We start from the raw sequence: 72,089 nt of genomic DNA on the forward strand, positions 1-72,089 counted from the left end.
GATCGCCCGGTAACCCATCCGGGCCTGCCGCTTTAGAGGGGGGTTATGCTCCTGATAGCATCAGAAACTTCTCGGTCTACAAATTGTTCTACAGGTGTAAGTTCCTCATTAATAAAGTCATTTTGTACCCTCCATAATTGAACTAAATCATCTTCGCCACAATACAGATTTGAAAAATGGGAATGCCATTGTTGCTCAGTTATATGGTTAGGGAGGGGCTCTACTCCTCTCCTGTCAAGTTTGTTTATCAAGTTCCAAAACAGGGTAGAGTTCTTCGAACTGGCAGCAATCTTAAGTTGTTGCCAATATTCTTCCTCCCAGTCCTTCTTTGCACTTTTAATGCAATCGCTATATTCCCTTCTAGCCGTCCTAACTGCTATAGCGTCCTTTCTCCTAATGGCGTTTGCTATAGCCCTTCTCTTTTCCCTACAACCTGTTGTATACCATAGGGTGCCACTTTTTGGTGGATTCTTCTTCCTTGGTCCACTAGTATCTCTTATTGTGAAGAATTAACCAATTTTCTCTATTAGACTCTTGTAGGAGTCTATAAAATTCCGACTTTGTTCGGTTGACTGGGCGGAGGTATGGGATAGGAGTTCCCTAGTTTCTGCCTCTACTAGTTCTTTAATACGGATCAAAATATCTTCTTGGCACATCACCCTGTTCCACTTTAATCTGCGTTTGCAATTAGATGGAACTACTTCTTTTGTGATCATAAGTGGGCCATTTAATGCTTCCCTCTCATTACCCCATCTTATTTCCATGCAAAGTGGATTATGATTGCTATCCTGTGACTGTCTGACTTCCATGTCAACTAGTCTGTTCCAGGAACCGGTATCGAGCAGAATGTAATCAATACGGGATGGACAACTAAATCTGTTATAGGTCATCATACCATTTGGGTCTGAGGTTGTCCTACCGTTCAGGGTACGTAGGTTATATTCTAGTGTTAGGGAATTTATTTGGATCGCTCTTGGCGTCCATTTTCTGATTGGCGCTATGGTTAGAGGCGGGATGGACTGTCTAGAATCCTCTTCGTTAAGTCCCAGGAGATCTTCTTTACTTAAGGGTTCATATGTATAGTTAAAATCTCCCCCTACAATAATGCTAGGCAATGGGGGGATACCTGCTAGCGCCACCTCGAGTAAGGCTATAGTGGGTGAAGTTTGACCTCCTGGGGAACCTATAGCATAAACATTAAACAGCTCCATCGAGCTTCCAATATAGGAGCCCTTAGTGGAGATATGTAGTATGTCCTGCGACTGTAAAGTATGCGCAGTAAGTGCCCAATTCAAAGCCACACTAAACCATACGTGCAGTCCTCCCGATGGGCGACCTCTCCCTGAACTAATTGCCGGAATAAAGTGGGTGGAATATCCGCATTTATATAGGGGAGACATGCTCCATGTTTCCTGGAACATACAGATGTCGAACGTATCTATGAATTCTTTCCATTCTGGATTTGCCATATTTTTATGACGCCCAGCTATGTTCCAGGAAAGCAATTTAATCATGTTTGTGTTTGTAACCCTCTCTGTGTGAACTACTTCTGAAGCTAGTCTTCCAACTGCTGTTGTTAGGGGATATTGAGCGTTGACCACTTCATTAGACCTTTCTTCCCCCCGAGGAACAACCTCATCATTAATCTTTATAGCCTATCTATAAGGCTTGTGGTGAAATTGGTCTGACGTTCGGGCTTCCACATATTGTGTGTTTGTGTTACACTATTCAGATAGTTATCCTTTAATGGTCAGTCTATGTTGTTTAGACCCGATGCGTCCTCGGGCCTAGATTTAGACCATAGAGGTGCGTGTCTGATTTGTATGTTACAATTCCTAGGGGGGCATGTCCTATACTGTAGGGCTACTAGGTTCTCTGCAATTGCTGTGTTACCAAACTATATCTCAATACAGTCTGTTGATGAACTAGGCAAGGAAATTCTTTTAACATTAAACATATCCTCCATAATGACTGATCTGCGCAATGGCTTTATTGCGTATGAATTCACTGTTCTCATAAGTGTTAGCAGCTCCAAGCTTGGTGACCCCGGTCATGTAGACAATACCACAAGGGGATCTGTATGGTGTGTTTATCTGTTTGTTACTCCAATTAGTTGTTTCAGCCATGTCACTATAATATTTATTATCCCCCTGCAGGACCCTGCATTGTGATATTGACCCCCTCAATTTTGCTACTTCGGCATATGAGCCCGAGGTGTTTTGCCTGGCGGGTATTTTAGCTAGGGGGTTATGAGCTGGGATTTTGGGTCGGAACTCTACTACAGTTTTGGAGACACATAATGGGGCTGTTCGTGTATTGGGTTTAGATAGGGCCGCTCCTGCTGTTTGGTTTGGTGGGGCCGATCGCAAGATAGGGGCTTCCTTTTACCGGGTTGGACACTAACACTGGGTGTAGAGTGTTTGTTATGTGTAGTTCCTCCCGTTTTGTAAAGTCCATCATGAATTTCTTAATAATAGATATATATCCCTTACCAGGCTTTCCATTTTCATCATGATTAAATTATTAAAATTCAAACATCTGGAGCATTCACCTGGACTATTCACAGCCTCCACAGTCCCCCCCAGCCCTTGTGATAAGATCTCACTTAATTCCCTTGATTCCCATTCCAACACTGAAAAGCGATTAGTACAAGTGATGCCCATTTCACATGCAATCACCTGCGAGGACCTGTCTATATTCCCAGTTGATATAGCTGGAAGTTCGGCATTAGCACTCATGTTTGCCCCTCTTAATGCCTCTGTAACATTTACCTCAATGGGGCTAGCAGGGTTAGACTGCATATCATCTACTGAGCACTTGGATTTTGATCTTTTAGAAAAAATAGCTAGGATCACTTTGCTCTTTATCTGCAGTAAACCGTCGACCAGGGGATCAGGGTTATCCACATTTCTTAAGGTAGGAGCCGTCAATAGAATGTCCTCACAATCTTCAACAATAGATTCGATGCTTGACATAACACCATTAGCGGCAGCATGTAGCGACTTTTTGACTTCTTCCTTTTTTTGTTGTAATGGCAAGGGCACCCCCCCCTCCATTACCTTCCTTTTACCCATTGCTAGCTACAACTTTCCCTGGTAAATGGGATAATATCCAACAACTCGAAGGTGGCCCAACACCATCTTGTGTATCAGGGAACAGTCAACTTGACGAATGAGCACAGTACCTTTTTTTTTTTGATATGGGTGGTTCAAGTTCTCACATGTAAGGGGCGGGGCCCTGCCCTGCCTCGATCTGCCTAGGACGGCTGCAGACGGCCCCACCCTTGTCCCGGTCTTCTCCCGGCGCGCTCCCGTGCGCGTACCGTGGGACGAGGTTCCAAGGGATCCTTTATGCGCCTCCTGGTGCTTCCGTGTGATGTCTGCGGCGTCCTGGCCTCTAGTGGGGCTGCTGGGAGGTGTAGTCACAGGAGTGGAAGGGGCCCGGCGGAGCCAAGCCTGGCCGGAGGAGGGAGCGGAGTAAAGCCTGACCCACAGGTGCTGCTACAGGAATGCGGGGCTCGGCGGAGCCAAGCCCGGCCAAGATGATGAAGCAGGGCAATGCCCGGCCCTCAGGAGCGAGTACAAGCAACAGGTAAAGTTCCCCCGGACTAAGCACCAAGGAAGCCTTTATGCGCGTCCTGGCGCTTCCGTGTGACGTCCACGGCGTCCTGGCCGCTAGTGGGGCTGCTGGGAGATGTAGTCACAGGAGTGGAAGGGGCCCGGCGGTGCCAAGCCCGGCCGGAGGAGTAAGCGGAGCAAAGCCCGGCCCACAGGTGCTGCCACAGGAATGCGGGGCTCGGCGCAGCCAAGCCCGGACAAGATGATGAAGCAGAGCAATGCCCGGCCCTCAGGAGCAAGTACAAGCAACAGGTAAAGTTCCCCTATTAGTTCTAAGTTCAGAAACTGTTCGACCTCCCCAACACCTCGTCTGAAGCCATACTGAGCTACAGATAAGATGTTCTTTTCTTCTACCCATTGCTCTAGGCTGGCCAACAGCATTCTTGCCATTACTTTAGAAGTAGAGTCAAGCAAAGGTATTGGGCAATAGCAATTGGCACTACTCCTATTCCACTTTTTGAAAATGGGGACTATCAGACTCTCTGCCCAAGTGGCAGGTACCACCCCATCAATTGTTGCATTAAAAAATTTGTCCACAACGGGTACCCAAAAATCCATATTAGATTTAAATATATCAATTGGGACTCCGTCGGGGCCAGCCGCTTTGCCACTAGCGCTATTCTTAAGGGCTGTTACAATTTCATCTTGACTGATACTCCCTATTTTGGTGTTTTTTAAGATTATGACGGATTTATCCTCTTTATTTAAAAAACCCTGATCAGTTTCATAAAAAATTGCTTCAAAGTGGATTAACCAATCCGCTGGGGTCACTACCATATCAATTTTTACTGATTGGACATCTTTAAAGAAAGGTTGATCCAATGTTTTCCAAAAAAGGGCCGAATCTTTAAGATCGGCAGCTTTGATCAGATTCTCCCAATCATTATCCCTAATCTCCGAGTTTCTTCGGGTAAGGGCTTCTTTATATGACTTCCGTAGGATACTGTCCTCCTCCATATTACGCCAGATGTTTTTATTGCAGACTTTAAATCTCTATTTAATCTAGAGCATTGATTATCAAACCATCTTGGGGAATGAGAAACATCTGTTTTAGGATTCTTTCGCAAATTATCAGAAATTGCAGTAGAAATACTTTAAAAAGCCTTAACTATGTCCATACTATTGGAGGAATTATCAGGGCAGGTTAAAACATGATCATTAATTTTTAATAGGATCCTATTTGTAAAAGCTTCTGGGTCAACGGCAGCCCATTTGATTGAGATCCCATTCTCGCCCTGTGTCTTTATATCCATAGCATGGGTACTTGCTTCCGGTTGTTTTAAAAAGGGAGATTTTAAGGTTATCAGCACAGGATGATGATCATTCAATAAACTTGGGGAGACAAAAAATTCAGCTATTAGGGACCGAAGGCTTATTGAGGTGATAAAGTGATCAATACATGAGGATGATCTTACTCCTTCAAAGGTGTAAATATTACCCCTATCCTCACGTCCGCTCCTTTTATAGCCCTACCTGCCTTTGAGGGGATAGCATTTGTTGAAATCGTCTTAAACCCGTTTACGATGAAATTATCTGTGAGCCAAGTCTCTTGTAATAAAACCACATCGCAGAGTTGGATGCTTGTAAGCCAATTTACATCCTGCAGTTTATGCCTAGCCCCAGCAACATTCCATGTCATTATATGGAGGCATTCGTTCTGATGATAGCTAGAAGGATCCGTCTCAACTTCTGTGACAGACCCTTTCTTGCAACTATCAGTGCTAGCCTCCCTAGCTTTAGTTATCTGACTCATACTCCTACCTGCATAGTTTAATGTATCTAGCTGGGTAGGCAAGTTAATCGCAGGAGAAGAGGGAGACCGAACGATGATGTTCTCCAACAGTGGGGGACTTAGAGGTTGTAGTCAATCACAACCATCTAGACCGGACAATGTGGCAAATCTGTTAACTAGATTTAGAAAGGGTGGTCTCTTGGTAGGACCCTACAGTGCTCTCCGGTAAATCCGGTTGACCACCCTTTCCAAATAAAATAGCGTCTATAAAAAAACCCTAATGGCAAAAGTGAGATCTTACTGAAATGATCCTCTAAATTAATACTCCCTATACGGTCCAGCAGAAATCTCACAACCTGCTCGTTATTAAAGTTGGCAACTATGCAGTCCCCTCTCAAGTCCTTCCTAGAATGTCCTATCCAAGCATAACATCTAGCCATGATCATCTGATTACAGATGTTCTAATCCCAAACCCCGACATGCTCCAATTTAGTTGTGAGCCAGTACATAGTTTTGGCCATCAGCTGATCTGTAGTTTCTAACTGTCCTTCCTGTGAAACTGGGATATTCCGCAAGATCACTGCCAAAGGGGCAGCAGCTGGAGGAAGATGCAAGACCTGAGAGCCCTCCAAGGCTAGACTATTATCCACACCCTCAAACGTCTGCTGCGGTTTTCGACGCTGAGGCCCCGATATCAAGCTTGGTGCTTCATCACCCACAGTCCCCACACATGGACCCCTTTCCTCCCCTTCCTGACTACAAAAGCTAGCCTGAGTAGGGCCACTAAGATTAACCCCTTGCTCAACCCTTTTAACACCCACATGCACTAAACCAACATCATGATTACCCACAACATCCTCATTCATCCCAGGTACCGACGATGTTGAGGGTATTTGCCTCGCTACGAGAGATTTAGGAGGAATGGAGTTCCCAAGTACCACGTTGCTTAGCTCATTAGATGTATTAACCATTAACCTATTTCTAGAGGCTAAAAAACCCTCTAGGTTAGAAAGGTAATTCATAACCTTCAGTTCAAAATCGGTTAATCCTTCCTCAATTTTAGAGAGCCTATGCATTATTGGAGACAGAGATGATGCAATTAAATTACCCAATTTGGACCACATAACATCATTGACTTTGTCAGGGGAATCGCCTAGAAGATCTAAAGTCGAGTCCGGTGGCAAACTTGGCTGTGAAAACACCGTTGTTAGAGATGGCGATGCTACAGTTTCTCCATTTTTATTAATCTTTTTAATTTTTGCCAGTTTGTCTCTGTGGGCCCCCTCCCCGCTTCCTCTTTTGTGAAGAGTCTGAGGGTACGGCAGAGGAGTTAGTTTTACCATGAGGTCCAGATCTTGTAGCAATACTTGGGGGTGGACTGCTTCGGGTATTTACAGTAACCGTCTCAACCAGTTCAACAGATGGCGTAATATTATGTGTTCCCTGTCCGCCTTGTTTTTCCGATGGTTCATTTTGAGACAATCCAGGGTCACTTACTATGACGGGAGAATCAGGAACTGCAACCAAGGAGCAATCAGGGGTACGAGCACAAGCCAGGGCGCCCAGAGAGGATCGTTTAGCTGTTTGTAGATCAAGAGACTCACGACGCTCTGTCAGTGCTATCTCCTGAGCAAGGACAGAGATGGCTCTAATTAAAAACTGATCCAAAGTCCCCACCACGCTGCCAGAGGGCTGTGCAGATCTTCCCTTGCCCTCACGCCAATTCATCCTCACTAAGCTTCTGAAATGATGGGAGGTCAAAAAAACAACTTAATAAATTCCACCTTCCCAATTAATAACACTTTTCCCTAGACCAACCGTATGTCAAATTGAAATGACCTTCTGATTATGACTGGCTTTTGTGAGTGAGCCTGGCCTCATCCGGTCTCTAACGGGCTCAAACAGGCCCGCCCTTGGCCTGGCCCGCGCCCGCTAAGAGGGAGCCGCAAGCACCTTTATGCGCCTCCGGGTGCGAGAGAATGGCGGCGGCGCCTCCTGGCGGGGTAATCAGGCAAAGCAGTGTGGGCTCTGAAGTCCAGTAAAGCGGTTCCTGCGAAGCGGGAGCCGCGAGCACCTTTATGCACCTCCGGGTGCGAGAGAATGGCGGCGGCGCCTCTTGGCGCGGTAATCAGGCTTTCGACACTGTCTGCCACCGCACCCTAGTACAGCGCCTCAGCAACATCGGAGTCCAGGAGAAGGCACTGGAATGGATCACCTCCTTCCTCGGCGGAAGAACACAGAGAGTCCGCCTACCACCGTACAAGTCAGAGGCCACCAAAGTCATCTGCGGCGTACCCCAAGGATCCTCGCTGAGCCCAACCCTCTTCAACGTCTACATGAGCCCCCTCGCGGCCATCGCACGCCAACACAACCTGAACATCATCTCCTACGCCGACGACACCCAGCTGATCCTCTCCCTGACCAACGACCCCGCCACCGCCAGAGCCAACCTGCACGAAGGGATGAGAGACGTAGCCGAATGGATGACGACCAGCCGCCTGAAACTGAACTCAGACAAGACGGAGGTCCTCATCCTGGGCTCCACGCCCTCCGCCTGGGACGACTCCTGGTGGCCCCCCGCCCTGGGCACCGCACCCAAACCAACGGACCACGCACGCAACCTGGGCTTCATCCTGGACTCCTCCCTCTCCATGACCAGACAAGTCAACGCCGTCTCCTCGTCATGCTTCAACATCCTGCGCATGCTACGTAAGATCTTCCGGTGGATCCCCACCGAGACGAGAAAGACGGTCACCCAAGCCCTCGTCACCAGCCGACTGGACTACGGCAACGCCCTCTACGCCGGAACCACGGCCAAACTCCAGAAGAGACTCCAGCGGATCCAGAACGCCTCGGCGAGACTCATCCTCGACATCCCCCGACGCAGCCACATCACCGGACACCTGAGAGATCTGCACTGGCTCCCGGTCAACAAGAGAATCACCTTCCGGCTCCTCACCCACGCGCACAAAGCCCTACACGACCAAGGCCCGAGCTACCTCAACAACCGGATCAGCTTCTACACTCCCAAGCGCCTCCTCAGATCAACCAACCACGCCCTCGCCGCCGTCCCCCGCATCCGAAGAGCGACAACAGGAGGAAGATCCTTCTCCTACCTGGCAGCCAAGACCTGGAACTCACTTCCGACCAATCTGCGCCTGACCCAAGACCACCTCTCCTTCAGGAAGAAGCTCAAGACCTGGCTGTTCGAGCAGTAGCGGCACCCCCCCCCCCCTCCCAGCGCCTTGAGACCCTACGGGTGAGTAGTGCGCTCTACAAATGACTTGATTGATTGATTGATTGATTGAAGCAGCGTGGGCTCTAAAGTCCAGTAAATGTACTCACATAGAAATCTACATGCTAGTCAATCTTTTCTAAGTCTACACATATACTTTATGCACAGTAGCACTAGGGTTTCCTTACTCTTCATTTTCTTTTGAGAATCCCATTTTTCCTTGAACATGTTTAAATGTTTGGAAATATTGTGAAGCAAGTGGAAGAAGTAACATTTGAAAAACATGTTTCACTGTTGAGTAATCTCATCTATGCCATCTCTGAAATTCCTTCCTATTCCCACTCTGGAAATAAAATTTATTCCACCTCTTGTTAGAAGTGTATCTTAAATTGTTCCCCGAGTGGTGATCGGCAGAGAAAGTGTTTGTGGACAGTTACAAACTCACAAGTTTGCAGGCACACGTAAACTTTGTAAGGCAATAAAGCCCTTAAAATTTCTCTACATACCCACATAAAAATATTTATTCACATAGATATCTGTAAGTTTTTAAATCTTTTTCCAAGTGTACACATGTACTTTGTGCGCATTAGCACTTTGTCTTTCTTGGAATTGAGATAAATGTATGCCATATAGACCAGGCCATTACATAGCCATATTTGTGATGGATAGGTACACATATTTCCAAGATAAAATGCAATGTAGTTCTCTTTGAGTTACACATTTGTAATATAGTGCTTAATCTGAAAGGCACTTAGTGTTAAAGGAATAATGATAATATGGTACTCTTAATGATGGATAAATTAACATGAACTTTTTCAATACAACATGACGTGAGCATCGATGACACCATCAAGACCATGCACACAATCCACTCAGGCTCTCCGTCAGACCCATTCCCGCATCACGCCTTCAACAGAGCAAGCAGCTTCATCGCACCCCACCTGCGCAACGTCATCAATCTCTCCCTCGAGACCGCTACCTTCCCAGAGATCTGGAAGCACGCCGAGAACAACGACCTAATCAAATAAGCATTTGCAATGCAATAGGTCTCGCATTAGGAAAGTTTGAGCTATTGGTATTGTAAATGACAAATTTTGTATTTATGTGTTGTTTTTGAAAATAGCTAAATTAATAGCTTTGTCATTTACAATGGCAATAGTTTTAGCTTTCGCAAATGTGACACCTATAGCATTTGTAATGCAATATGTGCTGTATTTACGTGACTTAGATGTATTGAAATTACAAATAACAAAGGCATTTTTTTTTTAAATAATTAATACTTAAATAAAAGTTATTGTAATTTATAATGGCAATAGCTTAAACTTGTGTAAATAACTTGTGAAGAATATGTTTGTGACATTTGTAACATTTGTAATAAAGCTTGAAACATGGAGAGAACATATTTGAACCAGTTGTTGTTGAATGGTTGCACAGATTGATGCTGTGTTAGCGCATAGTGATGTTGCGGTATCCCTGAGTGATGATGCATCAGGGGGGTGCTGAGTGATGCGGTGGTGATGCGATAGATAGAGTGAGTGCGATAGATAGATAGAGGGAGGGCAATAGATAAAGGGAGGGAGGGCAATAGATAGAAGCAGGGAGGGTGATAGTGGGAGGGCGATAGACAGATAGATAGAGGGAGGGCGATAGATAGATATTTTATTTATTTATAAAGTTTTATATTGCGCGAACTGGACAATGGATAGAGTGAGGTTGATAGATAGAGTGAGGTCGATAGATAGATAGAGTGAGGGTGATAGATAGATAGAGGGCGATAGATAGAGTGAGGGCGATAGAGAGAGTGAGGGCGATAAATAGATAGATAGATAGAGTGAGGGCGATAGATAGATAGATAGATAGATAGATAGATAGATAGATAGATAGATAGAGGGAGGGCGATAGATAGATATTTTATTTATTTATAAAGTTTTATATTGCGCGAACTGGACAATGGATAGAGTGAGGTTGATAGATAGATAGAGTGAGGGTGATAGATAGATAGAGGGCGATAGATAGATAGAGGGCGATATATAGAGTGAGGGCGAAAGATAGATAGAGTGAAGGCGATAGACAGATAGAGTGAGGGCAACAGATCGATAGTGAGGGCAATAGATAGAGTGAGGGTGATAGATAGAGTGAGGGTGATAGATAGAGTGAGGGCGATAGAGTGAGAGAGAGAGATAGATAGATAGATAGAGTGAGGGCGATAGAGTGAGGCAGATAGATAGATAGATAGATAGATAGATAGATAGATAGATAGATAGAGTGAGGTTGATAGAGGGAGGGGTGTGTAGAGAGAGAGGTGTAGAGATAGAGAGGGGTGTAGAGATAGGGGTGTAGAGAGAGAGAGGGGTGTAGAGAGAGAGGGGTGTACAGAGAGTGGGGTATAGAGAGAGGGCTGTAGAGAGAGTGGGGTGCAGAGAGAGTAGGGTGCAGAGAGAGTGGGGTGCAGAGAGAGTGGGTGCAGATAGAGTGTGGTGCAGAGAGAGTGTGGTGCAGAGAGAGTGTGGTGCAGAGAGAGTGTGGTGCAGAGAGAGTGGGGTGCATAGAGAGGGCTGTAGAGGAAGGGGTGTAGAGAGAGGGGTGCAGAGAGAGGGGTGCAGAGAGAGGGGTGTAGAGAGGGGGTGTAGAGAGAGGGGTGTAGAGAGAGAGGGGTGTAGAAAGAGGGTATAGAGAGAGAGTGGTGTAGAGATAGGGGGGTGTAGAGAGAGAGGGGTGTAGAGAGAAAGGGGTGTAGAGAGAAAGGGGTGTAGAGAGAGGGGGCAGAGAGGCGAGCAGAGAGAGAGGGGGTGTAGAGAGAGAGGGGTGTAGAGAGAGAGAGGGGTGTAGAGAGAGAGGGTGTAGAGAGAGAGAGAGGGGTGTAGAGAGAGAGAGAGGGGGGTGTAGAGAGAGAGGGGTGTAAAGAGAGAGGGTGTAGACAGAGGGGTGTAGAGAGAGGAGTGTAGAGAGCTGTGCCCCTGGGTGTCAATTTGACACTAAAAAGGGTGATAACAGTGAGTCAGGGGGTGGTGGGGCATTCAAAGGTTATGGAGCAGACACAAGGGAAAAAATCTCATACTGTGGGTCAATGTGACACTAAGAAGGGTGCTAACATTGGGCCCTGGGGGTCAATGACACACTAAGAAGTTTGCTAACAGTGGGTCATGGGGGGGGGCGGGGTATTCAAAGGATTGAAGCAGACATCCTTATAAAAGTGATAAAAATAGCACGTATCACTGGCGTCAATTTATATTTAAATCAAGATAAGGAAAACTGACAAGTGTGTAATACGTCCCGTGTTCAGTTTGCACACCTAATCATTAATAATAATAATACGTGTAGTGCTTGCTCTCATAACACTACCAGTAGTAGCGGTCACTGTTGCCCAAAATAATGGTACTTCTTTTATAGGCTTGAGGGAGATGAAAGGCAGAGCAAGAGTAGGGAGGATACATATGAACCCAAGACGTGCAGGTTGCACACTGATTTCAGTAGTGAGCTCTTAACGCGCTGAGCTAGATTTTGAGCCATTGGGCTTCCCTGCTCCATCATTTGAAGCGAGTTAAGCTGGATGCTTTCCATGTTATGTGCGTACGAGTAGATTTGCACTGCCTGTAACTACTGCATGAATAGGGATGCTGCTCGTCCCTTTCAAGCTGTTTGCGCTTGTTTTAAACACTTTACGTTCGTATGAGCTGATTTGCACGGTCCGTACCTTTCGTCCGCCTTATTAATAAGAAAAAAGCAGGTATGGCATTACGTGTCCTAGCGCATATACAGACAAACATGCAGAAATAATGAGTGCATGCAATAATAGCACATTAAAGGTAAACGGTTGGCTTTGCCGACAAAGAGAAGCGCTGTCACGCTGTTCCCATCCCAACTCCCAGTGGCTGGCGAGTTAAGAGGTGAAGGGGAGGAGGAGGGCATTGACTAATGGCAGCAAATGGGTCCGCGCTATATAAAAACGCATAAAATAAATAAATAAAAGGAAGGTAGTGATTCCTAATGGTGAGTGTAGGAGGGAGCCTTGTGACAGATGTTGAGAGCCTTAAAAAGCTGAATTGATTTGGGTAGGCAAAGATTTAAGTGGAAACGTATTTAAGAGTATGTGCGGAAGGGAATGAGATAACAAGCTCTGATGCTCTGAAGTCTGATGCCTAGGCACAGACAAATGGTGGTGCACGATGTGCACGAGGGGGGAGGGGGAGCGGCAGCCTTTGATGTCTGATGCCGAGGCACAGACAAATGGTGGTGTGTTATGTGGCTGACGTGCACGCGCCTGTCTCACATGAACTGTATGGGATCCGCAGCCGTTTTGGTAGACTTTTCTTTTCCACTTACTATAATTCTCGCCAGCAATGCGCAAGCGCATTGGCAGGCGAGACCTAAAAACCTAAGGCAGACCCAAGAGACCTCAAGATCTTCCGGCCCATCTCTCTGCTCCCCTTCCCAGCCAAGGTCATCGAGAAAGCCGTCAACAGGCAGCTAACCCGATACCTCGAAGAAAACAGAATCCGGACCCTTCCCAGTCAGGGTTCCGCAGCAACCACAGCACAGAGACTGCCCTCATCGCCGCCACCGACGACATCAGGACCCTGCTGGACAATGGCGAGACCACAGCACTCATCCTCCTAGACCTTTCTGCCGCCTTCGACACCGTCTGCCATCGCACACTACGCGCACGCCTCCACGCCGCAGGGATCCAAGACAAGGCTCTGGATTGGATCACCTCCTTCCTCTCCTGCAGAACCCAGAGCGTCCGCCTCCCCCATTCCATTCCAAAGCCTCCGAGATCATCTGCGGTGTACCCCAGGGATCCTCCCTCAGCCCGACGCTGTTCAACATTTACATGGTTCCGCTCGCACACGTAGCACGACCTCAACATAATCTCCTACGCCGACGACACTCAGCTGATCCTCTCCCTCACCAAGGACCCCATCACCGCCAAAGCCAACCTCCACGAAGGAATGAAGGCCGTCGCCGACTGGATGAAGACCAGCCGTCTGAAGCTGAACTCGGACAAGACGGAGGTCCTCATCCTCAGCTCCAACCCTTCAGCTGGGACGACTCCTGGTGGTTGACGGCACTGGGGGCAGCCCCGACACCCACGGACCACGCACGCAAGCTGGGAATCATCCACCACTCAACGCTGTCAATGACCAAGCAAGTCAACGCCAGCTCCTCCTCCTGCTTCAACACCCTCTGCATGCTCTGCAAGATCTACGGATGGATCCCGACAGATGCAAGAAAGACAGTCACCCAGGCCCTCGTCAGCAGCAGACTCGATTACGGAAACGCCCTCTACATGGGAGCCCCGACCAAGCTCATCAAACGACTACAACGTATCCAAAATGCCTCAGCACAACTGATCCTTGACGTACCACGCAACGGTCACATCACTCCCCACCTGAGAAACCTGCACTGGCTCCCCGTCAACAAGAGGATATCCTTCAAGCTCCTCATCCACGCACACAAGGCACTCCACAAGACCGGCCTCAACAGACGGCTCTCCTTCTACTACCTTAACCACCAGCTCCGCTCAGCCGACCTCTCACTCGCCATCATCCCGCGCATCCAAAGAACAACCACCGGTGAGAGACCCGTCTCCCACCTCGCCGCCAAGACATGGAATACCCTCCCACCGAACCTACGACAGACCCAAGACCTGCTGACCTTCAGGAGGGTACTTAAGACCTGGTTGTTCGATCAGTAGCGCCCCCCCAGCGCCTTCAGACCCTCACAGGTATGTAGTACGCATTACAAATGATTGATTGATTGATTGATTGATGTGACTCTGTGATAGAAGAAGCACACATGTCCAAAATGCACCAAAATGTGGTCCTCATTGTGTTGGATAAAAACACACAATTGTGACACACATCTTTATACAATCCTCATTGTGATGGGAAAAACACTAATCTCTGTAATAGGCAGCATAATATTTCTTGTGATAGATAAAGGCACACAAACCTGTTGTACAGAATTTAATATGGTTCTTAGTTACACCACTGCCTATCGGACCATAGGTCACATTTAAATAGGAGCTATTGTAAAGCACCAAAGAGCACAATCTTGTGACACACAGTATGAAATGGTTTTCAGTGTCCAGAACAAACGTTCATATGCTTGAAACATATAAAGTCGTGGCAGTGTGTATTACACGTTTAAAATATCAACACAAAACTGTAACATGCGTCATGATGTGCTCCTTTTTGCAATGGATAAAAGCTCACATGCTATACACATGGTCACATGAATTGCATAACACGATGCAGTCTTCATTGTGATGGATGAAAATATGCGTGAGATGTTGTTTTCAGAGTGAGGTGTTATAGCGCAGAGTTAAAACACGCACTGTGATGTAATTCATATTCATTGACAACAGAGGGGACCAGTCTCTCACAGGAATGTACATGCAATGAGGAACAGGTTTGTTTCTATTAGGTATCTTAAGACATCTAGTGCTTGATGCACATGATGAACTCAAATGAATTTGTAGCTGTGTCACAGGGTCGAGGATGACTTATTGGAGGAGATTCCATACTCCCCGGTGACTAGGGTGAATGAGGCACTCTTCCTCTGTGTGCAGGCTTTTTCTCCGGTCTGTCCCTTTAAGGAACAAGACTCTGACACCCAAGAAGAAGGCGGTCAGCAAGTCCGGATGACGTCTCTGCCCCTTACCAATGGGAAGAGAGAGCCCCGCTGATGAAAGCGGAAAAGGATGTTGGAACGGATGCTGAGGAAGAAGTGAGACCTGAAGAACGCAGAGAGAGCCAGGTGAACCAGAGCGCTTGGAGGAGAAATGGGACCTCATCGCCTGCAACAAGTGGGGAGGTAACCCCTGCAGAGGAGGAGTCGCCAGGAGGCCAACCGTTTCACGCTTCGCTCTGCCACGCTCTAGGAGGAATGTGACTGAACAAGATACAGTCCGGCTGCGGGCTGCTCACGGGCACTGGGCTGGAAGGCAGCAAAGTAAGTAGAGGGCACACCTCTGCTAAACCGATGGGTTAACCGGACTACACTTGGTGGTGGTGGCTTCTTTGAGTGTGGTGATAGTCCCTGCACTGGCCCTCTACACTTCTACATATTGTCGATGTCCCGACGTTCACCGGTGGTTTTCTTATTTTCTTACCGAGGGACATACAAGTCCATGACTGACCTGGTGGCCTCATAAGAGGAAGAACGGAAGCAGTATTCATACCTAACCTCTACTAGCTGTGTAAACAGATGCACTAGGACTTGAAAAATAAAAACATATTCAAACCATACCTAATAAAAGGGATAAAAGAACCAAGTCGCACGTTGATTCCTACCGGGGCTTAACCCCTTCCTTGACAACCCGGTGACAAAAATATAATGTAATATAATCCTATTTGTGATTGAAAGAAGTTTATTCTTGGCAACAGTAGTTTAGATAATAGCACAACTTTGCAACAGACCCAGTGGCATGGTCATTGCTGTGATGGGAAAAAGCTAAGATATGTAATACACAACATTACACGGTCCTCGTTGTGATGAATAGCAAAAACCATTTGTGACACACACTACAATGTGATCCCAAGTAAAATAATAGTAGCACACTTATATAACACAAAAAAAAACCTGTAACACTCAAAACTAAGGTCATTATGCAGGAAATGAGCAATCTACTGGCATGATTGGGATTGTGACCCTGATGTGATACAAATAGCAACATACCTTAAGGCTTCTAGATCCTCTTCAATTCACAATACAAAGTGCTATATTTATTGTCATTGATTATTAGTGTGCTTGGATTACACGAGCATGCTGTTTTTTTAATTTGCAAAGGTTCTCTTGATTATTCTTAATATGCTTCTGCAGTAGCAGTATTTCATTATTTCTCATTTTCTTTTGAGAACATAATTTTTTCTTGAATAAGCATAAATGTAAAAAAAATGTGAACTATGTAGAATCAAGTAGAAGTAGTTAAATATTTCCTTTCTGCATGCATATTTGCCTGTTGAGTGATCCCTTCATCTATGCCATCTCCAATTTTTATTCTGATTCCTTCCGCTTCCCACTCTGAAACCCCATTATTCCGGCACTTATTAGAAGTGAATCTCAGATTGTTCCCTGGGTGGGAATGGGCTGAAGAAATGTTTGTGGACAGTTACAAAGTAACACATTTGCAGGCACACAAGTACTTTGCAGAGCACTAAAGCCCATGAAGATCACTATCCACACACACACAAATATTTACTCACATACAATAGTCGTCTTTTTCAAATTGTAGATGTATATTTGTGCATATTAGCCCTTGGGCTATTCAGTACTGGAGATAAATGCTTTTCTCTTGACCAGGCCTATATATAGCCGTCATTGTGATGGATAAGTGTCCACATTTCTATGATACAATACAATGTAATTTTATTTAGTTCCATAAGATCCATAAGATCATACACATTGGTAATATACAGCATTATGTTATAGGAGCTTTCTGTTAAAGTAATAAGTGATAATACTAAATCACATTAATGTGGTACTTTTTACGATGTCTAAAATAACATGAACCTGTTCAGTACAACATGATATTACTGCGATAGAAGCAGCACACATGTCTAGAATGGGCCAAAATGTGGTCCTCACTGCGTTTGATAAAAGACACAATTGTGACACACATCTTGATACGGTCCTCATTGTGATGAATAAAAGCACTTACCTCTGTAATAGGCTCCATAATAGTTCCTGTGTCAGATAAAGGCACACAACATTAGCCCTAGGGCCTTTTTGTGATGGAGATAAATTCATGTCCTATGTAACAGGTCTGTATAGAGCCATAATTGTGATGGATAAGTGGATAAGTACACACATTTCCAAGATAAAACACAATGTAGTTTTTTTTAAGCTACCCAAGATGATGCACCCTACAAAAACACAGCATAATGTTAAAGCAGCTTACTGTTAAAGGAGCTTTCTGTTAAAGGAATATGCAATAACACTAAATCACATTAATGTAGTGTTTTAATGATAGCTACATTAACATGAACTTGATCAATGCAACATGGTATGACTCTGTGATAGAAGAAGCACACAAGCCTAAAATACACTAAAATGTGGTCCTCATTGTGTTGGATAAAAACACACAATTGTGACACAAAACTTGATATGGTCCTCCTTGTGATGGAGAAAAAAAACAACCATAGTAATAGGCAGCATATTTCCTCTGGCAGACAAAGGCACTCAAACCTGTCTCACACAATTTAATATGGTCCTCAGTTTAACCCTTAAAGTGAACATAGGCTGAGGGAGAGGGGGGTGAATACCACTGAGGAGTTGCCTGCGGGGTGCATGACATGAGACCTGGCCTGTATTCCTCACGAGTCTCGTAATATGCTGCTCAATATGCTACATGTACTTCCTTGTTTTCAGATGTTGTCCTATTCCGTGATGCGCCATAATGAGTCAGTCGATCCGTATACAACTGTTTTTAATGATGCCTGCGTGGGGGGTTTTGTCTTTTGTATTTTACAAAATTGGAAATAAAGTTTAAAAAACAAAAAGAAAAAGTGAACATAGGAGCATAATCTCAAAATCTCAACACAATTCTGTAACATGCGCCATGATGTGCCCTTTTACTGCAATACATAAAAGCTCACATGCTATACACATGGTCACATGAATATTCACCTACCATGATGTAGTCCTCATTCTGATGGATAAAAACATGCACTTGATTTTTTTCTTTCAGAGTGCAGTGTAATAGCACACAGAGTTAAAACCTGCAGTGTGATGCTGTAATGAGTTTGATGGACTACAATTCATAAACAATTCATATTTACCGACAACATAGGGAACCAGTCTCTCACTGGAATGCAGTCTTAATGAGGAACAGGTCTGTTTCTATGAAGTATCTTAAGGCAGCCTAATGATGGTATGCAAGCACATCACAAATTCTCGTCAATGAATTACAAATGAAGAGGTAAACCATCAGGCAGTTTTAGTGCACTGAATGATATTGCCCTCTTGGTGATGGTTAAAGCATGCATCTTTGTAAAACAGTGCATGAGATTGTCCTGTGTTATACATAGATACTGTCTCATATTACTAACAGACAGCATGATGTGCTACTTAATGTGATGTATCAAGGCAAACAATCTTGTAACACTTCAAGGCATCTAGTGATCATTGTACTTAATAAACCACATTAAATTGTAATATACTATGTAATATAATCCTATATGTGATGGAAAGAAGTTCATTCTTGGTAACAGTAGTTTAGACAATAGCACAACTCTGCAACAGGCCTAGTGGTATCGTCCTCGCAGTGCTAGGAAAAAGCTCAGATATGTAACACACAATATCATACGGTCCTCGTTGCGATGGATAAAAACAAACAATTGTGATGCACACCAAGACTTGATTCAAAGTATAATAGTAGCTCACTTATAATAGGCAGCATATTTCCTCTGGCAGATGAAGGCACTCAAACCTGTCTCACTCAATTTAATATGGTCCTCAGTTCCACCCTTCACTGCTCCACTTTCAAACTCTACGATCCTAATGACATCACCAAAACATTAGCAACCACCAAACTCAACAACCATTTCAATGACCCAGTCCCCTCAAGTTGCCTTCCCCACATCTACCAAGTCATCTCCCCTCTCTGGACCAAAATCATCAACGCCTCGCTAGTGCAAGGGCACATACAGGACTGCCTAAAAACAGGCCAGGTCACCCCTATACTAAAGAAACCAACAGCTAACTCTTCCGACCCCAAACAAATTCGGCCCATAACCAACATTCCCATGCTAGCCAAGGTCCTGGAAAAATGTGTTCAACAACAACTGAACCAACACATCACGGACTTCAACCTTCTGAACACCCACCGATCGGGTTTCAGACCCGGCCATAGCACAGAAACAGCCATTTTACAAATAGTGGACGACGAAAAAAATCTAAAAAGACTGGAAAATAGGCTCAGTCCTTCAATGGTTCAAATCCTTTCTGGAAAACAGAACGCATTCTTTCATGGTGAACTAAAATCTATCGTGCTCCTCACCGAACCCTCTGGGTGTACCACAAGGCTCTACCCTATCCCCCACCCTATTCAACCTATATGTCGAACCGCTAACCAAACTACTACAGCAGGCAAACATAGCCTACCACATGTACGCGGATGACACTCAACTCTACATCAAGATCTCCTCCATTGAAGACATAATATCAATGAACATGGCACTCAAAAAGACCGTCCACTGGCTAACAACCAACTTCCTCAAGCTAAACTCACAAAAAACAGAATTTCTTCTAATCTCCCCCCTAATAATTCCCAGGAGAAAAAGGAATGGTTCAAGTTGATCACTGCACTTAACTGCATGCCAACTCTGGTCGACTCCACCAAATCACTTGGAATTACACTTGATAAGAACCTTAAAATGCAAGCACATATCAACCTGTTAGCTAAAAACGCAAGCTTTCACCTCAACTATCTCAGGAAAATGAAACCTTTCATCGAGAACCCGGACCTCAAAACTGCTGTTTAGTCCTTAGTCATATCAAGGCTGGAGTACGGATGCACCACCCTCGTGGGACTTCCCAAAATCTCAACCGCCCCATTAAAAGCCTGTATCAACGCCGCAGCTAGACTCCTAACAGGATCCAGAAAATTTTACCACATATCACCACACCTGAAAACACTCAACTGGCTTCCCTTTGAAGCTAGAATCCACCTAAAAATGGGATGCATCACTCACAAAGCACTTCACCACAATACTCCCCCGTACCTATCGTAAAAACTGACCTTATCTGGAGGATTCAGACGTTCTAGGAGTGCTAACAATCTACTCCTGAAACCCTCATGCTTCAGAAAGAAAAAAAACCCTGACAGAGCATTCTCCGGAGCAGCATCAAGAATATGGTGCTCGCTTCCTCCCCACATCAGAAAAATCTCCTCTACTTTTCTGTTAAAAAAAGAAGCAAAATCATTCCTTATGTGTTCAATTCCTCCCATAAACTATCACATGGACCTTTTCCAGATGTACTCCGTATAGTTGCCCCCTCTTTCCCTCGAAAGACACCTTCGCTGCTCTCGACTCGTTGCTAGAAATACTGTTAAGCCTGCGACATTACGAACTTTGTAAAATAAGTCGATCTTATGTATGCTATTCGTTTTGCAATCTGTCCTATTTCGTATTGTGCCCCCATTGTAAAGCGCTCTGATAACCTTCGCTGGGTCTGCTCCGCACTATAGAAAACTCTAAAAATAAAATAAAAATAAAAATGTGCCCTTTTTTGCAATACATAAAAGCTCACATGCTATACACATGGTCACATGAATATTCGCCTACCACGATGTAGTCCTCATTCTGATGGATAAAAACATGCATGTGATTTTTTTCTTTCAGGGTGCAGTATAATAGCACACAGAGTTAAAATATGCAGTGTGTTGCTGTAATGAGTTTGATGTACTACAATTCCTAAACAATTCATATTTACTGACACCAGAGGGGACCAGTCTCTCACTGGAATGCGGTCTTAATGAGGAACAGGTCTGTTTCTATGAAGTATCTTAAGGCAGCCTTATGATGGTATGCAAGAACATCACAAATTCTCTGCAATGAATTACAAATGAAGAGGTAAACCATCAGGCAGTTTTAGTACACTGAATGATATTGCCCTCTTGGTGATGGTTAAAGCAGGCACATCTTTGTAAAACAGTGCATGAGATTGTCCTCTGTTATACATAGATACTGTCTCATATTGCTAACAGACAGCATGATGTGCTACTTAATGTGATGTATCAAGGCAAACAATCTTGTAACTTCAAGGTATCTAGTGATCATTGTACTTAATAAACCCACAATAAATTGTAATATACAATGAAATAAAATCCTATATGTGATGGAAAGAAGTTCATTCTTGGTAACAGTAGTTTAGATAATAGCACATCTCTGCAACAGGCCTAGTGGTGTCGTCCTCACAGTGCTAGGAAAAAGCTCAGATATGTAACACACAATATCATACGGTCCTCGTTGCGATCTATAAAAACAAACAATTGTGATGCACACCAAGACTTGATTCAAAGTAAAATAGTAGCTCACTTATATAACACCCTAAAACACCTGTAACATTCCAAGCTATGGTTATTGTGCAGGGTATGAGCAAAGCACTGGAAAGATTGTGATTGTGACCCTGCTGTGATTCATGTAGATAAACACCTTTATACCCCTTCATCATTGGCTCAATTCACAACACCTTGGGCCAGATGTAGGTAATTCCGATTTAACGACTCTTAAATACCGACTCATACCGAATCGGTATTTAAGAGACGGTAAATTGGAAGAAGGCAGATGTAGGTAAAAAATTACCGATTCTGTAAGAGTCTGTATTTACCGATTCTGTAAATACCGAATCGGTATTTCACATTGATTCCTATGGGCCTTGAAGCCCATAGGAATCAATGTGAAATACCGAATCGGTATTTACAGAATCGGTAAATACCGAATCTTGCAAGGGTGCAGGGGGTGTCACTTTGACACCCTCTAGCACCCCAAATACAGGCATGTGTGACATGTGGCACACATACATGCCCTAAGGGCATGTCTGTGTGTCACATTGCACAGGTGTGCATGCACAGATGTGCATGCACACCTGAATTCGGTATTTTACCACCCAATAGGATTGGGTGGTAAAATACCGACTCTGAAGGGCCTGTGGCACTCTTTGGAGTGTCACCTACATATGAATTTACAGAATCGGTATATTTACCGATTCGGTAAAATACCGAAGTGGTAAATTTACCGAATCGGTAAATATACCGATTCTGTAAATTCAGACCCACCTACATCTCAAAAGCCAAATACCGGTCGGTAACGGCCGAAATCGGCCGTTACCGACCGGTATTTCTATACCTACATATGGCCCCAAGTGCTTTGTTTAGTATCATCATTTTGGATTACAGAGCAAGCTGCTTTTTAATTCACAAAGGTTGACTTGTGGACCATTAGCTCATAGCTACAGAGGATGTATTTCAAGGAGTAGTCTTCATTTTCTTTTGAGAATTCCATTTTCCCTTGAACAAGTTTACATGCTTACATTTCTGAAAATATTACAAAGCAAGTAGAAGTAATAACATTTGAAAAACATTTTCCCCTGTCACGTAATCCCTTCAGCTATGCCATTTCCAATTTTTAGTCTGATTCCTTTCACTTTCCATCCATGAAACAGATTTAATCCGGCACTTGTTTGAAGTGAATCTCAGATTGTTCCCTGGGTGGGAATGGGCTGAAGAATTGTTTGGGGACAGTTACAAAGTAACACATTTGGAGGCACACAAATACTTTGCAGAGCAACAAAGCCCTGTGAAGATCACTATCCACACACACAAAAATGTTTGCTCACATTCAATAGTCATCTTTTTCCAAGTGTACATATATACTTGTTCACATTAGCCTCTGTGCTTTTTTGTGATGGATCGTTCGATGGATGATGCATGTTCTATGGACCAGGCTGTATAGAACCGTCATTGTGACGTATAAGTGCATGCATTTCCAAGGTACAACACAATATAGTTTTTTTTGTTACTCAAGCTCATACATTTTACTAATACACAGCATAATGTTATACATGCTTTCTGTTAAAGGAATAAGTGATAACACTAATTCACATTTATGTGGTACTTTTAATGATGGCTAAATTAACATGAACTGTTTCAATACAATATTATGTTACTCTGTGATAGAAGAAGCACACTTGTCTAAAATGCACCAAAATGTGTCCTCATTGTGTTGGATAAAAACACACAGTTGTGACACACATCTTGATACGGTCCTCATTGTGATGGATAAAAACACTAACCTCTGTAATAGGCAGCATATTATTTCCTGTGGCAGATAAAGGCACACAACATTAGCCCTTGGGATTTTTTGTGATGGTGATAAATTCATGTCCTACGGACCAGGCCTGCATAGAGCAGTCAGTGTGATGGAAAAATGCATTCATTTCCAAGATAAAATACAATATAGTTTTCTGAGTTACCTAAGATCATACACATGACAACTAAACAGCATATTGTTAAAGCATCTTTCTGTTAAAGGAATATGCAAAAACTATAAATCACATTAATGTGGTATTTTTAATGATAGCTACATTATCATGAACTTGCTCAATGCAACATGATATTTCTCTGTGATAGAAGCACACATGCCTAAAATGCCCCAAAATATGGTCCTCATTGCATTGGATCAAAACATACAATTGTGACACACATCTTGATAAGGTCCTCATTGTGATGGATAAAAACACCAACCTCTCTAATAGGCAGCATATTTCCTCTGGCAGATAAAGGCACTCAAACCTGTCTCACACAATTTAATATGGTCCTCGGTTTAACCCTTAAAGTGCACATAGGAGCATAATCTCAATATCTCAACACAATTCTGTAACATGCGTCATGATGTGCCCTTTTTTGCAATACATAAAAGCTCACATGCTATACACATGGTCCCATGAATATTCGCCTCCCCCGATGTAGTCCTCATTCTGATGCATAAAAACATGCATGTGATTTTTTTTTCTTTCAGAGTGCAGTGTAATAGCACACAGAGTTAAAACATGCAGTGTGATGCTGTTATAAGTTTGACGGACTACTAATCATAAACAATTCATATTTACTGACACCAGAGGGGACCAGTCTCTCACTGGAATGCAGTCTTAATGAGGAACAGGTCTGTTTCTATGAAGTATCTTAAGGCAGCCTTATGATGGTATGCAAGTACATCACAAATTCTCTGCAATGAATTAGAAATGAAGAGGTAAACCATCAGGCAGTTTTAGTGCACTGCATGATATTGCCCTCTTGGTGATGGATAAAGCATGCACATCTTTGTAAAACAGTGCATGAGATTGTCCTCTGTTATACATAGCTACTGTCTCATATTACTAACAGACATCATGATGTGCTACGTAATGTGATGTATCAAGGGAAACAATCTTGTAACACTTAAAGGCATCTAGTGAAAATTGTACTTAATAAACCCACATTAATTTGTAATATACAATGTAATATAATCCTATATGTGATGGAAAGAAGTTCATTCTTGGTAACAGTAGTTTAGAAAATAGCACAACTCTGCAACAGGCGTAGTGGTGTCGTCCTCGCAGTGCTAGAAAAAAGCTCAGATATGTAACACACAATATCATACGGTCCTCGTTGCGATGGATAAAAACAAACAATTGTGATGCACACGAACACTTGATTCAAAGTATAATAGTAGCTCACTTATATAACACCCCAAAACACCTGTAACATTCCAAGCTATGGTCATTGTGCAGGGTATGAGCAATCCACTGGAAAGATTGTGATTGTGACCCTGCTGCGATTCATGTAGACAAACAGCTTCATACCCTTTAATCATTGGCTCAATTCACAACACCAAGTGCTTCGTTTATTATCATCATTTTGGGATACAGAGCAAGCTGCTATTCAATTCACAAAGGTTGTCTTGTGGACTGTTAGCTTATAGCTAAGGAGGATGTATTTCAAGGAGTACCCTTCATTTTCTTTTGAGAATTCCATTTTCCTTTGAACACGTTTACATGCTTACATTTCTGGAAATATTACAAAGCAAGTAGAAGTAATAACATTTGAAAAACATTTTCCCCTGTCAAGTAATCCCTTCACCTATGCCATCTTCAATTTTTAGTCTGATTCCTTTCACTTCCCATCCTGTAAACAGATTTAATCCGGCACTTGTCAGAAGTGAATCTCAGATTGTTCCCTGGGTGGGAATGGGTTCAAGAATTGTTTGTGGACAGTTACTAAGTAACACATTTGGAGGCACACAAATACTATACAGAGCAACAAAGCCCTGTGAAGATCACTATCCACACACAAAAATGTTTTGCTCACATTCAATAGTCATCTTTTTCCAAGAGTACATATGAACTTGTTCACATTAGCCTCTGTGCTTTTTTGTGATGGATCGTTCGATGGATGATGCATGTTCTATGGACCAGGCTGTATAGAACCGTCATTGTGACGTATAAGTGCATGCATTTCCAAGGTACAATACAATATAGTTTTTTTTGTTACTCAAGCTCATACATTTTACTAATACACAGCATAATGTTATACATGCTTTCTGTTAAAGGAACAAGTGATAACACTAATTCACATTTATGTGGTACTTTTAATGATGGCTAAATTAACATGAACTGTTTCAATACAATATTATGTTACTCTGTGATAGAAGAAGCACACTTGTCTAATATGCACCAAAATGTGTCCTCATTGTGTTGGATAAAAACACACAGTTGTGACACACATCTTGATACGGTCCTCATTGTGATGGATAAAAACACTAACCTCTGTAATAGGCAGCATATTATTTCCTGTGGCAGATAAAGGCACACAACATTAGCCCTTGGGATTTTTTGTGATGGTGATAAATTCATGTCCTATGGACCAGGCCTGCATAGAGCAGTCAGTGTGATGGAAAAATGCATTCATTTCCAAGATAAAATACAATATAGTTTTCTGAGTTACCTAAGATCATACACATGACAACTAAACAGCATATTGTTAAAGCATCTTTCTGTTAAAGGAATATGCAAAAACTATAAATCACATTAATGTGGTATTTTTAATGATAGCTACATTATCATGAACTTGCTCAATGCAACATGATATTTCTCTGTGATAGAAGCACACATGCCTAAAATGCCCCAAAATATGGTCCTCATTGCATTGGACAAAAACATACAATTGTGATACACATCTTGATAAGGTCCTCATTGTGATGGATAAAAACACCAACCTCTCTAATAGGCAGCATATTTCCTCTGGCAGATAAAGGCACTCAAACCTGTCTCACACAATTTAATATGGTCCTCGGTTTAACCCTTAAAGTGCACATAGGAGCATAATCTCAATATCTCAACACAATTCTGTAACATGCGTCATGATGTGCCCTTTTTTGCAATACATAAAAGCTCACATGCTATACACATGGTCCCATGAATATTCGCCTCCCACGATGTAGTCCTCATTCTGATGCATAAAAACATGCATGTGATTTTTTTTCTTTCAGAGTGCAGTGTAATTGCACACAGAGTTAAAACATGCAGTGTGATGCTGTTATGAGTTTGACGGACTACTAATCATAAACAATTCATATTTACTGACACCAGAGGGGACCAGTCTCTCACTGGAATGCAGTCTTAATGAGGAACAGGTCTGTTTCTATGAAGTATCTTAAGGCAGCCTTATGATGGTATGCAAGTACATCACAAATTCTCTGCAATGAATTAGAAATGAAGAGGTAAACCATCAGGCAGTTTTAGTGCACTGCATGATATTGCCCTCTTGGTGATGGTTAAAGCATGCACATCTTTGTAAAACAGTGCATGAGATTGTCCTCTGTTATACATAGCTACTGTCTCATATTACTAACAGACATCATGATGTGCTACGTAATGTGATGTATCAAGGGAAACAATCTTGTAACACTTAAAGGCATCTAGTGAACATTGTACTTAATAAACCCACATTATTTTCTTAATATACAATGTAATATAATCCTATATGTGATGGAAAGAAGTTCATTCTTGGTAACAGTAGTTTAGAAAATAGCACAACTCTGCAACAGGCGTAGTGGTGTCGTCCTCGCAGTGCTAGGAAAAAGCTCAGATATGTAACACACAATATCATACGGTCCTCGTTGCGATGGATAAAAACAAACAATTGTGATGCACACGAACACTTGATTCAAAGTGTAATAGTAGCTCACTTATATAACACCCCAAAACACCTGTAACATTCCAAGCTATGGTCATTGTGCAGGGTATGAGCAATCCACTGGAAAGATTGTGATTGTGACCCTGCTGCGATTCATGTAGACAAACAGCTTCATACCCTTTAATCATTGGCTCAATTCACAACACCAAGTGCTTCGTTTATTATCATCATTTTGGGATACAGAGCAAGCTGCTTTTTAATTCACAAAGGTTGTCTTGTGGACTGTTAGCTTATAGCTAAGGAGGATGTATTTCAAGGAGTACCCTTCATTTTCTTTTGAGAATTCCATTTTCCTTTGAACACGTTTACATGCTTACATTTCTGGAAATATTACAAAGCAAGTAGAAGTAATAACAATCGAAAAACATTTTCCCCTGTCAAGTAATCCCTTCACCTATGCCATCTTCAATTTTTAGTCTGATTCCTTTCACTTCCCATCCTGGAAACAGATTTAATCCGGCACTTGTCAGTAGTGAATCTCAGATTGTTCCCTGGGTGGGAATGGGTTCAAGAATTGTTTGTGGACAGTTACTAAGTAACACATTTGGAGGCACACAAATACTATACAGAGCAACAAAGCCCTGTGAAGATCACTATCCACACACAAAAAATGTTTGCTCACATTCAATAGTCATCTTTTTCCAAGAGTACATATGTACTTGTTCACATTAGCCTCTGTGCTTTTTTGTGATGGATCGTTCGATGGATGATGCATGTCCTATGGACCAGGCTGTATAGAACCGTCATTGTGTCGTATAAGTGCATGCATTTCCAAGGTACAATACAATATAGTTTTTTTTGTTACTCAAGCTCATACATTTTACTAATACACAGCATAATGTTATACATGCTTTCTGTTAAAGGAATAAGTGATAACACTAATTCACATTAATGTGGTACTTTTAATGATGGCTAAATTAACATGAACTTTTTCAATACAATATTATGTTACTCTGTGATAGAAGAAGCACACTTGTCTAAAATGCACCAAAATGTGTCCTCATTGTGTTGGACAAAAACACACAGTTGTGGCACACATCTTGATACGGTCCTCATTGTGATGGATAAAAACACTAACCTCTGTAATAGGCAGCATATTATTTCATGTGGCAGATAAAGGCACACAACATTAGCCCTTGGGATTTGTTGTGATGGTGATAAATTCCTTTCCTACGGACCAGGCCTGCATAGAGCAGTCAGTGTGATGGAAAAATGCATTCATTTCCAAGATAAAATACAATATAGTTTTCTGAGTTACCTAAGATCATACACATGACAACTAAACAGCATATTGTTAAAGCATCTTACTGTTAAAGGAGCTTTCTGTTAAAGGAATATGCGAAAACTATAAATCACATTAATGTGATATTTTTAATGATAGCTGCATTATCATGAACTTGCTCAATGCAACATGATATTTCTCTGTGATAGAAACACACTTGTCTAAAATGCCCCAAAATATGGTCCTCATTGTGTTGTATAAAAACATACAATTGTGACACACATCTTGATATGGTCCTCATTGTGATGGATAAAAACACCAACCTCTCCAATAGGCAGCATATTTCCTCTGGCAGACAAATGCACACAAACCTGTCTCACACAATGTAATATGATTCTCAGTTTAACCTATAAAGTGCACATAGGAGCATAAGCCCCATATATATAGGAGCAATTGCAAAGCATAAATGAACACAATGTTGTGACACACAATATGAAGTTGTTTTTAGAGTCCTGAACAGATGTTCATATGATTGATACACTTATAAAGTTGTGGCAGAATCTATAATATGTTAAAAATCTCAACACAATTCTGTAACACGCGCCATGATGTGCCCTTTTTTGCATTACATAAAAGCTTACATGCTATACACATGGTCACATGAATTGCCTACCACAATGTAGTCGTCATTCTGATCGATGAAAACACTGTTGTGTTTTTGTTTTAGAGTGCAGTATAATAGCATACCGAGTTAAAACATGCAGTGTGATGCTGTAATGAGTTTGATGGACTACAGTTCTTAAACAATTCATATTTATTGACACCAGGGAGGACCAGTCTCTCACTGGAATACAGTCTTAATGAGGAACAGGTCTGTTTCTATGAAGTATCTTAAGACAGCCTTATGATGCTAGGCAAGCACATCACAAATTCTCTGCAATGATTTACAAATGAAGAGGTAAATCAACATGCAGTTTTAGTGCACTGCATAATATTGCCCCACTGGTGATGGTTAAGCATGCACATCTTTGTAAAACACTGTATGAGATTGTCTATTGTTATACATAGATATTGTGTCATATTACTAACAGACAGCATGATGTGCTTCTTAATGTGATGTATCAAGGCAAACAATCGTGTAACACTTCAAGGCATCTAGTGATCATTGCACTTAATAAACCCGAATTAATTTGTAACATACAATGTAGTATAATTCTATTTGTGATGGAAATAAGTTCATTCTTGGTAACAATAGCTTAGATAATAGCACAACTGTGCAACAGACCTAGTGGGGTGGTCCTCACAGTGATATACAAAAGCTCAGATGTATAACACACATCATATGGTCCTCGTTGTGATGGATAAAAACAAACAATTGTGATGCACACCAAGACTCGATTCAAAGTATAATAGTAGCTCACTTATATAACACCCCAAAACACCTGTAACACTCCAAGCTATGGTCATTGTGCAGGGTATGAGCAAACCACTGGAAAGATTGTGATTGTGACCCTGCTGTGATTCATATAGACAAACACCATTATACCCCTTTATCATTTACTGGAGAAGCGTGGCTCAATGGTTAGAGCGGCAGACCCTGATGCAGAGGTCTGGCCCGGGACCAGGGTTCAATTTCCCCGGACCTGATAATTCTCGCCTCGGTGCCTAGTCTAATCATGGGTCCCACTCTGTGACTCTGGGCAATAGCTTGCTTAATCTCCACAACAGCCCCAGCAGCGCTTGGATGCCTGGCTTCACCTTGGGGGTGCCCAGGAGTGGACATTTCACAGGAAAGCCAGGATGGGTTCCACAGCGGTATGAATACAGAGCTACAAGGCCTCTGGGTAGAAGTGCGCTATTTAAATACTATACATTTACATTTACATTTACTCAATTCACTACACCAAGTGCTACATTTATTATAATTTTGGATTACATGAGCAAGCTGCTTTTTAATTCACAAAGGTTGTCTTGGGGACAGTTAGCATACAGCTACAGAGGATGTATTTCAAGGGGTAGTCTTCATTTTCTTTTGAGAATTCCATTTTCCCTTGAACAAGTTTGCATGCTTAGATTTTGGGAAATATTCTGAAGCAAGTAGAAGTAATAACATTTTAAAAACATTTTCCCCTATGGAATAATCCCTTCATCTATGCTATTTCCAATTTTTTGTCTGATTGCTTCCACTTCCAACCCTGTAAACAGATTTAATCTGGCACGTGTTAGAAGTGAATCTCAGATTGTTCCCTGGGTTGGAATGGGCAGAAGAAATGTTTGTGTACAGTTACAAAGTAGCACATTTGCAGGCACACAAATACTTTGCAGAACAACAAAGCCCTCTGAAAAATCACTAACCCCACACACAGAAGTATTTACTCACATTCACTAGTCATCTCTTTGCAAGTGTAAATGTATACCTGTGCACATTAGCACCTGTGCTTTTTATGATGGTCGATTGGCTGGATGATGCATGTCCTAGGGACCAGGCCTGTATAGAGCCCTCATTGCGATGGATGAGTGCACACATTTCCAAGATACAATACAATATAGATTCTTTTAGTTACTTAAGATCATACACATTACTAATACACAGCATAATGTCATAGGAGCTTTCTGTTAAAGGAATATGTGATAACACTAATTCACATTAATGTCGTACTTTTAATGATGGCTAAATTAACATGAACTTGTTCAATTCAACATGATGTGACTGTGTGATAGAAGAAACCCACTTGTCTAAACTGCACCAAAATGTGTCCTCATTGTGTTGGATAAAAACACACAGTTGTTATACACATCTTGATACAGTCCTCATTCTGATGGATACAAACGCTTTACTAATACCCAACATAATGTTAAAGAAGCTTACTGTTAATGGAATGTGCAATAAAACTAAATCGCATTAATGTAGTACTTCTAATGAAGCTACATTAACATGAACGTGTTCAATGCAACATGATGTGACTCTGTGTTAGCAGAAGCACACATGTCTAAAATGAACCAAAGTGTGGTCCTCATTGTGTTGGATAAAAACACACAATTGTGACACACATCTTGATACAGTCTTCATTGTGATAGATAAAAACGCCAACCTCTGTAATAGGCACCACAATATTAATTGTGGCAGATAAAGGTACACAACCCTGTCTCATAAAATTTAACATGGTCCTCAGTTTGACCTATAAGTGCACATAGGAGCATAAGCCACCTTTATGTAGGAGTAATTGTAAAGCATAAAAGAGCACCTTCTTGTGATACACAAAATATGAAATGGTTTTCTGTGTCCATAAGAAAGGTTCATATGCTTGATACACATGTAAAGTTGCGGCAGTGTCTATTACATGTTAGAAACACAAAAGAAAACTGTAACATGTGCTTTGCTATGCTCCTTTTTGCAATGTATAAAACCTCACAATTTACACACATGGTCATCTGAATTGCACACCACAATGTAGTCCTCATTTTGATGGATAAAAACACGCAAGAGTTTTTTTTTTATCAGAGTGTGGTGTAATATCACAGAGAGTTAAAACATGCAAGGTGATCTCGTTATGAGTTTGATGGACTAAAAGTCTTAAACAAATCATATTTATTGACACCAGATGGGACCAATCTCACATGAATACAGTTGTAATGAGGAATTGGTCTATTTCTATTAAGAATCCTATGGTAGCCTTGTTATTGTATGCCAGCACATCACAAAGTCTCTGCGATTAATTACAAATGAAGAAATAAACCAACATGCAGTTGTAGTGCACTGCATGATATTGCCCTCCTTGTAATATTTAAAACATGCACATCCATGTAAAACTATATGAAATTGCCTTCTATGATAAATAGACAATCTCTCATGTTGTAACAGATAGCATGATGTGCTCCTTAATGTGATGTATCAAAGCAAGGGATCTTGAAATCTGTCATGGCATCTAGCGCTCATTGCACTTGATAAACACAAATTAATTTGTTACATACAATGAGATATATTCCTATTTGTTATGGAAAGAAGTTAATTCTTGGTAACAGTACTTTAGGTACTAGCACAATTTTGCAACAGACCTAGTCGTGTGGTCATCACAGTGATAGGAAAAAGCTCAGTTGTGTAACACACAACATCATGCGGTCCTCATTGTGATGGATAAAATCAAACTGCTGTGATGCACAACATGACTTGATCCAAAGTATGATAATAGTAGCTCATATATATAACATACCAACACATCTGTAACACTCAAAGCTATGGTCATTTTAGAGGGCAGGAGCAAACCACTGGCAAGATTATGATTGTGACCCTGCTGGTTCTTTTTTTTTTTAAGGTTTCCAAAGAAAGTTTTATTCGGCTGACGCGTTTCAACCAAACTGGTCTTTCTCAAAGCCAATACATACGTGGTGATTATACCCTATCACCTATAAACACCAAGCTCACATATGAGTAAACATAGTGAAAAGACTTTGTTGGACCTTGTACGATGCCCAGAACCTTTGGAAGAAGGCCTGATATAAATAGGTCTAGGCAACGTAAATAAATTAACACAAGTGCATGATTTACCTTATGCTTTCACATGATCACAATATATAGGGTCATCAAAAATATATATAAATATTTATCTTAATAACAGATAAACATTTAAGTTCTACTAAGTTTCTAAACTTGTATAATTAATGGAAAGCACATACTCGACACGGGTACATTGAGAAACGCCACCCGAAAATAACAAATCCAATGCCTGTCATCCCAGCACACCATGCGCAGCCGCCACGCCGCCCCGCAACCATGACCCTGCTGTGATTCATGATGCTTTTTCAATAAAGGATTTAATAGCGCACAATGTTGCAATATGAAATGTGATATAATCATTTTAATGGACTAAACTATCAAAAACAACTCCTGCTTATCAGCACCTAAGGGGAACAATCTCTGTCAGGAGTGCACTCAGAATCGGGTACAGTCCTACCTCTATCAAGCATCTTAAGGCAGCCTTATGAAATTTTTGTGCAGTGAAATGCCGGCGGTGGGGAACGCGAGTCTTTCAATGAAGGGCTCAGCTCCTTCAATTATAAGTTCCCGATCGAGGTCCTCCTCTGCTGCCTCGTCTCTCCCTGGTATGCCAACAATGCGGAAGTCCTTGAAATACTTGTGTTCCCCACCGCCGGCATTACACTGCACAAAAATGTCAATGCATCACGGGTTCTGCCAGAAATCATACGCTTCACATGGGATGTACATCGTACATGAGGAGAAGAACCATGTGAGGCCCCCATGAGAACCATTCACAAAGCTACAGCTTGAAAGCCATTAACAAGTCCCCCCTGTCATCATCTAATTATTTTGAAGCGTGAATATCATATTGAAGCACCAGCAACCGCCGCGGTCGTTTCTGGACACAAGAGAAAAAGGACCACACCCCTTGAGTTCATAAGGCATCATCACCCGTGAGAATTCCCTCACCTCAAATGTGAATGACCAGGTCCTGGTCCTGAGGAGAACCCTGAAATCAAATAGGGTTCTGAAATGTGTCGACCCCACCCAGCCAGCAATAATCACCACCAATCAACCGACCCATACCGAGTACAAACAGGACATTTAGGCCTGGTGTAACTGTTTAACTGCGTCGCTGGTTATGGCAGGTGTATGTAGTGAAACACATAACTGAATTGTACCGCCATTGTTCTTTATGTTAAAATAAGGACTGGTCTATTGTTTTGTCATGTTTGGCCATTTCCTAAGTATTTGTTATATGTCCAAAGTACTGTTACCATTGTGTTGTTGATATATGTTTGTACTAATTGTTCTTCTTTAAGACATGAAAGAAATATCCATCTTGTTTGTTCCACAAATAAATGAACAAATAACAAGTGTAATGAAAACAATATAACTACTTGAGAATCTAAGGTGGTTATTTATGAATGTATTTATTCCAAAATGTACGTCCAGACCTTTTTCTTGTTTCCAACTTTCTAAAAAGTGGCATTTTTAAAATTGAGGATTGAAATATGAATTTACCATTCAAGATGGTTTTAAATTACTCTGATACCATTCATGACTTTCCTACCTGCTCCCAATCAAAAATTAACACTTATTAAATGTAATAAGGTACCCAATGGTATGCTATGAAAGAGGCAGGCCTTGCAACAGTGACTACCAGGACATGTCAGATTAAAAACTACATGTCCAACTTTTTAAAGTAAACTGCACCTTGCCCTATGTGCTTTTGAGGGCCTACCCTTTAGGTGACTTATATGTACTCAACAGATTGGTTTATGCTTGGTAAAAGGTTTATTTTGACATGTGGAAATGGCAGTTTACAATTGCACCCACAAGCTGCAGTGGCAGACCAGGGACAGGTTAAAAAAAGTCTACTTAAGTGGGTGGCTCAAAAAGTGCTGTAGGGACACTAATAGCATTTAATTTACAGGCTGTGGGTGTACATGCAATATCACTTTACTAGGTACTTGCAAATAAATTAAATGTGACAATGGGGTCTGTAGCCCAATTTTATCATGTTTTAGGGAATGGGAACAAGCACTTTAGCACTGGTTAGCAGTCCTAAGGCCAACAAAAGCAAATTCATAAATATAGTGGGGGTGAAGGCAATAAGCTTTGGGGATGATCACCCTAAGGCTGACTGGTCTAACAAGCATTGACTTGTAACACACTCCATAATATTTTTCTCCTGGTGATGTTTAAAGCATGCACAACCCTGCAATACACACAGGACTCGACAAATCCACTCGCCCGCTCGCATTTGCGAGTGAGAATGGATGAGGACGAGCTATTTTTAGGTCCTACTCGCCCTTTCTGGCGAGTAGAAAATCAAACTAACTTTTGTCCTATGTCTTTGAAAACAGAGCAAAAGTGACAAGATAACACGATTTGAAGGCATTTTTATTGCTCACAAAGGGATTGAGCAATAAAGATGCCTTTAAATCTTGTTATCTTGTCACTTTTGCTCCGTTTTCAGAGACGGAGGTCAAGTGGGTTGCAGTCAGGTCGAGGGGATTTTCCATGGCACCAGACCTTCAGGACTAGTACCATTTTTCGGATTTGTCGAGCCCTGACAGTATGAAAATGTCCTCTGTGATGAATAGGCACACGCTCATATTACTAACAAACACCTTGATGTGGCCCTCAATGTGATGTATCAAAGAACAAAATCTTGTAGCATGCCATATTATCTGTTTCTCAGTGTGAATGGTAAAACCACATGCAATTGTAATATACTAGTGATATAGTCCTTATTGAATAGAAAAGAAATTCATGCTTGATAGCAGTAGCATTGATAACAGCACAAATTTGCATCAGACCTAATGGTGAGGTAATTGTTATGAGAATAGGGTCAGATGTTTAACACACAATATCATATGGTCCTTGTTGTGATGGATAACAGATCACACTTTTTTGACACACACTAAGATATGATCCATATGATGGCAATAGAAGCACAGACATATCAGGCACCTAAACATGTGTAAAACTCATAGCTACTGAAAGACAAACACCTATGTATCCCCATTTTAAAGATCAAAATAGGTTCAGCTCTACTCTTGCCTTCCAGGTCTTATCTGAGCGACCTCAAGTTCTTATGTTGAAGTTGACGTTTAACCAGATTTTCACAATTTATGGACAGAATTTACTTACAAATTGTCAAATGCCATAATTAGAGTTGGACGAATGGAATACACCTTCACAAACGAGATGGAGATCCCGTCTGCAGTTTTACAAGTGCTACAATGCTTAATCCGGGCCCTACATTTTTTACTACTTTAAGAAAATAGCACATGTGGCTGGAAACTGAAAAGCAGCTCTTCACTTCGCAAATGTTCAAAATACCAACTGAATTGAGGATGCAGAACTACACAAATTCAAAGGGAAACACAGTGAAAAGATGGATATTTAGCAGTTAGGAACTATTTTTTAAAGGTATTGTCTAAATAATACACTATTTTAAATCCAGTATGGTCAGTTAAATATTCGCTGGATGAAATAAGAAAGCAGTGTTTGCTAAATGCATATGTATTCTGTAATAAATTGTCAGTCACATACGAAAGGGATCCAAATAAAGACTGTTTTTTTGACAAATATATACTATACCAAATAGGAAGACACTATATGTAAAATATAATCTGGTCCTCATAAACAGACTTGTAAAAAAACACACACCGGTCCTCGTAAAGCTGTTTGCTGTCTTTATGTAGTGTGTAAAAATGGTCTTCATAACTCTTGGATACGGGACATGTGCGGTCCTCATAAGGGGGTTATGTCAGAAAGTCTCAAAACTATTCCCATAATCGTTTTTTGAAAATCTGATATAACTTTCATACTGTCATTAAAGTATAAACATAAAATGTATGATCATTTTGATTCTCTGATGATCAGAAAGGGTGGCCCTCATAATGTAGGTTTTTTTCACTGGTCTTCATAGAGTGATATAAACATGATGTGTGTGTGTGTGTGTGTGTGTGTGTGTGTGTGTGCGTGCGTGTGTGTGTGTGTGTGTGTGTGTGTGTGTGTGTGTGTGTGTGTGTGTGTGTGTGTGTGTGTGTGTGTGTGTGTGTGTGTGTGTGTGTGTGTGTGTGTGTGTGTGTGTGTGTGTGTGTGTGTGTGTGTGTGTGTGTGTGTGTGTGTGTGTGTGTGTGTGTGTGTGTGTGTGTGTGTGTGTGTGTGTGTGTGTGTGTGTGTGTGTGTGTGTGTGTGTGTGTGTGTGTGTGTGTGTGTGTGTGTGTGTGTGTGTGTGTGTGTGTGTGTGTGTGTGTGTGTGTGTGTGTGTGTGTGTGTGTGTGTGTGTGTGTGTGTGTGTGTGTGTGTGTGTGTGTGTGTGTGTGTGTGTGTGTGTGTGTGTGTGTGTGTGTGTGTGTGTGTGTGTGTGTGTGTGTGTGTGTGTGTGTGTGTGTGTGTGTGTGTGTGTGTGTGAAGGCACAAGAAAACCCATCTGACCTCCTGAAAGTCTGTTCTGTGAGGTTTTCCTAAGTTGTACAAAGGACTTTAGGAGAAGGAAGGACCTAAAAGCTAGGCAAAATGGTCCTAGATCCAAGAAAATCTTTTAGATCAGGCTCAGTTTCTTAAATACTCTGGGTTAACATAATCAGCTCCAGGTCTGTGTGGGGCTGAGCTTGTGAACTCCTTAGTAAGTAGGCGGGTACAACAAAAGGGAGTTTAATATTACAATAGGGGTTAAAATTCAGACACCTTGTCGTAGGCTCACCTTGTCCAGGGACCCAAGCATGCTGCCTTTCCACACTCAGAGCACTTCACCTAACCTACTGTGCAGCTGTTTCGCCTTTAATATCAAAGTTCCACAGGCAGCGTGATGTCACAATGCTCCTTGTCTGTAGCCCAAACCATGAGCCTTTGCAACCCTGGCATAATCTACATACTTACGGTGTGTGAAGTCTTGGACCACGAATGCAGTGAAGAATAATGGATTGCTACTCTTCATACATTTTTGCCCATTGGCTCAGATTTGAATGCTTACTGGCCATCTGAGCATCTCTGCCAGGCCACCCTATGTCTAGAGACTGTGGATTTAGAGAGTTTATAAACATTGTCAGTTCATCAATAAAGTGTGCTCGCTTCGGCAGCACATATACTAAAATTGGAACGATACAGAGAAGATTAGCATGGCCCCTGCGCAAGGATGACACGCAAATTCGTGAAGCGTTCCATATTTTTTATTTTTTTTTAAACTTTATTTTTAATAGGAAGGAATAGTGTTTACTCAGTTTTATACATTCAAGAGGTAACTGCGACAGTTGTACATATCAACATTCATAAACATCAAGTAACCTCTGCTTATTCAGGATTGCTGTATAGGTACCATTTAAATCTCATGGACATATTAATATACGGGTTGTACATTTATACTGTATTCGTCTATCTACCCCTCCTGCTGTGTATAATGTAACGTTATCATCACTTTTAATAATACAGAAACAACAAACTCCCCCTCTCCCCCCTCCCCCCCCAACTATGTGTCATCATTGTCATTTTGTTTCCACCCCTTCCTCCACATCCTCAGTTACCCGGTGTGCATGGTGGTAGCTAGCCAGGTCTATGCCAGTAATGTCATAACATAGTGTGCTAAGGTGTATTCCCCCTAATTTGCATTAGCCCTCTTCCTCCTCTGAGTCTGGGTCTTCTCCCTCCGGTAAGGGGTCACAAATCTCCCCCCTGTATATATTCCATGCCGTCCACACCTTGTTCCATTTGCGCGGCGCCGCACGCAGTACATACACTGCCCTTTCCGTTATCATTAGCATGTCCAGGTTTTTGGCCCATCTACTTGCGGTGGGTAGTTCTGTTGCGCCCCATTTCTGAGCTATGTCCCGCTTGGCCACAGTTATAGCCAGCGTTGCCCAAATTAATTCATACCTGCCTAGGTCGTTGGGGTCCCAGATATTTAAAAGGCACTTGCGTGGTTCAGGTAGTATCGTGTGTTTGAGGGCCTGGGAGATCGAGCGCATTATTCGTCTCCAGAATTCCTGTATTTGTGGGCAGTCCCAGAGCGTGTGAAGCAGTGTTCCCTCTTCCCCGCAGCCTCTCAGACAAAAGGGATGGGGTGCTCTCTGTATTTTATGCAGCAGCGTTCTGGTATAGTAGATGCGGTGTAGGATTTTAAGTTGCACCAGCCTGAGCTTACTGGAGATCCCCACCTCTTTCGGGGAGGCCAGCGCCTCATTCCATTCAAATTCATCTGTCCCGCCTAATTCTCCCTCCCATTTTTCTTTAAGTTTCAATGTTGGATCTTTGAGATTATTGACCAATTTTTTGTATGTGAGGGAGGTAGCGCTCTGGACCATGAATTCTGTTAACAGTCTATCCTCTAACGGGGATGACTCCGGCAGCTCGGCGCCCGCAGGAATCGCCCGCAGTAACGCGTGCCTAATTTGCACATATCTGAATGTTTCTGTAGGTCCAAGGTTATACTGTTGTTGTAGGTGTGAAAATGGCACTACCGTGTCTTTGTCCCAGAGATCCCCTACCGTGGAGATGCCTATAGAGTCCCACCGCCCAAATCCCACACAGCTTCTGAGGTTCCCAAATGTCTTTGTGTCCCACAAGGGTGTCATTTTGGTGATACGTCCTGTCCACCCCAACCGGGTCTGTGCCATGTGCCATAGAGTCGCCGTGTGTTTGGTCGGGCCGAGTAGGGTTTTAAGTTGCGATTTATTGTAGAGTACAGACAGCATGCGTTCCGTCCCAAGCTGCGTCCAGTCCGCCCGGTAGGCCGGGTCGTCTTTTGGGGCGTGGATCCAGTAGTTAATGATTTTAAGTTGAGCCGCCCAGTAGTACAGTTGGATGTTGGGGAGCGCTATGCCCCCCTCATACCAGCCTTTAACCAATTTTTCGTACGCTATGCGCGCTGGGCCATTGTCCCAGAGTAAGGCAGTGACTAACGCCACTATCTGCTTGAAGTATCGCGGCGGGACTAGATATGGGGTGTTTTCTAGGACATAGAGGAGCCTCGGGAGCGCCATCATTTTGTATAAAGCTGCCCTACCAAGTAGGGTCAATGGAAGTGCCGCCCAATGCTTGACGTCCGCCCGCAGGCGATCTATAGGTGGTTTTAAGTTACTGGCAAAGAAGTCCGCCTCCGTGTTTGTGACTACAATACCTAAGTATTTGAAGGAGACCGCCGTCGTAAGCAACGGACAGCCATCCTGCAACCTCGGTGCCGGGCCTTTCAGTGTGTATACGATGGATTTCGACCAATTTAGTGTGTAACCTGACGTGCGCCCATGGTCGTTACAGAGATCTAACAGGGCCGGGATGCCGGTGTCGGGCGCAGTCATGTAGACGAGCATGTCGTCTGCATATAATGAGACTTTGTCCTCCCATCCCTCCTCCCACTTAATGCCTGCAAATAAGGACGTAGACCTGATCTGGATAGCCAGGGGCTCAAGCACCAGTGCGAAGAGTAAGGGGGATAGGGGGCAGCCCTGTCTAGTCCCCCTGCCCAACACAAATCTCGGTGATATGTGGCCGTTGGCTACCACCTGTGCGACTGGATTCTTATAAAGCAGCCGCACCCATGCAATATATTTCGGCCCAAGTCCCACGCGTTCTAGCACTTGAAAGAGATATTCCCACTCTACAAGGTCGAACGCCATTTTAGCGTCGAGAGAGAGAATCGCTGCCTGTTCCGAGAGGAGGTGCGCACGGGCCAGTACATTATGCACTCTCCGGAGGTTCATCGCAGTGCTCCGGTGCGGCATAAAGCCCGATTGGTCAGGGTGGATCAGGGTGCCGAGGTGGGGCAGTAAGCGGGTGGCTAGAAGTTTAGCCAATATCTTGGCCTCAATATTTAGTAATGATATCGGGCGATACGAGGTACACTCAGTCGGGGGTTTCCCCGGTTTGGGTATTGCCACAATTGTGGCCGTGCGCTGATCCAGTGGCAATTCTGCTTTGTCCCTGCTGTCCAAATACATGGCCAGCAATGGGGTACTGAGTTCTGGAGCCATGGACTTATACCATTCTACTGGAATCCCGTTCGGGCCTAGTGCCTTTCCAGACTGCAACGCTTGGATTGCCAGCTGAATTTCTTCCACCGTCGGGTCTATTTCCAGGGTATCTCTATCCTCCTGCGAGATGCTGGGGACAGTAATGTCCGCTAGAGTTGCTGCTGCCATTTGCTGTGTGACTACCCTGTCCGGTGTATATATTGTTTGATAGTGTCGTGCCAGTGTGCAAACTATATCTTCTGGGTGTGTCAGTGTCCTCCCATCTTCTGATTCTAAGCTCTGAATACCCCTCGCTCCAGTCCCCCTTTTATCCAGCCATGCCAGCATTCGACCCGCCTTATCGCCCACGTCATATATTCTATGTTTAGTATTAGCTATGTATCCCTTTTCTGTCGTTTTAAGGTGGGCTAGGTATTGTTGTTGCCGAATCATGAGAGTGTGTGTCGTGGCTGGGGATGGGTCTTTCATGTGTGCAGTACTGGCCGCGTTAACCGGCAGTTCTAAGTCTGTGAGTTCCTTTCTGGAATCCCGTTTGTACCCCGTTATTGTTGCGATGGCCGCCCCCCGGAGGACCGCCTTGTACGCTTCCCATAATATGGACGGTGATGTCACCGTGCCTGTATTTTCTTCAAAATACTGTGTCGTCACCAGTTTGAGTTTTTTCCGAATCTTGGGGATTTTCAAAAAATTGGGGTAAATCGGGTAGAGCCGTGCACTTCTTTTCCCCCCGGTGGTGATTGACAGAACAAGTGGAGAATGATCAGAGATCCCTCTGGGCAGAACGTCTACCTTTTCTACCATTTCCAGCCCCAACCCCAGTGCCATAAAGTAGTCTATCCGGGATAAGCTATTATGCACAGCTGAGTAGTAAGTGTATTGAGTGTCCCCGGTATGTAAGTGGCGCCAGAGGTCTGTAAGGCCTAGGGCTTCTACAAAGTCCGAGAGTGGTGCATTACCCCGAGGTCGGGCCCTAGAGGGAAAGGTGTCCTTAAGTGGGTCTATGATTGCATTAAAATCACCCCCAATAATCGTATCTCCATCAGGGAGGTCAAGGAGAAACTTGCCTAGTGCAGGCAGGGCTACTGAGTGTAGTGCTGGGGGAATATACACCGATACCACGTTGAAGGACCTGCCCTCCCATTGACCATGGACCGCAGCAAAACGACCCTGGTCGTCTGCCATTCGGCTGGTGATGATGAAGGAGGACGAATTCTTTACCAGGACACCCGTGCCCCTGGAACCGGTGGAGAACTCCGCGTGTATCGCCATTGTGTAGCCACGCCTATCAAGTGCTTTGCAGGTGGACCCCATGAGGTGGGTTTCTTGTAGGAGGACCAAGTCCGGGCTGTGTCGTTTTATGGCCTGCAGTACCAGACCTCTTTTGATTTTATCACCCAGGCCTCTGACATTCCATGTTAACATGCGCAGTGGGGATATCCCCACAGTGGCAGGGGAGCCCTCAGCGGGCGTGACGTTAAGTGGCCTGGCCATGGAGCCGGTAAGAGAGACTTGCACCTAGCACGTCCCCAGGGCTAGCATACGTGTCGTACCATGTCAAACTGCGTAGGAGACATGTGAGTGCCGGGGTGACAGCACAACGTGAATGCTGAATGATGACCATGAACAATAACATAAACACGAACAAGAAAACTGTGTTCCCATCCCCCCACCCTGCTACCCTGCTCCACGGACCAACCCCCGCCCGTAACCCCAACTTTGCAGAGTGCTTTAGTCCTCCCCCAGACATCTTACTTGCTCGTAGGGTCGGTGAGTTCCTTACGGGCACTGCCTGCGCCCACCCTACTCAGCCACGCCAGGTCCACGGCCCCCGCGGCACACTCAGTCCCATACAAATATAGATCGGCTTCAAACCGGAGCCGGTTATCCGGAGTCCAGTGGGTCCCTTTCAAGATCCGATTCTGTTTCCTCCGCGCCCTCTTGACGGGGTGATTGGGAGGTGTGACTGGTCACTGTCTTTTCGGTACGATGTTGCGGTCGGTCACGGTGCGAACGATGCCGTTGTCTTGCTGGTCTCCATCCCTCCAACCATTCCTGCGCCACCTCCGGCGTGTCAAAAAACCAGGTCTTTCCTTCGGCTACGATTCGCAGTTTAGCTGGGAATAGCATGGAGTATGGTAGCTCCCTGTCACGCAGCGCTTTTTTAACCTCCGTGAAGGACTTGCGACGTCTGGCCACCTCCGCCGTGTAGTCTGGGAAGAAGGCCAAGGTTGCATTTTGGATCCGCACCGGCGGCGAGGTTCTTGCCGCCTGCAGGATTGCGTCTCTGTCCCTAAAATTGAAAAGCCAGGCCAGCACCGGCCTTGGCGCCGCTCCCGTCCTGGGCGGACCTCCCGGGACTCTGTGTGCCCTCTCCACCGAGAAGAAGTGGGACAGGCCTTTGGGCTGCAGTTTGCTTTTGATGAGATCCTCCACGTAGAGGTCCATGGCCCCCTTCCCCTCCGTCTCCGGAATTCCAAGGATGCGCACGTTGTTGCGTCGCGACCGCCCTTCCTGGTCGTCCAGTTTGTCATGGAGGAGCTTGGTCACTTTCTGCATCTTTTCCATGGCCATCTGTAGGTCCGAGGTGTCCTCCCTAAGCGAGTTTGTGACCACCTCCACCTGCGACACCCTCTCCGCCATTTTATGAAAGTCCGCTCGCAGCAGGGAGACCTCAGAGGAAATGGCGCCTACTGTAGTTTTAACCTCCGAGAGTGTCTTCATAATGTCCTCTAGCGTTATTTTCTTCGCACCATCCGAGTCATGAGCATTTCCGATGGAAGTGCGTCCTCCGGAGTGTTGCTGACCTTGCTGACCGTATGCAAATTTGTCCAACTTGGCCTGCGTGGAAGAACTCCGAGTGCCTTTGCCCGCCATGGTGCTGGGGCTCGCGAACTCCGGAGTCTCGTCTTATGTAGACGCGGTCTGCGCCACGTCCTGCCTCACAGTTTATAGGCTCTAGGCTGACGTTTGCTGGACAGAGTCCCCTCTTCTGCCCCTGGGTATGCCTTACCGGCCGTCGTGGTGGAGCAGGATAGACTCGGTGGGTCTGTGTGGGCCACAGGTCGTGTATCGAGCCCTGCGCTCTCACCCCTCGCCACCCCTAATGGTCACAGCTGCCTCAGATTGTGGTCCCCCGTGCCGGTCCGGTACTCACAGGCACTCCGGTTCCCGCTGGGTCTGGTCTCGGGTATTCGCCCCTCCAGAGGCCAGGCAGGCCTCAGTATCCTGAAGTTGTGTCCCTGTCAAGCCAGGGTTGCGAATGGTGACACCGGGCCGGATGCGGGCCTCGAGGTCCCTCTGCGAGCTCCTGTGCCGATCTACCGCATGGCTTTGTCCCCCGGGGGCACCGAAGTTTCTCACCTCCCGCTGGAGCCGATCTGCGCCTCCACGGCGATCCGCCAGCCAGGCGAGTCGCGGAGACGCCTCTGCCGTTCCTCGCAGTCCGCCGGGGGGGAGGATCGAGAGTGCAGCGGCGGCCAGCACGTCTAAGGTGGAATCCGGACTTCCCTTCGTGATACTGCTGTCCTGCACAGGTGAGGTGCTGACACGAGCGTTGTGGGGCGTTGTCGCCAAGTGTGTCAGGCAGGCTGAACTTGGACCGGCGGACACCGGAGCGCTCCAACCCCTCTCCGCCGGCTTGGTCGCACTTCCGCCGGGGTCCGGGTGGTACGCGAGGCCGGCGCTGCGTTTCTGCCAGTAGGGCCTGATGTGACGCTTGGGAACCGCCCGGTTCCAGACCTCCAATTCAGTCCAAAAGCGGACCGGTAGCACCGCTTCGGCCCCGGACCCGAACGCCGCCGCTTCAGGTGGGCTGGGTATCGGATAACTAGTCGGATTTGCTTTAAGGTCACAGTGCCCTCAGGAGCTCACTCGCTATGCGGCCGCCATGCTTGGCTGCTAGCCACGCCCCCAGCGTTCCATATTTTTAACAGCTTTTAGGAGAGAAATCTTCTTTGTTTTCAAGACTTATTGAAATAATAAAGCAGGTTCCAGTCCTGTGTCATGTAATATGTATTTTTAAATTGTCTCTCCTCAACATTTTTAATGTATTTGCCTTGCAGTAAAGAAGGTGCGCTCTATGTCCAGCAGCATTTTACAGTGAAGCCTGCAGGACTTCGGGGACTTTTCTTTCTCTTTTTCAGCCTCCCTGTCATTATTCTTCACCACCTCCAAATCTATACTGCTGCTAGTGATGAGTTGCTTTGTGGGAAGCAGGATAAAGAGAAGGGCAGGGCCTATGCAAATGATGGCCTCAGGGATGCCTGGGAGTCCCTTTTCAGCAGTACTGTTAAAATCTGCCTTGCAACCAGATTGGTCGGGTATGCTGAAAAACACCATGCCAGATTGGGCACCAGGTCTCTAGGCGCTTGGAGGACATATTGGGTCTACATCCCTAAGTTTCTGAGGTCCAAGAAATGTTCACCCTCCGCCCTAATAGAGAGGTCTTGGCCGATCGTGGTGATCGTGGCTGAGAGGGGAAGAAGGTAGCAGGGCAAGATGCTCATGGTTCTTCTCTAATAATGGACCAACTTCCTCTCTCTCCTTAACTGTGGTTCTGCCTGGCTACTGGGGCTACCAGTTGTAAGCCTGCAGCCCACAAGGAGTTGGTTTGTTCCTCTCACAAATGTAAATGGGTAAGCATTCAATTGCACACACCTGCCTGCGTCCACAGACCCTTGCGCGCACACACACTTTTGTCAACAAGCTTTTTTATGTAGTTAAGAGAATCAGGGACCCATGTTGAAATAGAAAAGCAGCACACCACGTGACGGCCGTCATGTAGAGTCCATCAGCAAATGGGAAACTTTTAACTAGCCGTGGTCCTATTACTGCAGCTCTACCGTGGAACAACTGCTGGATGAGTCCTGCTGGAGAATATTGAACCTACATTAAGTCTGAGGTAAATAAGAATACCACAGGAACATAATGAAAAAGAGACCTACAACCCTTCCGAGCCAGATGGGAGTCGAACCTACAATCTTCTGATCCGTAGTCAGACGCGTTATCCATTGCTCCACTGGCCCAATGTATTTGCACCTATCTTTTTGTCCTTAAGAGGGCTAGAAAGCGTGTGTGTGTGTGTGTGAAGGTACAAGGAAACCCATCTGACCTCATGAAAGTCTGTTCTGTGAGGTTTTCCTAAGTTGTACAAAGGACTTTAGGAGGTGGAAGGACCTAAAAGGTAGGCAAAATGGTCCTTGATCCAAGAAAATCTTTTAGATCAGGCTCAGTTTCTTAAATAGTCTGCGTTAACATAATCAGCCCAAGGTCTGTGTGGGGCTGAGCTTGTGAACTCCTTAGTAAGTAGGCGGGTACAACAAAAAGGAGTTTAATATTACAATACTAGTTAAAATTCAGACACCTTGTCGTAGGCTCACCTTGTCCAGGGACCCAAGCATGCTGCCTTTCCACACTCAGAGCACTTCACCTAACCTACTGTGCAGCTGTTTCGCCTTAAATATCAAAGTTCCACAGGCAGCGTGATGTCACAATGCTCCTTGTCTGTAGCCCAAACCATGAGCCTTTGCAACCCTTGCATAATCTACATACTTACGGTGTGTGAAGTCTTGGACCACGAATGCAGTGAAGAATAATGGATTGCTACTCTTCATACATTTTTGGCCATTGGCTCAGATTTGAATGCTTACTGGCCATCTGAGCATCTCTGCCAGGCCACCCTATGTCTAGAGACTGTAGATTTAGAGAGTTTATAAACATTGTCAGTTCATCAATAACGTGTGCTCGCTTCGGCAGCACATATACTAAAATTGGAACGATACAGAGAAGATTAGCATGGCCCCTGCGCAAGGATGACACGCAAATTCGTGAAGCGTTCCATATTTTTAACAGCTTTTAGGAGAGAAATCTTCTTTGTTTTCAAGACTAATTGAAATAATAAAGCAGGTTCCAGTCCTGTGTCATGTAATATGTATTTTTAAATTGTCTCTCCTCAACATTTTTAATGTATTTGCCTTGCAGTAAAGAAGGTGCGCTCTATGTCCAGCAGCATTTAGCAAGGAAGCCTGCAGGACTTCTGGGACTTTTCTTTCTCTTTTTCAGCCTCCCTGTCATTATTCTTCACCACCTCCAAATCTATACTGCTGCTAGTGATGAGTTGCTTTGTGGGAAGCAGGATAAAGAGAAGGGCAGGGCCTATGCAAATGATGGCCTCAGGGATGCCTGGGAGTCCCTTTTCAGCAGTACTGTTAAAATCTGCCTTGCAACCAGATTGGTCCGGTATGCTGAAAAACACCATGCCAGATTGGGCACCAGGTCTCTAGGCGCTTGGAGGACATATTGGGTCTACATCCCTCAGTTTCTGAGGTCCAAGAAATGTTCACCCTCAACCCTAATAGAGAGTTCGTGGCCGATCGTGGCTGAGAGGGGAAGAAGGTAGCAGGGCAAAATGCTCATGGTTCTTCTCTAATAATGGACCAACTTCCTCTCTCTCCTTAACTGTGGTTCTGCCTGGCTACTGGGGCTACCAGTTGTAAGCCTGCAGCCCACAAGGAGTTGGTTTGTCCCTCTCACAAATGTAAATGGGTAAGCATTCAATTGCACACACCTGCCTGCGTCCACAGACCCTCGCGCACACACACTTTTGTCAACAAGCTTTTTTATGTAGTTAAGAGAATCAGGGACCCATGTTGAAATACAAAAGCAGCACCACCACGTGACGGCCGTCACGTAGAGTCCAGCAGCAAATGGGAAACGTTTAACTAGCCGTGGTCCTATTACTGCAGCTCTACCGTGGAACAACTGCTGGATGAGTCCTGCTGGAGAATATTGAACCTACAACAAGTCTGAGGTAAATAAGAATACCACAGGAACATAATGAAAAAGAGACCTACAAACCTTCCGAGCCAGATAGGAGTCGAACCTACAATCTTCTGATCCGTAGTCAGACGCATTATCCATTGCGCCACTGGCCCTATGTATTCACACCCATCTTTTTGTCCTTAAGAGGGCTAGAAAGCGTGTGTGTGTGTGTGAAGGTACAAGGAAACCCATCTGACCTCATGAAAGTCTGTTCTGTGAGGTTTTCCTAAGTTGTACAAAGGACTTTAGGAGAAGGAAGGACCTAAAAGGTAGGCAAAATGGTCCTTGATCCAAGAAAATCTTTTAGATCAGGCTCAGTTTCTTAAATAGTCTGCCTTAACATAATCAGCCCCAGGTCTGTGTGGGGCTGAGCTTGTGAACTCCTTAGTAAGTAGGCGGGTACAACAAAAAGGAGTTTAATATTACAATACGGGTTAAAATTCAGACACCTTGTCGTAGGCTCACCTTGTCCAGGGACCCAAGCATGCTGCCTTTCCACACTCAGAGCACTTCACCTAACCTACTGTGCAGCTGTTTCGCCTTTAATATCAAAGTTCCACAGGCAGCGTGATGTCACAATGCTCCTTGTCTGTAGCCCAAACCATGAGCCTTTGCAACCCTGGCATAATCTACATACTTACGGTGTGTGAAGTCTTGGACCACGAATGCAGTGAAGAATAATGGATTGCTACTCTTCATACATTTTTGCCCATTGGCTCAGATTTGAATGCTTACTGGCCATCTGAGCATCTCTGCCAGGCCACCCTATGTCTAGAGACTGTAGATTTAGAGAGTTTATAAACATTGTCAGTTCATCAATACAGTGCGCTCGCTTCGGCAGCACATATACTAAAATTGGAACGATACAGAGAAGATTAGCATGGCCCCTGCGCAAGGATGACACGCAAATTCGTGAAGCGTTCCATATTTTTAACAGCTTTTAGGAGAGATATCTTCTTTGTTTTCAAGACTAATTGAAATAATAAAGCAGGTTCCAGTCCTGTGTCATGTAATATGTATTTTTAAATTGTCTCTTCTCAACATTTTTAATGTATTTGCCTTGCAGTAAAGAAGGTGCGCTCTATGTCCAGCAGCATTTAGCAAGGAAGCCTGCAGGACTTCTGGGACTTTTCTTTCTCTTTTTCAGCCTCCCTGTCATTATTCTTCACCACCTCCAAATCTATACTGCTGCTAGTGTTGAGTTGCTTTGTGGGAAGCAGGATAAAGAGAAGGGCAGGGCCTATGCAAATGATGGCCTCAGGGATGCCTGGGAGTCCCTTTTCAGCAGTACTGTTAAAATCTGCCTTGCAACCAGATTGGTCCGGTATGCTGAAAAACACCATGCCAGATTGGGCACCAGGTCTCTAGGCGCTTGGAGGACATATTGGGTCTACATCCCTCAGTTTCTGAGGTCCAAGAAATGTTCACCCTCCACCCTAATAGAGAGGTCGTGGCCGATCGTGGCTGAGAGGGGAAGAAGGTAGCATGGCAAAATGCTCATGGTTCTTCTCTAATAATGGACCAACTTCCTCTCTCTCTCCTTAACTGTGGTTCTGCCTGGCTACTGGGGCTACCAGTTGTAAGCCTGCAGCCCACAAGGAGTTGGTTTGTCCCTCTCACAAATGTAAATGGGTAAGCATTCAATTGCACACACCTTCCTGCGTCTACAGACCCTCGCGCACACACACTTTTGTCAACAAGCTTTTTTATGTAGTTAAGAGAATCAGGGACCCATGTTGAAATTCAAAAGCAGCACCACCACGTGACGGCCGTCACGTAGAGTCCAGAAGCAAATGGGAAAAGTTTAACTAGCCGTGGTCCTATTACTGCAGCTCTACCGTGGAACAACTGCTGGATGAGTCCTGCTGGAGAATATTGAACCTACAACAAGTCTGAGGTAAATAAGAATACCACAGGAACATAATGAAAAAGAGACCTACAACCCTTGCGAGCCAGATAGGAGTCGAACCTACAATCTTCTAATCCATAGTCAGACACGTTATCCATTGCACCACTGGCCCTATGTATTCACACCCATCTTTTTGTCCTTAAGAGGGCTAGAAAGCGTGTGTGTGTGTGTGAAGGTACAAGGAAACCCATCTGACCTCATGAAAGTCTGTTCTGTGAGGTTTTCCTAAGTTGTACAAAGGACTTTAGGAGAAGGAAGGACCTAAAAGGTAGGCAAAATGGTCCTTGATCCAAGAAAATCTTTTAGATCAGGCTCAGTTTCTTAAATAGTCTGCGTTAACATAATCAGCCCCAGGTCTGTGTGGGGCTGAGCTTGTGAACTCCTTAGTAAGTAGGCGGGTACAACAAAAAGGAGTTTAATATTACAATACGGGTTAAAATTCAGACACCTTGTCGTAGGCTCACCTTGTCCAGGGACCCAAGCATGCTGCCTTTCCACACTCAGAGCACTTCACCTAACCTACTGTGCAGCTGTTTCGCCTTTAATATCAAAGTTCCACAGGCAGCGTGATGTCACAATGCTCCTTGTCTGTAGCCCAAACCATGAGCCTTTGCAACCCTTGCATAATCTACATACTTACGGTGTGTGAAGTCTTGGACCACGAATGCAGTGAAGAATAATGGATTGCTACTCTTCATACATTTTTGCCCATTGGCTCAGATTTGAATGCTTACTGGCCATCTGAGCATCTCTGCCAGGCCACCCTATGTCTAGAGACTGTAGATTTAGAGAGTTTATAAACATTGTCAGATCATCAGTAAAGTGTGCTCGCTTCGGCAGCACATATACTAAAATTGGAACGATACAGAGAAGATTAGCATGGCCCCTGCGCAAGGATGACACGCAAATTCGTGAAGCGTTCCATATTTTTAACAGCTTTTAGGAGAGAAATCTTCTTTGTTTTCAAGACTAATTGAAATAATAAAGCAGGTTCCAGTCCTGTGTCATGTAATATGTATTTTTAAATTGTCTCTCCTCAACATTTTTAATGTATTTGCCTTGCAGTAAAGAAGGTGCGCTCTATGTCCAGCAGCATTTAGGAAGGAAGCCTGCAGGACTTCTGGGACTTTTCTTTCTCTTTTTCAGCCTCCCTGTCATTATTCTTCACCACCTCCAAATCTATACTGCTGCTAGTGATGAGTTGCTTTGTGGGAAGCAGGATAAAGAGAAGGGCAGGGCCTATGCAAATGATGGCCTCAGGGATGCCTGGGAGTCCCTTTTCAGCAGTACTGTTAAAATCTGCCTTGCAACCAGATTGGTCGGGTATGCTGAAAAACACCATGCCAGATTGGTCACCAGGTCTCTAGGCGCTTGGAGGACATATTGGGTCTACATCCCTAAGTTTCTGAGGTCCAAGAAATGTTCTCCCTCCACCCTAATAGAGAGGCATTGGCCGATCGTGGCTGACAGGGTAAGAAGGTAGCAGGGCAAAATGCTCATGGTTCTTCTCTAATAATGGACCACCTTCCTCTCTCTCCTTAACTGTGGTTCTGCTTGGCTACTGGGGCTACCAGTTGTAAGCCTGCAGCCCACAAGGAGTTGGTTTGTCCCTCTCACAAATGTAAATGGGTAAGCATTCAATTGCACACACCTGCCTGCGTCCACAGACCCTCGCGCGCACACACACTTTTGTCAACAAGCTTTTTTATGTAGTTAAGAGAATCAGGGACCCATGTTGAAATACAAAAACAGCACACCACGTGACGGCTGTCACGTAGAGTCCAGCAGCAAATGGGAAACGTTTATCTAGCCGTGGTCCTATTACTGCAGCTCTACCGTGGAACAACTGCTGGATGAGTCCTGCTGGAGAATATTGAACCTACAACAAGTCTGAGGTAAATAAGAATACCACAGGAACATAATGAAAAAGGGGCTTACAACCCTTCGGAGCCAGATAGGAGTCAAACCTACAATATTCTGATCCGTAGTCAGACGTGTTATCCATTGCACCACTGGCCCTATGTAGACACACCCATCTTTTTGTCCTTAAGAGGGCTAGAAAGTGTGTGTGTGTGTGTGCGAAGGCACAAGGAAACCCATCTGACCTCCTGAAAGTCGGTTCTGTGAGGTTTTCCTAAGTTGTACAAAGGACTTTAGGAGAAGGAAGGACCTAAAAGCTAGGCAAAATGGTCCTAGGTCCAAGAAAATCTTTTAGATCAGGCTCAGTTTCTTAAATAGTCTGCGTTAACATAATCAGCTCCAGGTCTGTGTGTGGCTGAGCTTGTGAACTCCTTAGTAAGTAGGCGGGTACAACAAAAAGGAGTTTAATATTACAATACGGGTTAATATTCAGACACCTTGTCGTAGGCTCACCTTGTCCAGGGACCCAAGCATGCTGCCTTTCCACACTCAGAGCACTTCACCTAACCTATGGTGCAGCTGTTTCGCCTTTAATATCAAAGTTCCACAGGCAGCGTGATGTCACAATGCTCCTTGTTTGTAGCCCAAACCATGAGCCTTTGCAACCCTGGCATAATCTACATACTTACGGTGTGTGAAGTCTTGGACCATGAATGCAGTGAAGAATAATGGATTGCTACTCTTCATACATTTTTGCCCATTGGCTCAGATTTGAATGCTTACTGGCCATCTGAGCATCTCTGCCAGGCCACCCTATGTCTAGAGACTGTAGATTTAGAGAGTTTATAAACATTGCCAGTTCATCAATAAAGTGTGCTCGCTTCGGCAGCACATATACTAAAATTGGAATGATACAGAGAAGATTAGCATGGCCCCTGCGCAAGGATGACACGCAAATTCGGGAAGCATTCCATATTTTTAACAGCTTTTGGGAGAGAAATCTTCTTTGTTTTCAAGACTAATTGAAATAATAAAGTAGGTTCCAGTCCTGTGTCATATAATATGTATTTTTAAATTGTCTCTCCTCAACATTTTTAATGTATTTGCCTTGCAGTAAAGAAGGTGCGCTCTATGTCCAGCAGCATTTAGCAAGGAAGCCTGCAGGACTTCTGGGACTTTTCTTTCTCTTTTTCAGCCTCCCTGTCATTATTCTTCACCACCTCCAAATCTATACTGCTGCCAATCATGAGTTGCTTTGTGGGAAGCAGGGTAAAGAGAAGGGCAGGGCCTATGCAAATGATGGCCTCAGGGATGCCTGGGAGTCCCTTTTCAGCAGTACTGTTAAAATCTGCCTTGCAACCAGATTGGTCGGGTATGCTGAAAAACACCATGCCAGATTGGGCACCAGGTCTCTAGGTGCTTGGCGGACATATTGGGTCTACATCCCTCAGTTTCTGAGGACCAAGAAATGTTCACCCTCCACCCTAATAGAGAGGTCTTGGCCGATCGTGGCCGAGACTGGAAGAAGGTAGCAGGGCAAGATGCTCATGGTTCTTCTCTAATAATGGACCATCTGCCTCTCTCTCCTTAACTGTGGTTCTGCCTGGCTACTGGGGCTACCAGTTGAAAGCCTGCAGCCCATAAGGAGTTGGTTTGTCCCTCTCACAAATGTAAATGTGTAAGCATTCAATTGCACACACCTGCCTGCGTCCACAGACCCTCTCACACACATTTTTGTCAACAAGCTTTTTTATGTAGTTTAGAGAATCAGGGACCCATGTTGAAATACAAAAGCAGCACACCACGTGACGGCTGTCACGTAGAGTCCAGCAGCAAATGGGAAACGTTTAACTAGCCGTGGTCCTATTACTGCAGCTCTACCGTGGAACAACTGCTGGATGAGTCCTGCTGGAGAATATTGAACCTACAACAAGTCTGAGGTAAATAAGAATACCACAGGAACATAATGAAAAAGGGGCTTACAACCCTTCCGAGCCAGATAGGAGTCAAACCTACAATCTTCTGATCCGTAGTCAGACGTGTTATCGATTGCACCACTGGACCTATGTAGACACACCCATATTTTTGTCCTTAAGAGGGCTAGAAAGCGTGTGTGTGTGTGAAGGCACAAGGAAACCCATCTGACCTCCTGAAAGTCTGTTCTGTGAGGTTTTCCTAAGTTGGGACTTTAGGAGAAGGAAGGACCTAAAAGCTAGGCAAAATGGTCCTAGATCCAAGAAAATATTTTAGATCAGGCTCAGTTTCTTAAATAGTCTGCGTTAACATAATCAGCTCCAGATCTGTGTGGGGCTGAGCTTGTGAACTCCTTAGTAAGTATGCGGGTACAACAAAAAGGAGTTTAATATTACAATACAGGTTAAAATTCAGACACTTTGTCGTAGGCTCACCTTGTCCAGGGACCCAAGCATGCTGCCTTTCCACACTCAGAGCACTTCACCTAACCTACTGTGCAGCTGTTTCCCCTTTAATATCAAAGTTCCACAGGCAGCGTGATGTCACAATGCTCCTTGTCTGTAGTCCAAACCATGAGCCTTTGCAACCCTGGCATAATCTACATACTTACGGTGTGTGAAGTCTTGGACCACGAATGCAGTGAAGAATAATGGATTGCTACTCTTCATACATTTTTGCCCATTGGCTCAGATTTGAATGCTTACTGGTCATCTGAGCATCTCTGCCAGGCCACCCTATGTCTAGAGACTGTAGATTTAGAGAATTTATAAACATTGTCAGTTCATCAATAAAGTGTGCTCGCTTCGGCAGCACATATACTAAAATTGGAACCATACAGAGAAGATTAGCATGGCCCCTGCGCAAAGATAATACGCAAATTCATGAAGCGTTCCATATATTTAACAGCTTTTAGGGGAGAAATCTTCTTTGTTTTCAATACTAATTGAAATAATAAAGCAGGTTCCAGTCCTGTGTCATGTAATATGTATTTTTAGATTGTCTCTCCTCAACATTTTTAATGTATTTGCCTTGCAGTAAAGAAGGTGCGCTCTATGTCCAGCAGCATTTAGCAAGGAAGCCTGCAGGACTTCTGGGACTTTTCTTTCTCTTTTTCAGCCTCCCTGTCATTATTCTTCACCACCTCCAAATCTATACTGCTGCCAGTGATGAGTTGCTTTGTGGGAAGCAGGATAAAGAGAAGGGCAGGGCCTATGCAAATGAAGGCCTCATGGATGCCTGGGAGTCCCCTTTCAACAGTACTGTTAAAATCTGCCTTGCAACCAGATTGGTCAGGTATGCTGAAAAACACCATGGCAGATTGGGCACCAGGTCTATAGGTGCTTGGAGGACATATTGGGTCTACATCCCTCAGTTTCTGAGGACCAATACATGTTCACCCTCCGCCCTAATAGAGAGGTCTTGGCTGATCGTGGCCGATCGTGGCTGAGAGGGGAAGAAGGTAGCAGGGCAAGATGCTCATGGTTCTTCTCTAATAATGGACCAACTTCCTCTCTCTCCTTAACTGTGGTTCTGCCTGGCTACTGGGGCTACCAGTTGTAAGCCTGCAGCCCACAAGGAGTTGGTTTGTCCCTCTCACAAATGTAAATGGGTAAGCATTCAATTGCACACACCTGCCTGCGTCCACAGACCCTCGCGCGCACACACACTTTTGTCAACAAGCTTTTTTATGTAGTTAAGAGAATCAGGGACCCATGTTGAAATACAAAAGCAGCACACCGCGTGACGGCCGTCACATAGAGTCCAGGAGCAAATGGGAAACGTTTAACTAGCCGTGGTCCTATTACTGCATCTCTCTCGTGGAACAACTGCTGGATGAGTCCTGCTGGAGAATATTGAACCTACAACAAGTCTGAGGTAAATAAGAATACCACAGGAACATAATGAAAAAGGGACCTACAACCCTTCCGAGCCAGATAAGAGTCTAACCTACACTCTTCTGATCCGTAGTCAGATGTGTTATCCATTGCACCACTGGCCCTATGTAAACACACCCATCTTTTTTTCCTTAAGAGGGCTAGAAAGTGTGTGTGTGTGTGTGAAGGCACAAGGAAACCAATCTGACCTCCTGAAAGTCTGTTCTGTGAGGTTTTCCTAAGTTGTACAAAGTACTTTAGGAGAAGGAAGGACCTAAAAGCTAGGCAAAATGGTCCTAGATCCAAGAAAATCTTTTAGATCAGGCTCAGTTTCCTAAATAGTCTGCGTTAACATAATCAGCTCCAGGTCTGTGTGTGGCTGAGCTTGTGAACTCCTTAGTAAGTAGGCGGGTACAACAAAAAGGAGTTTAATATTACAATATGGGTTAAAATTCAGACACCTTGTCGTAGGCTCACCTTGTCCAGGGACCCAAGCATGCTGCCTTTCCACACTCAGAGCACTTCACCTAACCCACTGTGCAGCTGTTTCGCCTTTAATATCAAAGTTCCACAGGCAGCGTGATGTCACAATGCTCCTTGTCTGTAGCCCAAACCATGAGCCTTTGCAACCCTGGCATAATCTACATACTTACGGTGTGTGAAGTCTTGGACTACGAATGCAGTAAAGAATAATGGATTGCTACTCTTCATACATTTTTGCCCATTGGCTAAGATTTGAATGCTTACTGGCCATCTGAGCATCTCTGCCAGGCCACCCTATGTCTAGAGACTGTCGATTTAGATAGTTTATAAACATCGTCAGTTCATCAATAAAGTGTGCTTGCTTCGGCAGCACATATACTAAAATTAGAACGATACAGAGAAGATTAGCATGGCCCCTCTGCAAGGATGACACGCAAATTCGTGAAGCGTTCCATATTTTTAACAGCTTTTAGGAGAGAAATCTTCTTTGTTTTCAAGACTAATTGAAATAATAAAGCAGGTTCCAGTCCTGTGTCATGTAATATGTATTTTTAGATTGTCTCTTCTCAACATTTTTAATGTATTTGCCTTGCAGTAAAGAAGGTGCGCTCTATGTCCAGCAGCATTTATCAAGGAAGCCTGCAGGACTTCTGGGACTTTTCTTTCTCCTTTTCAGCCTCCCTGTCATTATTCTTCACCACCTCCAAATCTATACTGCTGCCAGTGATGAGTTGCTTTGTGGGAAGCAGGACAAAGAGAAGGGCATGGCCTATGCCAATGATGGCCTCAGGGATGCCTGGGAGTCTCTTTTCAGCAGTACTGTTAAAATCTGCCTTGCAACCAGATTGGTCGGGTATGCTGAAAAACACCATGCCAGATTGGGCACCAGGTCTCTAGGCGCTTGGAGGACATATTGGGTCTACATCCCTCAGTTTCTGAGGTCCAAGAATTGTTCACCCTCCACCCTAATAGATAGGTCTTGGCCGATCGTGGCTGAGAGGGGAAGAAGGTAGCAGGGCAAGATTCTCATGGTTCTTCTCTAATAATGGACCAACTTCCTCTCTCTCCTTAACTGTGGTTCTGCCTGGCTACTGGGGCTACCAGTTGTAAGCCTGCAGCCCACAAGGAGTTGGTTTGTCCCTCTCACAAATGTAAATGGGTAAGCATTCAATTGCACACACCTGCCTTCGTCCACAGACCCTCGCGCACACACACTTTTGTCAACAAGCTTTTTTATGTAGTTAAGAGCATCAGGGACCCATGTTGAAATACAAAAGCAGCACACCACGTGTCGGCCGTCATGTAGAGTCCAGCAGCAAATGGGAAATGTTTAACTAGCCGTGGTCCTATTACTTCAGGTCTACCGTGGAACAACTGATGGATGAGTCCTGCTGGAGAATATTGAACCTACAACAAGTCTGAGGTAAATAAGAATACCACCGGAACATAATGAAAAAGAGACCTACAACCCTTCCGAGCCAGATAGGAGTCGAACCTACAATCTTCTGATCCGTAGTCAGACGTGTTATCCATTGCGCCACTGGCCCTATGTATTCACACACATCTTTTTGTCCTTAAGAGGGCTAGAAAGCGTGTGTGTGTGTGTGTGTGTGTGTGATGGCACAAGGAAACCCATCTGACCTCCTGAAAGTCTGTTCTGTGAGGTTTTCCTAAGTTGTACAAAGGACTTTAGGAGAAGGAAGGACCTAAAAGCTAGGCAAAATGGTCCTAGATCCAAGAAAATCTTTTAGATCAGGCTCAGTTTCTTAAATAGTCTGCGTTAACATAATCAGCTCCAGGTCTGTGTGGGGCTGAGCTTGTGAACTCCTTAGTAAGTAGGCGGGTACAACAAAAAGGAGTTTAATATTACAATACGGGTTAAAATTCAGACACCTTGTCGTAGGCTCACCTTGTCCAGGGACCCAAGCATGCTGCCTTTCCACACTCAGAGCACTTCACCTAACCTACTGTGCAGCTGTTTCGCCTTTAATATCAAAGTTCCACAGGCAGCGTGATGTCACAATGCTCCTTGTATGTAGCCCAAACCATGAGCCTTTGCAACCCTGGCATAATCTACATACTTACGGTGTGTGAAGTCTTGGACCACGAATGCAGTGAAGAATAATGGATTGCTACTCTTCATACATTTTTGCCCATTGGTTTAGATTTGAATGCTTACTGGCCATCTGAGCATCTCTGCCAGGCCACCCTATGTCTAGAGACTGTAGATTTAGAGAGTTTATAAACAGCCTGCAGTCGCCTATGCTAGTCCGCTGCACCTGCCCGTGCTAAGCGGCGTCCCTTACAGCATCAAGGCGTTTCCATAGCAGGTTACATAGGGGCCACAGTGTCCAGGCAGGGGAGGCAGTCCACTGGGGTTGTTCAGAGGAGGCCCCAATGTTCGCAGGTCCGGTACCCACGTCCTGAGGATGGCTCTGAGCGTGTGGTGTGCCGCCCTAAATGCGCCTGCCCCCTAAGATCCACAAGAGGATGGTTGGAGGCCACTGGTCGTGCAGATGACTTGGGGGAGCCACCAGCGGCAGGAAGGCCCGTCATCAGGGACCCCGGCCGTCGGGTCAATCGTGTTCTCAGTATACCAAGCCATGCCCGAAGCAGGTGTAGGGCGACGGGGCCACGTTGGGCAGCAAGGCACGGTGGACAAGGGGGGGGGGACATGGAGAGGCGAGTCAGCAAGATGCTTCCCCACCCCTTACTCCTCACTTGCGCCGGGCGTCCGTGTTGCCGAGATGCAGCGTCTGGTCAGTTGAGGAAGTCGCCACTGCCAGTCCAGTCTACCGCCAAACCCTCCAGGCGTCCACACTTGCCTCCACCCGCTTCACGCCGGTACAAGGGGAGCGGATGAGGCCCAAAATGTTGTTCCCAGCCGCTCAGAAGGTTGGGGCGTATCACAGGGCAGCTGAAGCTTCCACTCAGGAAGCCCCACACAGGGTCAACCACATTTCCCCAGGCCTGTTCACAGTGCCTCGCAGCAGCCACTCACAGCATCGGGTGCGACAGGGCTGACTCAGGCAAGATGGCAGCCACCACCGTGATAAGCCCCCGAAAGCAAGGGGCCCACGCACACTGCAGAGGGTGTCTCCGTCGTCTTCTACCGAAGTCTGGGCACCGCCGTCACTCCTCAGCTCCTACGATGTGTCTGCCGGGCTGGGGAAACAGTCAACAGCGTACCGCGCCGGAGGACGTCTCAGGTACAGTATATAAAATGGCATCCCAGGTCTGATCAGGGTCTGTTCGCCTGTTCCGGGCCAATCCCAATCACCATCCGCACTGGCGCTGGCGCCCCAGCTGCTCCACTATCTGCCCCAAGGCTGTGCAGGTCCTGGGGGGCCACCGAGGGCCCAGGAACAGCCCTCGTCGGCTGTCAGGGGAATCCAGGTCAGGGCACCTTAAAATGGCGGGCACCCCGGTCCAGATGCCAAAGTGCTGCGGCTTCCTCACCGCCGCCGCTGCCCCCGAGCAGCCCTCCTCTCCGCAACAGGTGCCCCTCACCTTTCGCTAGGTTATCACCCCCAGGAGCGGCACCAATGAGCCCCCAGCACGCTAAAATTACTTTAGATAGCAGCGGCTGGCTGGAGCTCCCGCAGCGTGCGTCTCACTGCATTCCCAGCGAGCCCATGCCCCCCTATGCACCTGTTTTAAGGTGCACCAGGGCACAAACAGGGAAAGTGCGCCCTGTACTTAATAGAGTCCCATGGGGTCATTTATGAAGATGTCACATAGTCCAGCGCAGCAAGTCACCTTGCTGTGCTGCACTGCACCACATGACATGGAAAGAACAGGAATGTGCTGTATTTAAGGCAATATGGAGCATTCCTGTTCTTTCAATCAATCAATCAATCAATCATAACATTTGTATAGCGCGCTACTCACCCGGAAGGGTCTCAAGGCGCTTGGGGGAGGGGTCCGCTACTGCTCGAATAGCCAGCTTTTGAGTTGTCTCCTGAAGGCGAGATGGTCCTGTGTCAGCGGAGGTTGATGGGGAGGGAGTTCCATGTCTTGGCTGCCAGGTAGGAGAAGGATCTTCCTCCGGTGGTGGCTCTTCGTATGCGTGGTACGGCGGCGAGGGCGAGGCTTGTAGAACGTAGCTGGCAGGTGGGCGTGTAGAAGGTCAGGCGGTCGTTGAGGTACTTGGGGCCCAGGTCATGGAGAGACTTGTGTACGTGGGTAAGGAGCCTGAACGTGATCCTCTTGCTGAAGGGGAGCCAGTGCAGGTCCCTCAGGTGGCTGGAGATGTGGCTGCGTCGAGGGATGTCCAGGATGAGTCGGGCGGAGGCGTTCTGGATGCGTTGGAGTCTTTTCTGTAGCTTGGCTGTGGTTCCGGCGTAGAGGGTGTTTCCGTAGTCCGGTCGGCTGGTGACGAGTGCCTGGGTGACCGTCTTCCTGGTTTTGGTCGGGATCCATCGGAAGATCTTGCGGAGCATGCGTAGGGTGTTGAAGCACGATGAGGTGACGGCGTTGACTTGTCTGGTCATCGAGAGGAAAGAGTCCAGGATGAAGCCCAGGTTGCGTGCGTGGTCTGTTGGCTTGGGAGCGGTGCCCAGGGCGGGAGGCCACCAGGAGTCGTCCCAGGCGGAGGGCGAGGGTCCCAGGATGAGGACTTCCGTCTTGTCTGAGTTCAGTTTAAGGCGGCTGTTCTTCATCCACTTGGCGACGTATTTCATTCCTTCATGTAGGCTGGTTCTGGCGGTGGCGGGGTCTCTGGTGAGGGAGAGGATCAGTTGGGTGTCGTCGGCGTAGGAGATGATGTTGAGGTTGTGTTGGCGTGCGATGGCTGTGAGTGGTCTCATGTAGACGTTGAAGAGGGTGGGGCTGAGTGAAGATCCCTGTGGAACGCCGCAGATGACTTCGGTGGCATCGGATCGAAACGGGGGGAGGCGGACTCTCTGGGTTCTTCCGGCGAGGAACAAGATGATCCACTCCAGTGCCTTCTCTTGGATACCGATGTTGCTGAGGCGCTGCACTAGGGTGCGGTGGCAGACAGTGTTGAACGCTGCGGAGAGGTCCAGGAGGATGAGGGCCGCTGTATCCCCGTTGTCGAGCAGGGTTCTGATGTCGTCGGTGGCCGCGATGAGGGCTGTCTCGGTGCTGTGGTTGGCTCGGAAACCGGACTGCGATGGGTCGAGGGATCCGTTCGTTTCGAGGAAGGCGGCAAGTTGACTGTTGACGGTCTTCTCGATGACTTTGGCAGGAAAAGGGAGGAGCGAGATGGGTCGGAAGTTCTTGAGGTTGGTGGGGTCCGCCGTTGGTTTCTTCAGTAGGGCGCTGAGCTTGGCATGCTTTCAGCTCTCCGGGAAGGTGGCGGTGTTGAAGGAGGTGTTCATGATGTCCCGGAGTTGGGGTGCGATGGTGGAGTCGGCCTTGTTGAAGACGTGGTGGTGGTTCTTTCCCATGCACTGGAACCCATTTGGCTGCCTACCGCCAATGTAGGCACCCTTGCACATTTCTGTTAGAGGTGGGAACAAAAGAAGTAGCTGGCTTATAAGGCATTGATGAAGTTCTCTGGTACCTGATCTGAATCCTGGGTTGAAAATGTTTATCAAAAACTCCTTACGGGAGAATATTGATGCCCGCATTCAAACAATGATTCCTATCATTGCTTGATATTAAGCGACTGGCCAAACTCGGTTGCCTACAGTTGATCACTTTACAATCCCCCTCAAATGTTTAATAGCAGAACCAACCAATGCAAACCTCCTCACAAATATGATGTCTTTATATTCCCTGATGTTAAAATTCGAATTGTAGGCCAATTAATGGCACAACTTGCTTTTGAGTTGGATAGTAGATTCTGTTGTAGAGGGGGACAGTGGCGAAACGCCTGTCATGATGGCAAAATATGGGCAGCATTCCAGAGGAAGATTTAGGCAAGGTTGCCAGGCCTAGGCTCGTCATGCTGGGCACTGGCAACAATATCCTGCTCAGGGAAGCCATTCAACCCCTTGGGTTCCCCATGCGTACCTCTCCCTTCTCTCCGGAGCCCTGAGGTCCCACCAGCCAGTGTGCCAAGACTATGCACAGCCATGGGGCCTGTATCTGCTTGAGGTAAAGGTGTAGCAGGACTGGAAATGCTAACGTTGGGAATTATTGGCACCGTAGACCCTGCTTGAGTAAGACAAACTACATAATCAGTGTTGAGGAAGGCCTTTTTGCTGGCATGTATAATAGTTAACTCCAAAATGCCTTTTTCCAGGCTTCACAATCTGTCCACCAATAGGGTCACACTGGCAACAACAATAGATTTAACCTTATCCAGGATCAGATTCAACTCAAAGGTTGTACCTCCATTTACAAGAGGTTGGAATAATCCTGATTGCTGGGTAATGACCATGGTCCTTTTTGTCTGGGTTACTCTGTGCTCGACAATTACCAACCCGCTTAGACTGCTGCTTCCTCTTTATAGATGGCCCACAATCACTGGCATGTGAAACAACTGAATCTTTGGTGACTTCACCGGATAGCAGATGAACTTGAGACACAGTTTCACCAAATGGTAGGCTGCTTGTGTGATTGGAGAGTGCCCTGTCCCCGAGCATAATTGATGACCTGGCTGTCCCAGTGAAAGATGGGTAATGCCTTCCCCAAAATCCGGAGAGAGCAGCCTCTCTGTGAGGTTTATCACTTTGGAGTTTACCCCAACATCACAAGCCAAAACAAAAAAGAATCTGTCATGGTACCATGAGGGGGTTTTCATTTGCATTGTGTATAGACCCGGGCAATTTCCGTTTCCACATGTTCCTCCAGGCAGACTTAAAATATTGTTTAAGGTGATTAGCTGAAGCCGTTCAATAGTTAACAAATATGGAGTACTTCGGAGTATAGTCTCACCACTTTGAGCAAGTTTGGACCTTGAACCAAGAGAAATGGTCCAGCCGGCCTCTTGGCTGATGATGAGTAAATACTAGGCAGCTCATAGCTCAGTCTTCACCCGGGCAACGCCCTGGGTGCATCCCATGCTGTGGGGTACAAATAGTCCTTTTATGTACTTGTTTCGCATGGTGATAGAGGCCCGCCCCCAAAGTGCAGGGCTGTCTGGGAGCCGTAGTCCTGCCTCCCTCGCTGTGGGCGACCTGGTCTCAGTGGCGGCCGCTACATACGAAAAGTGGTGAGGTGGGGAGGAGGGGGCACAGCGGGAGCCAGAGAAGGGGTGCGGCAGGGGGAATGAGGGACTTTAAAATAATAAAAATATATATTTTTAAAGTTAAACTTACCTGCTGCCGTGTCGCGCCTCGGTGCTGGGTCTTCTGTGTCCCAGCAGACACTGGGACTACGTCACAGACTCCCTGTCTAAGCCTGCACTGCAGAGCAGCACAGGATTAGCCTGAGCAGGCTGAAAATATGCTCTGCTCAGTTCCGGTCGTCTGTGGGGTTTTTGTAACCCGGCAGTTCATTACTAGCCGGGTTACAGAAAACTAAGTGCTCATGTGTGTTTTGGTCGGCCTGAGACGGCCGGACAAAAAACTTGTGCAATTAGAGAATGCACATAGCACTCCACATTCCCCCTACCATGCCCTGCCCCTTCCTGCACAAACTCGCTGGGCCATAGCATCAGGAAATATCATTTAATTTTTTTGCTTTTGGCTCTGAGCCAGTGCAGCAACACTCTTCTGCCTTTGCCGAGCAGTAACCCCTGCTGGCACATCGGGGTCCAAAGTACCCTTTTATGGCCCCATCCACCGCGCTGATAGAGGCCCCATCTCCAAAGCACAGGGTTGTCTGGGGCCTGTAGTCCTGGCCCCCTCTCTGTGTGCATGACACAATAAACCGTGAACCAAACTTACCTTGGTCTTTTGTCACCCTTTCATTTGCCACACGTAAATCAAATACTACTAGTGGGCCTGCAGCACTGATTGTGCCACCCACATGAGCAGCCCTGTAAATGCATATCAGACATGCCACTACATGCACAATTTTCAACTTCCATGTTGACCTTACATGTGAGGCAGATATTAGGGAGGCACAAGGTACTGGGCAGGGTGCACTGTATGTAAAAGGTAGGACATATACTGGTGTGTTATACATGTCCTGATAGTGAAATACTGCCCATTTCATTTTGGCACTATTGAAAGGCTGTCTGTTCCATAGGCTTACATGGGAGTTGCTTTGTAACATCTTACAAGTATAATTTTCCATTGGGACAAGATAGAAAAGTGGAGTTTAAGCTCTCTGAACTCAAGATTTAAAAACAGATCTTTTTAGAGAGATGTTTTTTAAATTGTGATTGAAATTGCCAATTTTAGAAAGTCTGCATTTTCTTTTTTAAGCATCCTGTGTGCCACTGCTGTTTTGTGTATTGACTGTCTGGTTTTGGAATGACACGGACTGGGGGGGGTGGATTCACTGTAGACAGCCTCATAGGGGGTTGAGGTGTGTCCTGCCTTTCCTAGGTAACTCATAGCTGGGATGATTAGACCTTGGCTGCATTTAGAGTGGTGCGAGGAGTTTTACTTACAACTGAAAAGGCAGTGTCTCCTCTGCACAATGCTGTCTCCACCTCCTGTAGTGAAGCTAGTCCAGAGGGGGCAGTACTGGTTTGGACTGTGCTCAGAGACCCTTGCCACAAAGAGAACAAGGAGAAAATTGAGTATAAGTATTCGTCCTTAAACCTCAGAAAATTAGATCACTTCTTGACTCAAGAGGAACCTCTGCCAAGGAGAAGAGCTGGAGAGCTGTAAGGAAGAGTACGGCCCCTTTGCAGTGTGTGCTTTTCTGGGATGGCTTGAAGTGGCTGCTTCTGCAAAGGAGAGGACAAAGACTGGAACTTTGCTGTGAACTTGCTTAAAGAAGAACCTGCAAGGGCCTTTGCGTACTGGCCTCCTGTTCTGAAATCTGAGGACCACAAAGACTGCAACTGCAACCCACTGACCAGCACCTGGACTCCGCAGTGGACTCCTGCATTGAAAAGACTGACAATTCCAGTTTGTGGGCCCTGATAAATGTGTGGTTGGTATTGCAAAGCAAGAAAACCAACTTTGACGCAGACAGCGATGCTACCAGTGATGCCGTGACCTGCACAGAGGGTGGGGGCACAACTCGTGAAGTGCACGATGTACCACCCTGCCTGCCCCACAGCTCCAACTCCCGTCAACGCCTGCCGATGTCTGCAGTTATCGGCACTCGCACAAACGCTGTCACCACAAGCACCTGCATCCCTTTATAGCAGAGCCAATAACCAACGAGAGTGACTTCACAAACTCTTCGACTTTGCATCGCCTCACCAGAACCGATGCCTCACCACCAATACCGCCTAAATTCCCCTGTCCTGGATTCAATGCCTTGCCTCCTCACTGACTCAACGCCTCACCTCCCCCATGGCAATCAGGGTACCAGCTTCTCCTCGGCACTAACGCCTCACCGCCATGATGCCGTGCATCATCCATAGACTTTGTTTCCAAAGTACTGTTGTTTGGGGGTCCAGGTAACTCCTCGCCCAACGCCATGCATATCACGGTCAGTGCTGTACTTTGGATTTATGCTTGTCACAACGTAATAGCCCCAGATGGAGCTATTTGTTTCTACAAGTGTAATTTTTGAAGTAACAGTTCTAAAAGTCATATTTTGATACATGTATGTTGAATTTTTGACATCTTGGTCTTGTTTGGCTTAGATTTCATTTGATTTGAGTTAAGTTTGTAAAGCGCAACAATTATCCAGAGGTGTCTCGGCACTGAATAAATCGATATTAATAAAGATACTTTCTTTTTCTAAACTGGTGTGGTGTCCATTGTGGTGTTTTCACTGTGTTACTGTGTGTTTTGAGAACAAATACTTTGTCTTTTGGGATTAGCCTGTCTGCTTGTACCAAGCTACCAAGGGGGTGAGCAGGGGTTATCTGAAGTGTGTAACACCCTTTCCCTGACTAGAAGCAAGGGTCCCTACTTGGACGAAGGTGCAACCTCTGCCAACTAGAGACCCCCATTTCTAACAGCAGCCTTCAATGAGGGGTTATTATGTTCAAGGTTCTGATCTGACAGACCTACTAGGGCATCTAAGTGGACTCTAATCTCCCCTCCTCTAGCATTCACTGATGCTGATGATTTGATCTTTTCTGGGCCTCATTATGGCCGGTTGAGCCTGAGACTGTACCCTTACATAATGCTAATTGGGCTGGGTCTGATGGATTAGTGGACTAATGCAACCACTGAAGGGACCTGTGTTTTACCTCATAGGGTCAAGCCCTACTCTGTCAATGGGCACTGTTGTGCACTGTAAACAAATGTTGGAGTCTACCCCCCAGAACTGGTTTGGACCGGTTTGGACCGGGCGCAGAGCTGTGTGCAAGAGAAGAACAAAGACAGAAGGGGTATAAGTATTGGGGCTGGGATCCCATAAGTGTGCTGCTTGGTGCGACTTGGAATTGGTAGCCAGCAGGCTACTGGGCTGCAAGGAGGAACCACCACCTGGGACCAGGCTGTCACCTGCCAGGGAGGGGCTGAAGGGACTGCCCCTCTGCTTAGGGTCCCGGCGTGCTGGCCTCCTGTTGAGGGTCTCAGGGATGCAAAGGATTTCTGGGGGAAAGACCCTTGAATTTGAATTTTAAAGTATTTATTGAGCGCACGTACACGAGGCGGTTTCATGGCGCTGTAGAGGAGAATGATGCCTGAGTAAAGAGGGAGTAGCGGTTTCGATTTTAAAGACCTGTGCAAACAAATTGGTTTTCAGGGTGCTGCGGAACTCCAGATAGGATGATGTTGATCTCATTCGGATAGGTAGAGAATTCCAAAACTGTGGAGCAAGGACGGAGAACTTAGAGCCTCCCATTCTGCTCTTCTTGAACCTAGGCACCACCAAGAGGGACAGAGAGGAAGATCGCAGTTGTCTGCTGGGGATGTAGGGTACGATTTTGGACATGATAAAAGATGGAGCTGTTCCCGCAAGGGCCTGGAACGTAATGCATCTCATCTTGAAGAGGGCCCTTTCTCTAATTGGGAGCCAATGGAGAGATCTTAGAAGGGGAGTGGTGTGGTGTGACTTAGGTAAACCATAAACCAGGCGGGCAGCTTGGTTCTGCACCAGTTGGAGTCGCCAGATGGCGTATGCGGGGGCACCGTTGTATAGGGCATTCCCGTAATCCAACCGGGAGAGGACCACAGCCATCAAGATCAGTTTAAGGGCTGAGAAGGGAAAAAAAAGTGAAATTTTTCGAATGGTGCGCAAAGTAAAAAACAGGAAGAAACCACTGTGCTGATCTGAGAGTGTAAAGTGAGTTGTTGATTAAGAGTGATTCCCAAAGTTTTGACAGAAGGAGAGGGAGAGGGGGAGGACCCGAGAGAGGGGGGGCCAAAAAATGGGGGACCAAGGATTGAGTTTACCGCCTGTGAGAAGACGTTCGGTCTTATCAGGGTTGAGCTTAAGATGGTTGAAGCTCATCCAATCCCTGATAAAAACCATCACCAACTGAAAATTATAAATAGAATCAGGGGAGTCAGAGAGGTTAAAAATAAGCTGGAGGTCATCGGCGTAATTAAACACCGTGACCTCCATCCTCTGCAGAGCAGAAATAAGCGGACAGATGTACAAATTAAAAAGGAGAGGCGAAAGAGAGGATCCCTGAGGGATGCCACATTGCACTTTGCGGGCCTCGGAGGAAAAGTTCGCCAGGTGGACTGCCTGTGAGCGATCGCTCAAAAATGAGCTGAGCCAGGCCAGGGCAGAACCTCCAATGCCTGCCGCCTCGACACGGGAGAGAAGGATGGTGTGGTCCACCGTGTTGAAGGCGGCCGACAAATCAAGAAGCACCAATGCCTGTGGAAGATTAGCATCTTGCCCCGCTCTGAGTGTGTCTAAAACAGAGACCACCACTTTTTCGGTGGAATGGAGGGGGCGGAACCCTGCTTGGCACGGTGAGAGATAGCCACTGTCCTCTATGAAAGAGCTAAGGACTTTGGTGACGTGGCGTTCGAGAACTTTGGCCAGGTAGGGGAGAAGGGAAATGGGCTGATAGTTTACTAGCGCTGTTGGATCTGCGCCTGGTTTTTTCAAGATTGGGATGATGGTGGCTGATTTGTGGCATGGAGGGACAGTACCTAACTTAAGGGTCTCATTGAGAAAGGTGAGAGGGGGATGGGCAAGTGAGGAAAATGTCGCGCAAGATGTGGGCCCGGGCAGATGTCGGAAGGGGATCCAGACTTGACGCAGGGGAGCAGGGAGAGGAAGATTTCTTTAGACAGCGGGGCTATAAGGTCGAGGTGAGAGGCGTTGGCTGGTGGGTCAAGGTTTAGGAAAGCTGAGGAGGGAGGAGGAATATTGGCCTTGATATCTGCAATTTTGTTGATAAAGAAGTTATTCAGCAAGTCGCACAGGGGCTGGGAGGGTACCGGCTTGGATGTGGTCCTGTGCGAAGAGGCTAATTCGAAAACTGTAGCAAAAATTTCTCTAGGTTGGTTCTCTGCCCGGAGGATCTTATTTGGAAAGTAGCAAGTTTTAGCGTCTAGGATGGCTTTCTTGTATTCTGCCTGGGTGGAGGAGTACAATGATTTGGTGGCGATGCAGTAAGTGCATCTCCACGCACCCTTGCTGGGTCTGGCAGTGACAAATTATCCTCCTTGTTTGGATTTCCCAGAGTACTGTGTGGAGTACTTGGGGGTGCTTCCCTCGTCATTTCTGCAGCCTCGAAACCAAGGTTAAATGTGAAGGACTGCTTGTACTGTGTAGCACATGTGAGCGATTTTGTGGTGCTACGGTGCCGCCCTTTTCTATGCCGATACCCCGGCAGCCTGGCCCTGCTCACTGGGAAGCCCGTTGTCTGGCCTGCCCACTGGGAAGCCTGGGATCACCTGCATTGCCTAGCAATGTCCCGTGGCCGAGAAGAGAAGACATAAGCCCGACGGAGATTTCGCTCCGGGAAGCTGAGCACCAAAACTGGAAGACAGGCAAAGAGAGCCTGACCTGGAGCAAGGCCGTCCGTAAAAGGCAGCGCTGGAGCCGGAAGTCAGGCAGGCTTGTGCCTGAGTGGGGGCGGGGCTTCCGTGTACCAGAGGAGAGCCCTGCGTGTCGGCCAAAGTCAAGAGTGAGGGCAGAGGAGCCATCTCAGGTCGCCTACACCGAAGCACGGCCACCCACATCAGCGCTGTTCCTCTAAAGGAGGGGGAGTAATGCACCTAGCCTTGTGGAGAGGAGCGAGTCCCACAGGCCCTGAGATTGAGGAGACCCGGGTGAGGAGCCCTGTGGCTTTTTTTCTTTGCATTTCCGGTGTCAGCGGGGTGGCCGAAGGAGGTTGCCCCGCCAGAGTAAACAGTGCGTGTCCCACCTGCCCTCAGGAGTATTGGTACCAAGTGAAATATGGCCTTTCTGGTTTAGGGGCAGGGCCGGTTCCCTTGGCCTGAGCCCTCACTTTTGAAAAGGGGCTTTACACCTTTCCCAAAAGAGGGGGAATGGAGATTCCTTCACTCCATGTTGACTGGGGAGTTGCTGCCATCCTGGGGTAATGAGTACTTTTACAGTACCTGCAGTTATTCCCTGATACTTAGGGGTATTTTGCCTAATGTCAGACCTGGTCGCCCTAACTGCAATGTTTGTGACCACGAGGTGTGCACTATGCCAGTATTATGTGCAGTAATGATATTCAAGCCTAGTATCTATGCATAATGTGTTTATGCAGTCAAATATTTATTGTTTCAGTTAATTAAAACCATTACAATGTGTTCTCTGTATAATCAAAGTCAACAATAAAATGTTTGTAAAAATGCTAAAAACCATAAAAAGCCTTTTGCTGTCACTTAATAATATTCAAGAATGTACAAGGGTGTGTAATAAACTAAGAATGAGTCAATTAATAATAATTAAGTATGTACAAAATTATATAGTAAACAATGAATAGATCAAAGCAATAATTAGTCCTTGTTCCGCTGAGACATTAAAAGGATTCTTTCCAGCCATGATTTTTGCTTGGGCTCTAGCCTCTCTCTTAACCCCTCCCATGCTCATGACGAGCTCAGCTCGTCATGAGCCACGGTTCCCGTGTGCTCATGAAGAGATGAGCCCGTCATGACCATTAGAACGCTCACACGTGGGGCTAATTCCCCTGCTGTGCGAGCGTTCTACAGAAACGGGTGTGGCCATGATGAGCTCAGCTCGTCATGAGCACACGACCACTGTGGCTCATGATAAGCTGAGCTCGTCACGAGCACTGGGGAGCTGTGCGCGCTCCCCCTACCCCCAGCACAGCGGGGGAATCAGCCCCGCAGACAAGGGGTTAATCCAACTGTCCTGGTACACATTACTAGGCAGTAACTGGAGATTCAGTTTTTAAGGCTTGCTCATGTGAGGTGAGGAACTTTATCAGTTGACAGTTCATTAAGGTATCAGTTGGATCCAACCCAGTTATGATAACTGATCTGCACGTCCTTCATCTGGAGTTCATTGCAATTGTTAATAAAGTGACACATGCTTTTGAAAGTTTGGGACATGTACAGACTAGATGGATGAAGTCCTCTTTGCTGCTGCCACATAGTCCGCTCTATTTCGCCCCTTTGTGGACCCATGTTGGTTGATCCGCAAAGGACGGTAATTTGCCTAATTACAGGGTCATCAGTTGAAGCTCATGATGGACCGAGAATGTAATATTCAGGTACAGGCTTGGGGTAAGGGTCTTGTAATTAGTGATCACCATCCAAGCGTGCTTTCTCTTGCTGAAGATATCTTTATCTACTAGTAGAGAGTGTCATTTTGCATATTTATTTATGGCTTGTTAGAAGGATGAGTACGACAGGTTGGTGTTCCAAAGCTCTCCTGTACAGGTTGCTAGTAAAGCTTTTTATAGATATTGATTGCAGTGAGATTTTGTTTCCTTCTCTAATTCCTCCCACAAAGCCTTTTTCACTTCTGATTCTGCTGCATTTTACTTCAGTCTGTACCATTGCTTAATGGTTACTTATATCATCTCCAATATTTAGTTGTTTATGCCAAATTCTAATCTCACCTGAGCTAGAGACACAAAATACTGGATTTGAAAGACCCTTTTATATATTGAAACTTGCTGTTTGTTTAGCTGGTCAGCGTCTTTCCCGTGTAGTGGAATACTGACATATGATAAAGTTGGTAGCATTTTGGCTGATATTACTGCTAGTAGGCGTTTAAATGATGGGCCCTTTAGTTTTTTTGCTAGGGTCCTAAAGGCAAACGATAGGACGTTTGTTCTATGTGTCATATATGCTTTTTGCTCTCGATGGTTCAGCCTATTGTTGATGTAGAATCCCAGGTATTTATAAGTAGAGACTTCCTCTAGCGTTTCTCCCTCAAGTTGAAAATTCTGTTTAGCCGTCGGGTATCCACTAACTAGCATTGTCTTGTTTTCTATGTATTTATCTCTAGATTATTATCTGCTATATATTCCAGCATACCTGTGAGTGACCTACGAAGGCCGATCTTGGTTAGGCTCCTCAGTACTACATTGTCCGCATATGACGGAGGGATAACGAAAGTGTGCCCAGTTGGGTTGGGTGGGAGTTAATCTTGTTGAGTTTATGAGCCAAATCCACCGTAAAAAGATTAAAGAGGTGCAGTGCCAGCACACACCCTTGTTTGAGCCATTTTGTGGTGGTGACCATACTTGATAATCTTGAACTGTCTCCCAGTTTAACTCTCATCCATGTGTTTGAATACAGGAGCAATATTTCTCTAAATATTTTTTCGGGGATTTTCAAGGTTAGCAGCTTTTCCCATAGGATTTGATGGTCCACACTGTCAAAAGCTGCCTTTAAATCGACAAAACAGAGGTGCAATTGTTGTTTCTTCCGTTTGTATTTGTCGGCAATCAGCAAGAGTGATAAGATGTTTGTGATTGTCCCGATTCCCTTTCTGAAACCTTTCTGATTGACAGGTATAATTTTAGTTTGTCTGACCACGTGATCAAATCTACCACTATCAGAGATGCGTAGTACTTTGCGTCTACATCCAGTAGAGCCATTAATCTGTATTTGGACGGGGACAATCTATCACCTCGTTTGTAGATTGGTGAAATTACTGATCCTTGCCAGCTCGGCAGAATTTGCTTTATGTTCTCCACTTCTTCAAATAAATATTTTATAAACCCATCCCAGAAATCTGGTGCAAGTTTGAAGATTAGCGGGGAATTCCATTTGGACCTGTTCCTCGTGCCTTCGGGATTATTCTTATTATCTCCTCTAGTTGATAGGCTTGGATTCAAG

General features: G+C 45.3%; 9 non-coding genes across 9 annotated transcripts; 7 read left to right on the forward strand and 2 right to left on the reverse strand.

The window, feature by feature from the left end:
- The first annotated feature begins 38,105 nt into the window (after positions 1–38,105).
- Positions 38,106–38,212, forward strand: LOC144764781 (U6 spliceosomal RNA). The gene has a single exon (XR_013596811.1). It is a non-coding gene; the product is annotated as a U6 spliceosomal RNA (small nuclear RNA).
- An 8,530-nt stretch (positions 38,213–46,742) lies between these two features.
- Positions 46,743–46,849, forward strand: LOC144764782 (U6 spliceosomal RNA). Its single transcript, XR_013596812.1, has one exon. It is a non-coding gene; the product is annotated as a U6 spliceosomal RNA (small nuclear RNA).
- Positions 46,850–47,863: 1,014 nt separating this feature from the next.
- Positions 47,864–47,936, reverse strand: TRNAR-ACG (transfer RNA arginine (anticodon ACG)). The gene has a single exon. It is a non-coding gene; the product is annotated as a tRNA-Arg (tRNA).
- A 712-nt stretch (positions 47,937–48,648) lies between these two features.
- LOC144765115 (U6 spliceosomal RNA) lies at positions 48,649–48,755 on the forward strand. Its single transcript, XR_013597128.1, has one exon. It is a non-coding gene; the product is annotated as a U6 spliceosomal RNA (small nuclear RNA).
- A 1,801-nt stretch (positions 48,756–50,556) lies between these two features.
- LOC144764783 (U6 spliceosomal RNA) lies at positions 50,557–50,663 on the forward strand. The gene has a single exon (XR_013596813.1). It is a non-coding gene; the product is annotated as a U6 spliceosomal RNA (small nuclear RNA).
- Positions 50,664–52,465: 1,802 nt separating this feature from the next.
- On the forward strand, positions 52,466–52,572 carry LOC144765014 (U6 spliceosomal RNA). Its single transcript, XR_013597032.1, has one exon. It is a non-coding gene; the product is annotated as a U6 spliceosomal RNA (small nuclear RNA).
- Positions 52,573–54,360: 1,788 nt separating this feature from the next.
- LOC144765370 (U6 spliceosomal RNA) lies at positions 54,361–54,467 on the forward strand. Its single transcript, XR_013597370.1, has one exon. It is a non-coding gene; the product is annotated as a U6 spliceosomal RNA (small nuclear RNA).
- A 1,810-nt stretch (positions 54,468–56,277) lies between these two features.
- Positions 56,278–56,384, forward strand: LOC144765332 (U6 spliceosomal RNA). The gene has a single exon (XR_013597333.1). It is a non-coding gene; the product is annotated as a U6 spliceosomal RNA (small nuclear RNA).
- Positions 56,385–57,397: 1,013 nt separating this feature from the next.
- On the reverse strand, positions 57,398–57,470 carry TRNAR-ACG (transfer RNA arginine (anticodon ACG)). Its single transcript has one exon. It is a non-coding gene; the product is annotated as a tRNA-Arg (tRNA).
- Positions 57,471–72,089: the final 14,619 nt, after the last annotated feature.

Source organism: Lissotriton helveticus, chromosome 6 (genome assembly GCF_964261635.1).
Source record: "Lissotriton helveticus chromosome 6, aLisHel1.1, whole genome shotgun sequence".
Taxonomy (NCBI): Eukaryota; Metazoa; Chordata; class Amphibia; order Caudata; family Salamandridae; genus Lissotriton; species Lissotriton helveticus.